The sequence below is a fragment of the Hippocampus zosterae genome, chromosome 1 (genome assembly GCF_025434085.1).
Source record: "Hippocampus zosterae strain Florida chromosome 1, ASM2543408v3, whole genome shotgun sequence".
Classification (NCBI taxonomy): Eukaryota; Metazoa; Chordata; class Actinopteri; order Syngnathiformes; family Syngnathidae; genus Hippocampus; species Hippocampus zosterae.
In genome coordinates, this window is record NC_067451.1 from 25,718,432 (window position 1) to 25,790,520 (window position 72,089).

At 42.5% G+C, this 72,089-nt stretch overlaps 1 protein-coding gene across 1 annotated transcript; it reads right to left on the reverse strand.

The window, feature by feature from the left end:
* Window positions 1-595: 595 nt before the first annotated feature.
* gfra4b (GDNF family receptor alpha 4b) lies at window positions 596-42,059 on the reverse strand. Its single transcript, XM_052075102.1, has 8 exons — window positions 41,748-42,059; window positions 12,257-12,532; window positions 11,627-11,707; window positions 10,879-11,224; window positions 9,582-9,691; window positions 8,851-8,985; window positions 5,676-5,839; window positions 596-1,552 (listed from the first exon to the last, which is right to left on the reverse strand). The coding sequence occupies exons 1-8, from the start codon at window positions 41,788-41,790 to the stop codon at window positions 1,415-1,417; spliced, it is 1,293 nt and encodes a 430-aa protein (XP_051931062.1). The 5' UTR covers window positions 41,791-42,059; the 3' UTR covers window positions 596-1,414.
* Window positions 42,060-72,089: the final 30,030 nt, after the last annotated feature.

Sequence of the window (72,089 nt, forward strand, 5' to 3'; positions counted from 1 at the left end):
CCTCACCTATTCCCCAATACACTTTTCCAGCTTTCAAACACGTTCGGTTGGCAAAACCTGAGTAAATTAAGTTCAAAGTGTGCTACATGTGCAGTTTCAACACCAAGACACACACAGACACACTCACCGTCATACCGAGGGACATTTTAGAGTGTTCAATCAACCCCCCATGCATGTTTTTGTAAAGCGGGAGGAAACCGGAATAACCAGAGAAAACCTACACAAAGACAAGGGAAACATACAAACTCCACACAGGAAGGCTGGAGCCTGGAATCGAACCCCGGACCCGGAACTGTGAAGCAGACGTGCTATTAAAGGCTCAGATGATTATCCTCTCCAACATAAACGATCATCCACTATGCAGCCCACAGTTGGATCATTCTTGCATTCTTGCTGCTGGAGGCTATAAATTTTCCCAGTGTGGGACAAATAAAGGATATCTTATCTTATCTTATCTTTATCATTACAATATAAAATCGACTCGGTGACAGGGAATTAATTTATATACAGTACATTCTTATGACAATATTTGTTTAAACTCAGTTTGTCTTTGGGTGTTCAATTCTTCTCAGATGTTTTACATTGAACACAAAAGTTGGGAATTGATAAGTTTCTTTATTTGCAGATTTCCAGAACAAAAAATACTGCCATAGACTCTTTTCACATCAGTAGAATCTCAGTTGATTTATTCATGTTGGCAAACCTTTCCCTTTGCCCACTATTGCGGTGTCCACTTGCACAACAAGAACGAGAATAACACTCACAATTACTTTTTGTATAGCAGCCAAGGGGTCTAAAGGAATTGCCTGTTGAGGACTGGCTGATAATTCCCTTTTAAAAGCGAGGCCATGTTTTAGACTATAGCTCCAGAGCTAACAAATAGCGTCAGAGTTTGACAAACGGCGATGGAGAGCATGATCGTAGTGTCAAGGTTAGTCTTTTGCACTCTCGGCTGGACGCTGCTGCAGGACACTGAAGAATCAGGGCATCTGTCGGCCACGTCCAAGTAAAATGTTGCTCGGTTGTCTCTCAGGCTTGCCGCCACCCTTTTGTTCCCCACTATTGATTAGAAATAATGGTCCTTTCGCAGTCACTTCAGAAGAGCGCTGTTAAAGGGCTGTATGCTCCGGCAGCTCTCCAAACCCTGACGCACAGTGAGAGCTTCTTTTGGTATCTTCGTACCAGTCATATAGAGAGAGGCCGAGATCTCTAGCTCAATTCTGGCATGTCTCGATCACAGCAACGACTGCATGTACGACTGTACACATCGGCTTCCGTTAAGGGTCCAACTACCTAGACACAAAAATAGAAACTGAATTACTGTACAAGAGAAGGGGGAGGCAAGAGTAGCTGCAACGGTTCTTGAAACTGCCTCCCTTCTCTGGAGCAGGAGGGGAGTGCATCCCCGCAGTCTTTAGCGTCCAGTGTCGAGCAAGCGAAACAACAGAAGACTGACAGCAACTGGAAGCAGGAGCCCGAGAGGGGATGCTGCATTTGGGAGGCTGTTGGACAGCAAAGTGGACTGGCCCACCAGGAGTTCATTTCCCATGGCCTAGGGCAGGTGGTACAGGGGGAAAGACAGATGACAGAATTAATTACAGTGTAGCCTTCACAGTTGAGCTCCGCAAAAGTGGCACTAGTTCGACTTAAACTAAAACTGCTAACTGACCGTTATTTGTTTTTTGTTTTTGTCATTTGGATGAAAATGTTTCCAGTCAATGAAAACTCATAAAACTTTTGGTTTATAAACAAAAACAAATAAAAATACAATATTTTTACTTTTAATACTTTTACAATACTTACTCATAATACCTTTAACAAATGCACATCATCGTGTGTTTCAAGTTCAACACGTACGTTTGAGAAAATACTGCCAAGATAAGAGAAAGAGAAAAACAACTGGGGTGCTGGAGCCTATCCCGCCCGTCTTCTGGCAGTAGGTGGGGTACATCTTGAACCGGTTGCCAGAAGTCAAGATGGCGCCCGAGTAGGCAGCCGTCAGCAAGTGCTCTCATGAGCCTTGCTTTTTTTGTTGTTCTTGTGTTTGTTTTGTCACTTTGTGTTTGTTGTTGCGTCGTGTGGACCGGATGTGGATTGTTTTTTATCATTTTTTGGCCACGACATTCATCAAGGAGGAGACTCTGTGCTTGGTGGTTGCGCCTTCTCGGCAGCATGGGTATACCAGCACTGTTTTTGACTGGAGGAATGTTGGCGCCATTTGACTGTCGTTGCTGGACAGTCCCGGGGCGCTTGTGTCTTGCGCCTGTAATGGGCAGCATTTTTCACAGCCCCGCTTTGTTCAGCGGAGAGATCGGTGCTGTTGAACGGTCTGCGGCTGGATGGATGGAGGTCTTGAGGAGCCGACGATGAGAAGAAAGGAGCGTTGGCGCGGAGTGCTGATGCGGATTTGAGCTGGGAGTCGCGGCTTGGAGTTTGAAGCGGATTACGTGGGACAGGAGAAGTGAACTAATCTCTTTTCGTCAATGGATGCTACAGCTTTGTGTTTGCTTTCAAAACTTAGCTTGTAGCAGACGTGTGCACATTTTCAGCATGACGTCTCTGATCCACTGGAGAAAGGACACTTTGATCCTCTCCTCTTTCATCTAGAACTGCTTCAGACAACAAAGTGTATGCAGAAAATTGGTGAAGATTGAACGACTGTCTGTGTCCTATGTGTTGTCTTGTGTTATTTCTGTTATTTTGACTTCAAAATGGCGCCGCGAGAGTGGCTGCCTTTCCAGCAGCTCCTATATTTTGTTGTTCTACTTCTTAGTTTCATAACTTTGCTGCTGTGAATTGGGAATTTCTCCATTGTGAGACTAATAAAGGTTTTCTTCTTCTTCTTCTTCTTCAGACAATCGCAGGGCATACACAGACGAAAACCCATTCGCGCTCACAGTCACACCTACAGAATATTTAGAGTATTCCGTAAACCTACCATGCACGTTTTTGCAATGTGGAAGAACACCGGCATACCCGAAGAAAACTCCCGCAGACACCGAGATATCATGCATACGATACAAAGTAAGGCTGGAGCCCGGATTCGAAACCACAACCTCTGCACTGTGAGGTGGACGTGCTAACCAGTTGCCCACCCCTATATTATATATTATTTTATATAAAGATGTCTAATTTACCTGACAGCAGTCGAAAAAGGGAAGTAACTTTTTTTTCCCGCACTTAAAGCACTGAACTTACCCTGGGGTAGGACTAGATCAATTTTTTACTTCTTCCTACTCCCTTGAACATAATAATTGCGTTGAATGATGACTGATTTCTCTTTCCTTTTTACTATTTTACTTACCTTACTTTCTGTCAAATTATTCCTGTATGTGTTTTATGTTCAATAAACAAACGAAACGAAATGAGAAAAAAAATCGAATGAACATCAGCATGGTAAGCATGCAATCGAAAATGTCTGACAGACCACCGTTAACATTTTGGTCCAGTCTTGTCATGTCAAAACAAACTCTCACACCTCTCATGTTTTCGTCACCAAAGTGCCACAAATACTTCACTGTCAGTTCATCAGAACATCAACCAAATCTTTTGGTCAGGCATTGCTGCCAAAAACAACACTATTTCCCATTTATTATGATACGATACGAACATTGAGTTTCTTGCTTAGCTCTCGACGAAGGCGGACGCTTTTGCTTTCTGCTCCTGTCCCCCACCCTACCCCCACCCTTCCCTGCTCGCCACTCAGTCCATGTGCTGTCTTTGTCTGACTTTTCCTAGCCTCCTATCGTATTTTTATACTAAAAACAAACATCGAATTGGTTGGCTAGTCTCTCGATGCCATCAACAACATTTTCTCTATGAGAAGAGCAGGCAGTGGGGAGCCTACTATCCCCTCGGGGACTTTTGCTGCTGGGTACACCCTAGATCAGGCATGTCCAAAGTCCGGCCCGGGGGCCAAATCCGGCCCGCGGTCGAATTTCATCCGGCCCTCGGCCCCTGTCATAAAATCAGTGCCGTCTGGCCCGCAGGTTGGGCGCAATGGAACACGTGTTGCATTGACTGAGGTCTCGTAGACTGGTGAGTGATGTTTCATAGAGTACTGCTTCCCTCTAGTGGCTAAATGAGTAATAGCATTCACTAAATGAGTAATAGCATTTAGACACTAGATGGCATCACTCACGAGTTAACAAGACATCACTCCGTGTTTATATTGACTGATATGTCATATTTCAAATGATCCTTGCAGTTGTGGATATGTGTATTGCTCGTTCATTTCCCTGTTGTTCGAGTCAAAGGTTTTGTGACTATTGAAAAGTCATGGTGATACATTTTATGTTTCAAATCAATCAATTTGCACTCAGGAGACTTCTGTTTAAGAAAAAGTCAAGTGAATAAGCAGTTGCATGTGATATACCTGTTTCAAATGAACCAAAAGAAATTCTTAAGATTGTTGAAATTAAAATAAAAATGGAAATGTGAAACAGACTGGCTTACTAAAATGTGTTGAACAATATTGTTGTTCAATGTAAAGAATGTCAGCCAAGGTCGGCCCCCCGACATTTTACCACATAAAATCTGGCCCCCTTGGCAAAAAGTTTGGACACCCCTGCCCTAGATCCTTGGAGGAAGCGGAGAATGCTGCGCCTGTCAACACTGTCCGTTGAGGATGTGGACGACATCTACATTTTCGGCCTTCCGATAACAGGTATGCTGCTGTTTGGGGTGAGCAGTTTCCTGATCTATCGAAAAATTCAACCGACGGGAGCGGCTCTATTGGAAGTCGCTGCCGGTCTAAGGATGGCAAAACGCGGATGTCCAACACTCAGACTCAGACTGTGCTCAACCACAAACTGTTGCGGTTTTGGAGCGTCACTGCAGGATGGACAACAACTTGGAGAAACTGGATTCCGCGCTCAAATATTGACTGAAATCACAGATTTGGCTGATCGACGCCACTAAAGAGACATAAAACACGGACTCGAAGCTGTCGTAAATTCTTGGGCAGCCTGCTACCAAAACAACATCTGCTATCTCGACCTTCCCCTGATGAAAATATGCACGGAAGCTAGTCCCCCACCATCACCCCCTCCCTCATACGTTCCCTTATTTCACCGTCTTCATTGTTTATGTCTTGTGACCTGTTGTAACTGTCATATGCTTGTGCAGGAGTTTTTTGCCTCACTCAAATTATCCTCAAAATGAGGGTAGTTCAAGCGTGGGTTTTTTTCTCCCCCTCTCCCTCCCTTGTGGTTTCTTTCTGACTTTCGGGTTGAGTGAACGCTGGCGCATTTTGGCTACCGCTGCTCAACCCGTATTGTTTTTTGTTATTGTAAAGTGTCCTTGGGTGTCTTGAAAGGCGCTTATAAATAAAATGTATTAATATTGTTATTATTATTATTCAGCAAACAGTAGACCCACGCTCTTTGCTTGAGCTCGGGACTTAAACCCTGATGCAAATAGCAAAAATCTGTGAGCAATTAGCGTGCTATTATGCCAACATATGGCGTGACAGCATCACCGTTTTTGCAACAGGAAAAAAAAGCACATTTTTTAGTGAATAATGGAAGATAGGTTAAAAAAGAATCTCAGAAGAGGTACATTTGCAAATCCCAAACCGCAAATATGCAGGGCTTCGTTGTACCTACAAAAAACAACAACATGGAGAAACAAGGCACCAAACAAAAGTGAAGGACAACAACCAGGAAAAAACGGACCTGTGTGGGGAATTTCTTATCCAGGATGTACCCCCTTGTTAGTATGCCTTCCAGTGGGGAAGTACTGCTATTTTGTTTGTTGTGGTGGGCAGGGCTTAAGGTATTGGACCGGCCCGCCGTTGGCTGCTGGTCAGATTCACTTCCAAACACCTTGAGGGCATTCCCTGTTGCATGAGACATAACAGTAAACAAAGTATTTAGTAAAAGGTAACCCACATCATCTTCCCAGGCATCTTCAAAAATGGGAGTCACTTTATTTTGGTTAACTTTTATTTAATTGTATTCTACGTGGGTTAACGTTGTACATCTGGGAGAGTTGGGAACTGAAACTGTCGCCAGTTCAGTTAAGAAAGTTTTTTTTGTTTTTGTTTTGTTTTGTTTTTAAAGGAACCAATTCTTTTGACCAATATTACTACCACTGCAACTTCAACTGCTATTTCGAAAACAAATTCTATAAAAGGAGGTCATGTGGTGTTTAGAAATTTAAGGACATAACATTGGCAATGGCCACCTTTCAAAGATCTATTGGAACACTAATCAATGTAAAGGATGCCATATCTGACTGTTAGAATACATTGAGTGTGTCCTCATTGTTCCACTGTATGGCCCCTTCCTCTGTTGCTTTTGGTTTTCTTTCCCTTAATTCAGTGTGGGCTGGGCGTCTCCCCAATCATTGCACCTGTCTCATCTAGACACCTGCCAGTCTTCACCTCTTCAGCCACACTCTGCGTCAGGCCCGTCTGAAGATCCACCCGTTGCCAGTTGGTCAGCTACCTTCCCTGCCATACTCTCTGCTGTCCAGCCGTTGCACTCGGCCTTCCTGTACAACTTGGTTTGGTTCTCAGACTGCCTTTGGTTCCTGTCTCCTTGGCCTGGCCCTCTGCCCTGACAATAAACCATTCCTGTGCTTGTCTTAAGCTTAACACCGAAGAATCTTTTGAAGTCACTTTAATTCATTTAAGAATGTTGACATCCCTGTTGCTGTTCTGGTTAGCCAACAAGTTCAGCATTAATAGGTGGACCAACCTGTTTGTTTTTCCTGGAAGAAGGGAGGCATCTGATTGAGGGCGGCATTTATTCATCTTAAATGGATCGTGCGCCCGACGACTATTTGGAGCAGAGTGTTTATGTATTTAGTGATTTCTAAATTACTGAGTCTTCATGAGGACTTGCCCTTAGTTTGGACTTTACTGGCAGAGCATCGACAGAAACAGCAAAAAGCATCAGTATTCCCTTTAAGCCGCCACACTGCACCTGCATCTCCACATCGGCCTCATTAACTCATAGAACCTTCTGACATGGCCAAACAACTCAGAGACTCTCTCTGTATCTTTTCTCGGCAGCAGGCCCAAGAGAGCTGCGCTCATTTGCCACGTCGAGCTCGGCGAGCCTTTCCGCTCGCTCGCGAGTGCAGTTCATTAAGTGTAAGCTGGAAGTGATTTGGGGATTGGAGAACAGCAGTGCTCCACCCAAGTCATGCGGCGCCAACATTGTTACCTTTCGCATGTTCAAGCGACAAAGGTGCTAATTGGTGTGATGACGGTGCCTAAACTGATGTCAAAATTAAACTTTTTTTTTTGACTAGCTTGAAACATTTGCTTCACTATTACAAGGGGTGGGAAAATATTACTTATCTGACCTCTGTATTCTTCTCCTTGTGTTTAGTACAAATAATGTATGGTCATTTTTATGCCATTATGCTGATTCGACATTCCTCATGACAGTTCAAAGATAAGAAGTGCATTTTTTCCCAGGAACTTGTTCAAATGCGGGAGTGACAGACAGTTGTAGTTCTTTGGTCTGTTTCAAGCATTTACGATTGTTTGACATTATCAAGATTCCCACCTTGATTAAACACACACTGGTGAATCCAATTTAGTGGGCAGTCAAATTTGACCCTGAACATCCTAAACTTTGCATCTTTGTGTATTTCATGTCACTTTCGGAAATGTAATCCATTTTGCGGGTAATTTTATTTTGCATGTAAAGGTTAAAACGGGTAAAATTTGACCCGCACAAAATCTACAGGTAGATGACGAATCCCAGAGATAAATCCCAGGGCCACAGAATCTATGTACTCACCATTTCAGGAAAATGGTAATTAGTAGTGCTGTTTTTGTAAGGAACCGGGAAACCCATGAACTCCCGAAAGAAGGGTTAAATCCTATTTTCAACGCCACGATCAACTCAGATAATATTTGTGACAGCTGCACCCACGCAACCAGTGCAAACTAGATGAGTAAGAACAAGAGAAACGGTGAGATGCAGAGGATATTGAATTATGTCTAAACCAAAGAAAGGTGGGTAATATTTGATTACAATTCACCGGTGTTTGAGCAAGGTGGCAAACATCTCTCTGTCCGTGTCATCCCTCAATCCCATCACAACGGTGTCCATTTTTCTGTGTCATCTTGTTTGGACTCAAAAGTATTCATTTAACTCTTTCATGCACCATGGAACCTGATAGTATGAGAAACTGTCCACTGTAGTAACCATTATCCCTGAAAGGGTTAACTCACTTTATTGAGTCAATGTCATATTTTAAATTTCAGGAGAGATTTTATCTCCGCCACCCACTGTTGACCAAAGAAAAATCCATGCCAATTAGCATGCTGGTCACTTCTACCAAGACCCTTTTCGAGGCGACGTCAGAGCACCTCCGCTGAGATTAACTGGGCAAGTTTATTTGTTTATCACAATTCATGTACAAGAAAATTTACAGTGCTTAAATTTACATATAAATTGTAAAAGCATTTTGGAAAGGTTAAAAAAATTGTCTGAAGATATCGTAAAGATTATTATAGAATCATCTAAAATATTTGGAATTAAATGTTTAAAACCAGGCATCTCAGTCTAAATGAATCAAAAGATACGGTGCAATTGCGATATAATAAAGGATAGATTCATGAGAATGCTGCTGACGACAAGAATGTTTTCAGCCGCGATTTACTGTAAATAAGCGGTAAATAAGCAGTGAGTTTGACTGGAGTGCACGTATTAGGGGAGTTTGTTTCACAGGTGAAGAACCTCATAACTAAATGCTGTTTCACTTTGCTTGGCTGAGGTTGAGGTAGCCCACGATAGAACTGTCCCAGATGACCTGAGAGGTCTGGAAGCCTCTCTTCAAAACCTGTATCCCAAAACAACAGTGAATTATGCACAAAGTTCCACTCACGGAGACAGATGTTGTCAGTGAAGTAGTCCAGAAAGTCTTGGCATTCCTGCCTCTGGTTGCCACTGGCCGAGCAAGAGCACCAAGGTGCCACACTGGAAGTGCCGTTGTCAATATAGTTTGGTGTGATCGGGCTTCCTGTGGAGAAACCACGCCAGGTGTCAGCCTGGTTTACTTACGGTATTCATAGGCCTTTGTACAGTTTTTCTTTTTTTTTTCTTTTTTTTTAAATCTCTCCGCAACACCCACCTCGTGCTGACGATACAGCATTGTACTTCAGCTTTCTCACTTTCAGGTTGCACCATTCTAAATTTTTCTGGTGCAGCAGCACAGTGGAGGTGGAATTTTGAGTGCTTCAGTAAATGCAAGCCAAGTGTGTGTTTGTGCTCTGGGGCAGCAAGCGCATCAAGTTATTCTTGCTCTTTCCCCGCAATGTGTGGAAAACGCATGGCTATTGCTTTCCTTTATGGGATGTTCCAAAAACAAAGAGCCTCGTTGAATTCAATAAGCGCATCTGTCATGATGTTGTTCGGAGCTTGTGTGATTTTTTTAATTATTTTTTAACACTCATGTACTTCTGTTGCAGACGTAGCTCTCGCCTCCCCGTAGTTGCACAATTCTACCTCGTTGTCCTCTCACGCAACATATGTCGCCTTCAACGCTGTGTTTATACAGCCTTTGCATCCCTCCATCTGTTCCTCCAACTCCATGGTAAGCTTCTTGTATGCACTTACCTATGAGTCCTGTGTAGGCGAGGAGGCAGGCACCATAGTTTCTTTGCTTGCAACCACTGGCAGACACTTCAGAGGGTTCACAGTCGTACTGAAACTGTGCCAGACGAGACCTACGGAAGAAGGAAAGGGTCTGCTGAGCAACAACATGTTCGATTCTTGTATTCTGTTGATTTAACATGTCTCAACCACATTCCAAAAGAAATATCTATCAGCTAGCACGGTAAAGGCAGAGCGCGTTGAGCTAAAATGTGAGAGTGACAAACAAGACAAATATATTTCACCAGCAAACCCCTCAACCTGGAATCATTAGTAAAACCCGTCGAGTGTAATGGAGGCATGGAAAAATAATGACCGAGACCAGAGATTGCAATGAGCGATAACTCTGATCCATCTGGCTTTTTATTCGTGTTCAATATTTAATGTGCTTGTCCAAGGGGCTCTCAGGGCTGTTGGAAGCAATGATGGAGGGTGCGTAATGCTTGGGGGTAAGACAATGGCTCATTTGGTTGACTGTTTATTTGTTTTCAAAAAGCCTGAAAGCCGAATCGGACAAAATCTACATTGGACATCATTTGCCATTTCAACCTTCCAAATGTTTCACCCATTTCTTGAGGTTGAGCACACATATCACCTGTCCCAAGGGTTTTTCTTGGGGACGTCAGAGGTCGCACAGACAACAAAAAACTCGGTTGAGTTGTGCCCTCAAACCAGTTTTGAAATGGGTTTTTATTGTGTTGAAAAACATGTTCCAACCTTCTGGAGTTTGCCGGCTGTAATTCACATCAAACTACTGATAAATTTGTCACTGAACTCTGAGGTGCAACTAAAGTCAGGGTGTAGGGAAATGGTCTCCAGTCCCGTTTGTTTGTTTGTTTGTTTGTTTGTTTGTTTGTTTTGTTCACCTCTTTGACTACACTACAGATGGCACAGAATTCAAATGGATCTATTGGGTCTAAAAATAAAAATACACAACTGTATACAGACCACAACACCGAAGAACCAGGACATTTGGCATAGTTTTCAGATTCAGCTTTCAGATGAGCTCATGTCCCACACAGGTGCCCAATTTGATTCTTGCTTGTGCCTCAGCCATCTCTGAGGTTAATTAGACAGGTGTCACTTGAAAGGTTCTCCTGTTTGGCTGAACCACTGATTTCCCAGATCCTGCGCCTTATGCCATTTGTCATGCAGCACTAAAGTTTTGCCCTCGATCTGGAGTTGGGTGTGGGCAACCAGGAACAAAGTTTTTGCAGCAAGACATTTAGTGGAAGTCATTGGACAATAAACCTGCCCTTACTTGCATACGTAGTCAGCCTCGCAGATCCTTCTCTGCATAAGGCAGCTGGGCTTTTCCACGCTTTCATAAGAGCAGCTGGGAACGATGGTCTGCCTACGACGTTCCGCGCAGGCCGTGTCTTTGCAGGGGCAAAATATCAGCTCATGCGTGTGGTCGGCTGGGACACGGTCAAAGAACCTGCGCAGGGCCTTGTTGCATTTGACCCGGTTGCACAGGCCAGATTTGCCAGTGGGTTTGATGCAGGCCGAAACATATTCTGTGCGCAGTTTCTGACACAAGTCGTCCACGTTACAAGCCTTTGCTGCATCCAAGCAACGGTTTACAGGTACCATTCCAACATCAGAGTCTATGGAAAGAAGGAAAGAAACGATCACAGTTTTTCTGCTGATGCTTTGTAAATAAAGTTTGTCTGTAGTGCATTTACAATGCTATTTGAAGATCTCAACGCTCAACTCTCATGACTCACAAAAATGTGCATGTAATTCTGAAAGGTAAAGTCAACGCTGTGATTACATTTTGCGACCTCGGCAGTAAGACCACATTTCCATTCATGGGTTGTATTGCAGGAACACTGTGTGACAATGATATCATTTTAGATGCCGGAATGTTGCTCAGATAAATAGCATAGCTGTCCTCAGCACAAAACGGGCTTGTCTTTGCCCCGAGCCAGCTGCCAGGGAAAATCCAAGCATACCACAAAGGGTACAAAAGTAAAAACATGAACGTTAATGAAGGTCAGCAGACTTGCCTGCTGTGATCGAGGCCAAACGGACGTAGTCATAATCCCACTGCACAGTCTCATAAGGATAACTCTCCACCAAGTTGAGTCCTGAGGGAGGAAGAGGCGGTTTGAAGCTGTAATTTTGCTGCAGACTGTCTAATTGATCGCACATGATCACAATAACGGACGTCTCCACTTTTTTTCGGGGTAACTATAATTTGTCATTGTAGAACAGGTATTCCGAAACTATAAACATTTTCCACTATAAAGTGTCATAATGATTTCACTGTCTACTAGCATACCCAGGTGGATGATAAGGTGCACCAACTCTGCCGGGATGTTAAAGTAGAGTGGCTGCAATTGAACAGCCATTAACAGGGTAATTTATTCCTGTTTTTTTTCTAGCCACCTGAATATTCAGTATTAATGTCTCATTACATGATTAATTCAGGGGATTCTAATAGCCAATTGATACTCTGGCATTTAAAAGGGCTACTGTCGAAACGCAGAGCAAAGTTGAACTTAAAAAATAATAATAATAAAGAATAAACACCACAATACTGTGGGCAGTATTGTGGTGAGCACGTACGCAGTTGAGCGGCTTGAGGATTTGAATCCACATTTCAAAACTATGCAGAATATCCATCAACCACTAACCGTGAATGATGGACTGGTGAAGGCTCCAGTAGATACTCAGACAGTTCTTCTCCTTCTTCATGCCCCGTTTACATTGGCAGCCGTGCAAAGGACTGGAGAGCAGGGCAGACACCGCATTGGCACACTGACTCCTGGCTCCAGGGCCCAGCTTCATGCTGCCGTTGCCTGCCACACATTGACGCAGTGTGCGCAGGCGCGGGCTGCAGGTATCATCGCTTGAACACATGTCTCCGGCCATCAAGCAGTCGCTGCCAGCCAATACAACTGCCAGCAGAGCTGTGGGAGGGAAGTAGAACAATGACATGGGTCAACGTTGACCTGTGAGCTTATCAGAGCAGTGGTTCTCAAACGTTTTTTGCCAAGTAACTTCGGAAAAAAAAAAAAAAAAAAGAATGCTTCGCTTTCCAAGTACCACAATCCTATCACCAACATTAAAATACAACAGTTTTGTACAAGTGCCTTGAAAAAGTAACAGCTACTCTTCTGATTACTTGATCTTTAACGTAATTAAATTACATTACCTGTTGGCGGGGTACACGTAGACAACCATTCAAAGTCACTATCGTCACCTCGGGACAATTTAGAGTGTTCATTTAACCTACTAGATGTGAATTACTATTAAAATGAGATTTTTGGGGGGGAATTAATTAAAAACATTTTTTATAATGAATTAAAAACACATTGATCCTTTCTGATGGACTGCATGTTTCCATTCTCCTGACTTGAGTAACACACCGGCTCCTATTCGGGTTACAACTAAATACACTACGGTATTCAAGTTGACTTCACTAGCCCATAGTTTGTCCATTTGTTTTTAACACACTCATTTTAATTTCAGGGAAGTTGTCAACTTTAAGACACTCCCGTCCTTTGTTCTCGCGTCTCTATGCATGTTTCCACAATGATTCTAAGAAGAGCTAAGTAGCTTCTGTTAGTTTTCTGAGTTTTCCGGGTCATAGTACAACGCATGACCTCTCATCGGAAGTCTGACACATCTGCCTCAATAAAACCTCTTCACTTTTATGCACTGCAGATAATTATGGGACACAATTCTCCAACTCATTGCAGGTCTTGACAGCGTCATTTAGGTCAGTGTAAGGCACTCATGTGCTCTTCAATAGATGTCAGCAAATAACCTTTATAATAGACAACAGTGTGAGCGTGTGCGTGAGTGTGTGAGTGTGTGTGTGTGTGTGTGTCTGTGTGAGTGTTTACCAGCCCTTTTCTCCACAGCTACGCATGACAGTTTCTGCTGCGTGGCACACAAGTCGGAATAGTCACCATCCATTATGAATGCAAATGGGTAAGTTGAATTGACATTTCCAATAAGCTCATCTTGATGTAGCCACGGCTTTAGCCAATTAACCATGTCAGCAATCAATGCGTTTCAAAGCTCAGTTAAGTCCTCACTTTCCCTGTCACATAAATCACAGGCGGATTAGCCGATCAGTTACCCGTGCACATTGACTAAATGGTCCACTGTAGGAAAGATAAAATGGAAAATGAAATGTAATGAGGCTGACCGAAGAGGAGGCATCGCTCCTGCGCTAAGACTTGAAAATGGATTTTATGTGTGGATGAACGGGAGTATCCTGGCCTCCACACCATAAAGCTACTTGACCGACAAGTGATTCTGTACAGAGGTTCACACTTGGAAAAGTTAGCCCGCACACCATGCCTTGCAATGACGACGTACTGTTGATCCATCAATGTATCTGCCTTTCAGTTCTGAGGGTGTGGATTTTCCAGGTCCCCATGTGATGGAAACTATCATTATACATGTCATCGGCATATAATGCAAGTAGCTGTACCTCAATTCAGCCAACACCATAAAAACAGGAAAAAAAACCTACACATAAAAAAAAAGACGAACAACCCTCAGTGAGTAGCTATTTGTAAACAAATGACTTGAATTTGAATTTCATGTGGCTGGTGTTGTGCATTTGAGTCCATCTGTTTGTGCTTTTTGATAAGGAACACAGGGTGAAGATTTAGACTGCAATGCTAGCTTCTCGCGCTTGTCGCTAGCTGCATATGCTTGTCACTTGTGAGCAAAAGGTGGAATGTTTTATTTGTGTTTGGTTTTCAGGATTTCAAAAGTGTTAATACAATAGAGTTTCAACTCTCAATTAGTTCGCGTAACAAAGTCACTTCCTTAAGTAATAAATATAAAGTGTCCCATTTTGTGAAAAGGCATGACCTGACGAGTCCCCTTTGTGAACCTTCTCCATTGCCATCATGTCATCTTTAAAAGACCTGGGCATTAATGTCAAACATTAAAGTCAGACCAAAATAGCAAATAAATAAAGAAATAAAAGCTAATATATATTTGAACATTGTAAAATATTTGATTTTGAGAGCACAAAGCGAGCTATTTCTGACATCAAAGAACGCGCAGATTGATTTTGAGACAGCAACTATTCAAAGTGAAATGCTGTCACTTGGCTCACACTTCAAACACATGCTGCATTCAAGAACCAGCGTGGAAAAAAGCCGACTCATTTAGCTTCAAAGTACTGAAAAGAGTCACAGTCACACTTGAAGCACAATGTGCTTAAAATGCAAAACACTTTTTTCAAGCTGCAGTTTGGCTTGATATCTGTCCAACAATTTTCATTATTTAACAGCACCGATCCTTCATACCATGCAGTCGAGTTTAGATCTCTAATAGGAGAAACTCGAGCAGGATACACATGCAGTCGGGTTTTGATTTCTAATAAATGGAAGAATCACTAGCAGTGTACACACTGAAAGAAATAATGCAGACTCCGACCCAAGTTAAAGAGGGCCTGAATGTGAATTGATTGTGACATGCCAGAGGATATAAAAATTATGGAAATAGTAGATATATAGTATATAAAGGATATTAAAATGTGAGACCAACAATAATCCTTTCTAAATATTTTCCACCATTACAGTGACCAACAGTTTAATGTTCACAATGAAATTGAACTAGAGAGAGAGAGAAAATGAACCGAAAACAACAGATCTAGAACTGATATAATGTGTTTGCAGAAGTGTTTTGTGACAGTGTCCTATTCTTTTAGTGGTGAATAGTGCCAAGCAAAGATTTTGGAATTATGGCCAACAAGGTCAAGCATTTTCCAATGTTTTTTTTTCACTTAGGTCCAATGACACCAAGGTTGAGCTTCTTGCCCATACTTGGATCGGGGCTTTGTCCATGGCACACGTGAACGAAGGTTAAAAGCATTCACACATTGATTCTTAAATTTCCTTAAAAAAACAGAGAAAAAACCCCACAGTGTTTAACCTTAATTACCTTTTCAAAGAGCACAAATATACTGATAAATAAAAAAGACAAATCTAAAACATTAAACTGAATTGAACACAGAGCCCAAGAAAATGCTGGACAATGGTAACTTGTTGCCAATCAGTTTGGCTTATCAAATGGTGACTGAATCGCCCTTCAAACTCATCTTTTTTATTTGCCAGAAGCTCACTTTTTATTTTTAAATAATACAATTGTGACAATCAACGCAAAGACCCCACAAAAAAGTGTCTCATCCAGATCAGTGCGCCGTCAGTCACAGGAGATTCTGTCCGTATCAGCGTGTCAAATTAGCTATGCGTTGATACGTTGTCGCATTGAATGTTCATTACTTATGCAAACTCGGAACAAAATCGAAGATCATCGAATTTTACCTGAACTGGGATAGTAAACACAGAAAATTGATTGCTTGAAAAGTCTGTCTCATTTGGGCTTTCTGAAGCACCTGAGGCTAACATCGTTGGCAAGCAGAAATAAGTTTTAAACTTTTTAACGACGTGCTGACGCACACGGGGAAATTTGAGCCAAATAAAGAGTATCTGCATATATTATTTTGATTGAACGCTACAGACAGACAGTAAGTAATGGTAGACCATTTTCTCCCTGCAAAATTGGTCGGACGATGTCTCCTTGTACATTACGGTCGTGTCTTTCCCTGTAGATGATGATGCACAGTCGCACAGACATTGTATGATGAAGGAGCAGAGACGCATAAAGCCACTCTGATGCTTAATGGAGAGCTGATTCGTTGCTGTGCCGCCTGCGGTTCCGAGGAGACAAGAAGCCTCCACGGAATGGCAGACACAAGCTTGTGGGAGCTTATCAAATGTCCAAATGTACACACAAGCACACAGCTGGTTGGAACAGAGAGAACTGTAAAAAAATAAATAAAATCCAAACAGCAATACCTTATTCTGCCAGGCTTCTAGTCAGCACTCAAGTCATCATGATTTTTAATCAGTGTATTTGAATTTCAGTTTTCCCACAAAATCGCCAGCTGTACAAGGCTGTGCAATAGAGGGCATATCTTTCAAGCATGGGCAACAATTATTCCAAGACAGCTTTCTGCCTTCAGTGCTTTGAATGACCAAAAGCCAATGATAGCCTAAAATGAGGTTTGTCCCAATTTAGTCTCCTTAAAAATATTACCTTCTTTGCCCTATATAAAATTAATTTTTCTATCCGTGTATCGGCATGCAACCATTCACACTCAAATTCGCATTTTTGGATGAGTTGGTCTTCAAAGCTCCAGTCCATTGATTTCTACACCGCTTATCCTCATTAAGGCTGCAGGTATGCTGGAGGCTAGAGGTGAGCTTCAAACCCAGAATCTCAGAACTGGCAGACAGACATGCCAGCCACTTGGAAACTACGGTGCACAGGCTTCACTTGACGAGTTCAAGTACAAAAGCTCACAACCGTCATTATTTAGCCATAGAGCCATGAACATTCTTCCATGTTTTATTTTCTACCCCCCTGCAAAAACAAACCCCGATGTAAAATATGTCAAAAACAAAAGAGTTTTATTTCAAAAAGTGGCATACACATTTTACTCCAGCTAGCTTGCTTCTTCTCCCTTATAGCCAACCACGAACCCGTATGCATTTGCATACTCACATACATGTCACTCGTCACGTATCTCTCAAACTTGTCTGTGCCCGTCATTTCACATCAACTTGCTTGTATAGTGTTGATTGGGGTGAATGTCAGTATAAAATATGGTTCAACTTCCTGGACGGCTAATTTGCGTTAAAAAGACTAATTGGGCCACAATTAACTGTGAGTTTTAATCGTCAATTAATCTGTCAATTGTTATATTAATCTAATTAATCAGCTGGAAAAAAAACGACTGACTGGTACTTTTACAATTATATGTCAAATATTTTCCGGCTTGGGCAATTGACAACAAAAGTTCCAATGGTGGTGACATAATCGAATTTGTACGAGAGTCGGAATACATCCTGGTTTATTACTAACCTACACTAATGCACAAGGTCAGTCCTAATTAATATCCCGCTTCGCTGGGTTCAGTATACAAGTGTAGAACTACCTTTCCACTCTGATGCATCATGAATTGTGCAGGATTGCTGTGCTAAAGAGACGCAGTCGTGCCACCAGCTGTGTCTGCCACTCAAACGCCAAGAAAAAGCAGGTGGGGAAACATTACATTTACGAATACTCAATAACAAAATCTCCATCTTGGACTTACAAGCTCCCAGCATGCGTTTTGACGTTGAAATCTGCTGGCGGCTGCCATGCAATCCACCAAACACAATGAGATGCTACATGAATTACATTACATAATTGAGCCTGCTTCACCATGAAGAACATGGCAAAATCCATTGTGTGCTTTATTATGGCGCCGTAAATCCGCAAGCATTTGCTTTGTTTTCCAATTTTATGGAACCAGATGCGCACAGAAGTGGCCATGTGATAACACTGATGTTATTTAAATGCCTTTCATGGCCTGCTTGAGAATGCCTTGGCTTTATACCTCACTTTGATTTTGTGTCTCAGTGATGTTTAATCATTGCCATCGCTCATCCACAGTGCTGGACATTTGGGAGCAAGTGTTCAATGAAAGAGTAAAATTGGAAATGTGGGTCAGCGTGCCTAGACTCCAGAGCATAAGAGTTAATTATGGGGGATGGTGGGTTGGGCACGGTAGCTCAGTTACATTGTTTATTGGTGCTCCTTTGCTGGTCTTTATTTTAAAGCCTGAGACAAGAGGTCACTCTGAGAACACGACTTGACATGGAGATCTAAAAGAGCATGAGCCCTCAAGTGGAAAAAAGCCTGTTCACCGCTACACAAGCAAATTCTATCAAGCATTTAACGAGTGCTTCGGACCTATAAGGATTTGGTTCTCATAGTGGATGACTATAAACAATGAGGAAGGGCACCTGAAAGTCTTTCCTAAAACATTTTAAGGCAGGGGTGTCAAACTCATCTCACATTGTGGGCCACATACGGCCTCAGTCGATGAAAAGTGGGCCGGACCATTAAAGTTATACCATACTCTGCTATAAATAACCAAATCATGTCTTTCCTTTGTTTTGGTCTAAAGAAGCACAAGAACATTAGGAAAATGTTGGTGACATTTAATCAACAGATCTTTTACAAAACATTTCATGAAGCTCTTTAGATTTTCTTAAGACAAATTTACTTTTATCGTTCACACATACGTATTGCAACTGATCCCATTATTGTACAAAGGCACACAACTTTAACAAGTAATTGGTATTGAAAAATATAGTACTGCATTTTTAAGATTAAACGAGATTTATAAAGAAGGGAATTTTTTAAACCATTTACACGTGCATATAAAATCTAAATGTAATCCCTGCCTACACCTTACAAACTAAAGAGCGTGCAATTAAATGTGTAAAGAATAGTATTCACATGTCCTTGATAGCGTCTGCTGTGTTGGGTCTACCTAAGTGATAGACTGAGGCTGCTGGCTTTTTTTTGTTTGTTTGTCAGTTGAGCAATCTTCCGTCTGGATCTTTCATTCATTCATTCATTCATTCATCTTCCGAGCCGCTTGATCCTCACTAGGGTCGCGGTGGGTGCTGGAGCCTATCCCAGCTGTCTTCGGGCAGTAGGCAGGGGACACCCTGAATAGCCAATCGCAGGGCACACAGAAACAAACAACCATTCGCACTCACACTCACACCTAGGGACAATTTAGAGTGTTCAATCAGCCTGCCATGCATGTTTTTTGGAATGTGGGAGGAAACCGGGTCTGTAGATGTTAATTACTTTATTGAAGTTCTTTCTCTAGTTTATTGCGCCATCCCTCCCCAACCTTGTAAGCACGTTTCGGTTCTCTTGCCATTGCCAGTTTCAAGTCGTGTTAACTTTATTGTCAAATGTGCTCCATGTGCAACATATAGACAGCACAGATGAAATGTCTTTGTCCTCAACCACAGGAGAGAAAGGAGCCGTTGCGGGTACCCGTGCCGCCAGCAATACCACAGTTAACATAAAATGACAAAATAATACAACACAACACATAAGACCCAGTCATGCAATCTTAACCACTTTTTCTTCGTACACTTTATTTGTGGCAGTTATATATGAAGGAGGAGCGAATCAAAGTGTCCTTTCACCAGTGGATCAAAGACGTCATGCTGAAAATGTGTGCACATCTTCTACAAGCTAAGTTTGAAAGCAAACAAGAAGACGGAGCGTCCATTGACGCCACACCCTATATGTTCCTGTGGCAGTTGATTAATCAGTGCCACTGTGAGATAGGCCACAATGTATCCCAAGAAAGCGTAGTGAAACTGTGGGATTAGAATGCATGCTTTTATTTTGAAGGCCGGGATTTTGACAGATTGTGTGCCACATGTTGCCTTTGTACACCGGGAGTGTTATTACTTTGAATTGTAAGTAAAAAAATGTATTGTAGATATATGCCTTGCTTGAAGTTGAACACTTCAAACACAACAAAAAAATATTTGGGCTGAACACGCATCAATTGTAAATGAATAGCCAAGTGGCATTGTTTTGTTACAAATCATAAGTAGATGTATAAAATTAAAGGCATAATTTAGATCGAAAAAATCTGTATGAAAACTGAATCATTCCACTGTACCTCAAAATCAGCAGCTTTTCAACCTCAGCGCTTGCAGACCAAGGATGTTGTGAGTCCTCTCAAATGCAGGCTCTTTTAAATATGGCTTTTTCCCCCCTTTTTTCACAGGAAACTACCCGACTATCCTTGACAGTCCTAATAACACAGTAAATATAAAATAAGTAGATAAATGAGCCTTTGGGAGAGTCGCACATTTTTTTCTTGCTACTTGGCAGATCTAAAAAACTGTCTCGGAATATGCTGACCACAATGGGTTACATAAATGAAATGCAAAACGCGAGCTCATTTGGAAGTACATCACATCAACGGATCCTACACAAGGTGAAATGTTAAGTGATATGCTTTAGAGAAGTTTCTTTTCGATCACAGATGGTCTCGTTAATGTTAACATTTTGGGAGAGCGGGAAATGTGTGGGCGCTAGAGAGGAATAACTTATTGGCTAAAACTCCCCACTTATAGTTGAAACCGTTTTCAACTTTTACTGGTCTCTCATTGAATGAAACTGAATTGCGGTGCAGACAAGGTGGCAACCAGGGATTAACATGACAGGCGGCTCATGAAGGGCTGCAACATGGCTCCATGGGCACTGCGCAGACTCGTCACATGTCTTTTCAATGTAAATTGATCTTTTAGGCTGAAGAACAAGATGAAAAGTGAGATTTTGAAAGGAGTAAATGGAGTGGAGCAGACTGTATAACTTCCTCTGTAACAATACACTTCAATTGCACTATTATCCGGGTGAACTGCCATAATTATACAGCGTGTTACATTACCATTATGTATGACAATCACACTGAAAGTTTCCTTTGACTCTCAAGTTACCCAAAAGCAGCTTGTGCATGTGACAACGTATCCCTGTACAGTCTGTTCACGGATTTCTGCTTTGCTCTTAATATCAATACATGTGATTACGGTAGCCTTGTCGCTCAAACTTGACAACAGCGAAACAATGAAAGTTCACTAGCATTATGTGAAACTTGAAATGGAACTTTACTGACTGTCAGCGGCTTTCACTCGACCCAAAATATGCGAGGGACACTGAGATCTCATTCTCAGACCTTACCGGCCTACAAATAAAACTTTAAGGTTCGTAGTACAGTACACAAATAAATGTCTTACGGGTGATTACAAACATTTAGAAAAAGCACATAGGCATGGAGGACTCAATGTAACTTCCACTAACAACACTTTGTTTGGCGAAAGACAGTGAGCTTAATATTAGACAGGCTAACGAGTCGCGGTGTCACTTTAAGCAACATATATACTTGAACACAGATGGCATAGCAACACATGTACACAGACAGTATAACAATTCTCAAAGGCATATGCAGTGTTCTTTATTCAATTGTTTATCTACTATTATTTAAGTAGTTGCAGCTACAGGCAATTAATAACCTTTCTGCATGGGGAGACTTTAATTGCTCCCAGATTTCACTGTTAGCGGCAGAGCTTTGTCTCTACACTTTACTTCCTTGACTCAAATTAATACTTCCTTATTTTGGCTCTTTGGCATCATTTTGTCACATCATCGAGCGGTACAGAAATACCACAAAAAGCTGTAATTAGCTGAGGATGGTTTTCTTTCAAAACAGAAACACCAAGAGGAGAACTTGTAACCAGGGAACATCAAATAGGCAAGTTATGACTTTAACAAATCATAAAATGTGGATTTGTGTCACTTTTTTTAAAATCGTCACGTAAAAAGTCAGAAGGAACTTAACCAGCTGAACACATAAGAACTAAGCATTGTATGTGCCAAATGGCCTAAGTGGGCATTCATCTGAGAAAGTTACAATGTGATGTTTTTGAGCAAATATTCCCAACACTGTAATTGTTTCAGTTCATCAATTACATTCAACACAGTGAAGGAATGTCAACATTGGTTTGAGTCATGGGGACCGAATATAAAGTTGCAAGCTCCCCTACTCCTCCATGCTACGCCGGCTTTACAATCATTCGTGTCAAGCAAGATCAGCGTTTTGGTGACCTTAAGTTTGCCGCAACAGTAACATATGTTGTTTTTTCAGAACCCAAACAGCTGTTTCTCCCCTTTCTCTTGAAAGATGTGGACAGAACTACTGAGGCACATACCCAAGCAGTAGGTTGGACAGCAAAAAACGGCCGCCAAAGTCCACTACATCTGGCCGCTAGATAGGTAAATCAGTTCGTGATCCCAAATCGTCAAAATGAAAACAACACCTCAATGCTTTCAAATGTAAATGTCTCACTTCTAATGGGAATTTTTCGTACTAATCTTGAGGAGGTCATTTTGATAAAGCGACTTTTGGGTCGGAGCATAACAGACTCTCAATGAGTGTCGAAAGAGAAAAAGAATGGGAGGGAAAGTCGGTGTTGACCATCTTTCTGTGCACAAATCATCTAGATTTTGATCTTCTGTGACTCATATTGAGCAGTGTTTGAGAAACTGTTTCATAGGATTTGACACCAAACAATAAGGAAACAATCAATAAAATTCTCAGCATCAGATGTCCATTTTCCATAAGAAGTGGAGGATTCTTTGATAATAAGGACAATGACTACAAATGGTTGTGAATTGGCACAATCACAGTTGTAGCTGGGATTCGATTTCCAGTCTAGTTGTTCTCTATTTAAAAAAAAGAAAATGTGTTGTGTTTTAAATATATATATATATATATATATATATATATATATATATATATATATATATATATATGGTTCAATTCCGTCTCTGGCCTCCCCGTGTGAAGTTTGTATGTTCTCCCCGTGAGCATGTGGGTTTTCTCCAGGTACTCCAGTTTCCTCCCTACATTCCAAAACCATGCATGGCAGGCTGATTGAATACTGTACTCAAATTTGTCCTTAGGTGTGAGTGTGACTACGGATGGTTGTTCGTCTATGTGTGCCCTGCGATTGGCTGGCAACCGGCTCAGGGTATCCAACGCCTACTGCCCGAAGACAGCTGAGATATGCTCCGCAACCCTTGTGAGGATAAAGCGGATCGGAAAATGGATGGATATATATATATATATATATATATATATATAGAGAGAGAGAGAGAGAGAGAGAGAGAGAGAGAGAGAGAGAGAGAGAGAGAGAGAGAGAGAGAGAGAGAGAGAGAGAGAGAGAGAGAGAGAGAGAGAGAGAGAGAGAGAGAGAGAGAGAGAGAGGAGAGAGAGAGAGAGAGAGAGAGAGAGAGAGAGAGAGAGAGAGAGAGAGAGAGAGAGAGAGAGAGAGAGAGAGAGAGAGAGAGAGAGAGAGAGAGAGAGAGAGAGAGAGAGAGAGAGAGAGAGAGAGAGAGAGAGAGAGAGAGAGAGAGAGAGAGAGAGAGAGAGAGAGAGAGAGAGAGAGATCGCTCAAGTGATGCATCACTGCTGTTTGCATTCAGGCAGTATCTCTTTGCATGCATGTGTCTGTGATCAGGTTCTCTACAGTACAGTATAAATTGAATTTCCCCTTAGGCATTATAATTGGTCATAAATAAATAAGTAAAATTTAAAATGATGATGGTGAGAGTTTGGACATTCGGAACTTGTAGGTGCCTGTCAAAATGAATATAATATATTCCTTTGTAGCTCATCGAATGATTTGTTCCAAGTCCCTACGGAGTGTGCAGCTCTAATGTGTGGCGATTAATGTCAAGGGGGCACGTGTGGAGCAATGCTGCTCTGGTTTCACATAGATCACTCACACACTGTCGAATCCTTCGTGGCATTCTCTTTGTCCAATTAATTAGGGCCTTAATAAGTGCTCTGAGGGCCTCAATAAGCGCTCCGAGAGGGATGCAACTGGTATCTACAGGGTGATGACAGAGCCAAAGGCTTCCATGAGCAAATGAGGCCAAATTCTTGCCACTGTGGCCTTTAATGAGAATCGAGAAGTATTGTGCTGTCAAAGAAAGTTACTGTTCACATAAGTTTGTAGATGCAGCACAAAGAAATATTGTTCTAAAAACAGATAAAACCCACAAAAGTTAGACATGTAGTGTTCCCCAGCTAAATAGTTTGTGGAACAGTTTGTCATAGAAATCCATAATGATTGTATGGTGCAGAAATCTGTGGCTTATAGGGATTGCTATTTATGGGTTTTTACGGTATATTAATTGTGCCACCTGCGATTGGCTGCCAACCGGTTCAGGGTGTCCCCCGCCTACTGCCCGAAGACGGCTGGGATAGGCTCCAGCACCCGTCGCGACCCTTGTGAAGATAAAGCAATCGGAAAATGGATGGATGCATGATTGTGCCACTTAATAAGTATGTTAATGCATTTAAATGTCTTTAAAGTACGTGTGTGCATGTTTGCATGTGTATGTGTTTTAATGGTCACTCTATATTGCAGATTTTCATCTGCGTGTAGCGGCTGGGCGTAGAAAGCATCCCAGCGTTGATTGATGCTTCACTGTACATGCTTTCCACTGGGTTCCTGTAACCCTTTTTACACACCAATTTTCATCCAGCCACGTCTTGCGCAAAATGCATTTTAATTGTGCCAATGGGTAAAGTTCTATTTCTTTCGGTATTTTTGTGGACGGAAGCGATAAGAAAGGGCCTTGTCCGCTGCTGTGCGAGTGAACAAAGCTGACTTGATTCCCTGCCAGTCGAAGGGCAGAAGAGGCACACAGTTAAGATGGCAGAAATACAAAGTACATTTATAAGGAATTGCTAGATCTCCACTTGTGGATGATGTCAAGTTGGCTCCTGCGAAGTGGGAATTTAGAGATCACCTTCTACCGTCTATCATGCTTCTGTGTCTGATATCGGACAACACTGTTTCGTGCGAGTTCAAAAAAGTTCAATGCATGCTGATGTCATGTTTCTGAATGAATATGATGACATCCACCACACATCAGCAGAGTGCAGAATCTGTCTATCTGTGCCAGGATCAAATCCACAAAAACTGTGTTACATCATCTACGCCAACTCAGACCCGCGAGACGGAGGCCAGTCCGTCAAACATAGTAAATTAGACGAGCCTTGGCACAAAAATGAAGACACGCCAGTTTACGTTGTGCACACTTACACCTGTCGACCAAAACAGTCTGAGAGGCAGGACATGGCCTGTATGTCAGGTGTCACCAACATTTTTGAGGGTGAGAGCAACTTCATGTGTACCGATTGTGTGAAGGGCTACCAAATTGATACACGTCTGAAATAACATATTTGTCCAAAATACCTTCAATATAATATGAGGATGTGTTATTTTTAATACTTGATGATTTAAATTGTCAGACTTTGATCGTGTTTCGAAATGTCTCACAGTACTGCCAATGTTTGCATTTTTAAATCATAATTTCTACTAGCAAATCACAATGTCCAGGCACTGGCGGGCTACTCAAGTGGTCTTCACGGGCTACCTGGTGCCCGCGGGCACCATGTTGGTGACCACTGCTGTATGTAATGTTTTGCCGATTCTGGGGTGACACCTTTCACAATCGTCGGTTGGCAACCCACCACTATTCTGGCTTCTTGTTGTTGTCACGTAGCTAGGTGGTGGTGGACCCCAAAAAGCAGGCAGGAGGGAGGAGCGGGGTGTATTTGAAGAATTGTATTTAAAACAAAGAAAATAAATCCAAAACACACAAAGTCCAAAGTATCAAACAAAAACCATGACTAAATCTAAAACATAACAATGAACTAAACATGACAGTAGCAAGAAGCAACAATGACCGACACCCAGTGTTCGGGCAGGAGTCCTTTTATACAACTAATTACTAAATGACCAACAGGTGAGCAGCTGCCGGGGGAGCCCTACAGTGCCACCTGTTGGTCCCTAAACCGTATCATGACAATTGTAATCTGTCATTACTGGACAGTCCCGGGGCGCTTGTGTCTTGCGCCTGTAATGGGCAGCATTTTTCACAGCCCCGCTTTGTTCAGCGGAGAGATCGGTGCTGTTGAACGGTCTGCGGCTGGATGGATGTATGGCTTGGGGAGCCGACGATGAGAAGAAAGCGCAGATGCGGATTTGGAACTGGGAGTCGCGGCTTGAAGTTTGAAGTGGATTACATGGGACAGGAGAAGTGAACTAATCTCTTTTCATCAATGGACGCTACAGCTTCGTGTTTGCTTTCAAAACTTAGCTTGGAGCAGACGTGTGCACATTTTCAGCATGACGTCTCTGACCAACTAGTGAAAGGACACTTTGATCCTCTCCTATTTCATCTATAACTGCTTCAGATAACAAAGTGTATGCAGAAAAGTGCTGAAGTTTGCACGACTGTCTGTGTCCTATGTGTTGTGTTATTTTTGTTATTTTGACTTCAAAATGGCGCCGCGAGAGTGGCTGCCTTTACAGCAGCTCCTACATTTTGTTGTTCTACTTCTTCCTTTCATAACTTTGCTGCTGTTAATTGGGAATTTCTCCATTGCGCGACTAATCAAGGTTTTCGAAACATTTTCGAAATATAAAGTTATGCTCATAAGTTCATAGACCCTTGCAGAATCAGTGAAATATTTTTGGAGATTGAATGTGGGCCGTGTCATTTATTTCTTTATTTCTTTGTTTTATTTATTGAATGTGCTCTTATGAAATGCCTCTGAGTTTAATTTGAATGCATGAAATCATTTTATTTTGCCTCATCACTCATGTTTTCTATGAGGAATGGTATACATTTTGTAAATTCCACCCGGGTATGTGAGCTTATGAGCAAAACTGGAATACCCAAGCCATATCAGAACTATATGTATAATTCACATATGTCCTGCTCTGGTGAGTTGAAAGTGATATGATTAACGCGATGAAAAATAACTATATATGTATATGTGTGTATGTACACGTATATACACAGACACATATGATGTCATTGTGTTGCAGCAATGTCCGTCCCTTGCCGGGTCCTCTGTAAAAGGCCAAGCTAATGATGCAATTTGGAAGTATCTCCGTGTAAAAGTGGCTTTAATAATTACAGTTTACTGAGATACAAAAGTGGTGCTGAGCGAGTGCCAATTTGTCGACTGCATCACTGGCTGCACCTCAGCCATTAATCTTGGCATGGTGATCGGAGATGCCATCCTACCCCCTCCATCAAGCAGATGTTGTAAATCCACTGCAGCTCGCACAGACAGGTGCCCTGCAGCCACTCTTTTTTTTTTTTCCTTCTTTTGTCTGCTGCCTCAGTAATGGCACATTTCCTTTCCCGGAATGCTGAGGGAATGAAGCGGCACGCTGTCAAGCTTCCATCATCTCCTCATTACAAGGTTATACAGGTTAGACTAGTTGAACCTAGAGGGGGGCAGTGGCAGGAACCAAATGCTAATTGTCAATTTCAGCCAGTGGCGTAAAAAGGCAGGCACGGGGAACATTTGTGGACTGCAACTTGTTCTTTATCGCATATTCCCAAAAACAATTAGTGCCGGGAAATGTTCAAATACTGATGTCATTATGTGTTTTTCACAATACAATCTTTCATTTGGATGATTTTGATGTTTCTTCTTGAAAAAGTTTAGTGACAAAATGGTGAAAACAAACTTAACAGCAGAGAGTGAATAAGCTTTTTTTTTTTATGTCCAAGTGCTGGCTTCACGCTATCCATTGACATTCTCATCTGGGATTTATACATAAAACAAATAAATTTAAGCAACTGACATAAGTTATGACTTAGCTTATTGCTTACACTCAGTGCTGTAACGATACGGAATTATCCTGTTAGGGTGGATCCCACAAACGTACACAAGGATAGGATGATGGTACAAAAATAGTTTCTTCACAAACGCAAGAAAGACAAAGCAAATAATGACGCTGGTCAACACACCAGGAAAAAAAAACGAGAGAAACAAAAAGCGTTTGCAAAAGGCAAGGAAAATTCAAATGGAAATTGCTTGTCTCACAAAGAGAAGAGAAACAAATCATGACAAATACCAACCAAGAATAATTTTCCAAAGTAAATGGCTATTTAGAAGAAAAAAGAGGATAATTAAAATGGAACAAGAAAAACGCAGCAAAATATGGAACGTCTAGAACACAGGTGTCAAACACGCCTGATGAAGACTTAAATAGTTCGTTGCTCTTGATGGGTAACAGGAGTGCAACTGAACAGACCGCAACACATCTGCCACATGCTGGAGACTACCAAAAACTGAATCAGTACCAAACACCATAGAGAGACCATCTGCACTAGCATGGATTTTGCTGTAGTTATAAACTATTAGGAGCATGTACATTAAACAGAAACGGTGCAGCAACACAGACAGACAACATAACAATACTCAAAGACATACGGTATATTATTTATCCTCTGAAAAACAACTGATATCACAGACGCTAACTGGGTCATTTAGGAGTGAAACTCTTTTTTCATCATGTATGGGTTGTATTTACTGTTTCTCTAAATGCTATTTTATTATTTTATATTCAGGTTTTTTTGTTACAATCCTCAAGTTCGATTTTTATTTATTATTATTTTTTAAATGTTGTTGTTTTTTCTGAGATTGGACTGAATGAATGCCATTTTCATTCATTTCAATAGGAAAAAGATTATTTTGAGTAACAAGCATGCTCATGGAGCACATTAAACTTGCAGATTTTTGGTTTTAACTTACATTGGTTTGGTTTTAGTGTGATCAATAAACAAAAGATGAACAATGTCAAAGTGCCCCAGCACTCTTCACTTTTCCCAAAAGTGACCCTCTATGGGGGAAAACAAAAAATCCTTGTTCGATTTTAAGAAGTTATTTTTTTTTACAACAATCAACTACATGTGGTGTCTATCAAAAATTGTCCAATAGCACCAACTGCTTTTACCACCTTTTAACACAACTGAGCAGGATTTATACTTGACACCCCCTGCACACTGCCATTACAAACAGGCAGTTACAGAACTGATGCTCCTTCAAAGGTGGAAAATTTAAGGGCAATACTTTGTTCCTTCATTGTGAGTCAGTATCGTTGAGCACAACGTGCTAGTGGGTGAGATACTGAGATATTTTTTTTCTAGAACATTGTTTGGATTAAACTCATATGCTATGTAAATATGTGTCAGGGCTCTTCTTGAAGTCAATCTGTACCCTCATTAAATGTGACTGATCAATTAGGATGTGCAATTCCTTCCGGATGACCTGTTCATCCTTTCAGCCAGCTCCTACTCTAAGTTCATGTCATTGCCTGACTCTCTCAAATCTCAAATCAATGTAATGTTTTTAAGAGGAATGATAAAATCGTAGAACCCCCATGGATAACTCTCCTGATTGTTAGGATGCGGTGTTTCTCTTTGCTGTCAGGTTCCATCACATCGAACTGAGGCAGGACAAATGACCTGTCAGGGTTTGTGAGCTTCTGGCCATGCGGCCGTTTCCTGCATTTCCCATTTCTACAACACAACAATAATTCAATTTATTTCATGCAAACAGGCATTTCCAGACATTCCTTTTGATTGTGGCCACACACGGCTTTCGCTGATTTGATTAACAGAAAGAGATCCTACTGGGCATAAGAGACGGCAAATTAATTTCTGTTGAAAAAGCGTCGCCCTCGTGTACGTTCCGGCTTGGGAACACTGATAAGGAACTATTGCGTTATCTCGGCTGAGGCTCAGTCGTATTTACTTGTCTGTGCATGGAAACTACCACTGCAACTTCAATATAGTCTGAGGCCACAATGACTTTTTAATGAAAGAACATTAATAATGCAACATGGACACGTATCAAATAGCACTGTTGCTGGCTTCATTCATCCTGCCTGTCATGAAATCTGTGCAATGAAAAAAGGCAGCCGCATCCATCGCCGGGCAGATGTACAGCCCGGAAGCGTTGAGGTCGGCTTGTATTGTGTCGCTTTCAAGATTGTTTACGAAATGGTCTTGCGTTGCACGACACTTGTAACAAAGCTCTGATGACATATAGCGGGGCCGTGTAATCGGCTAATGTTTATGGAAGATTGAAATCTGAGCGACGGCAGAGGGCGAGGCAGTAAAAGCCAGGATGTACAATCACTAAGGGAACGGTAAAGGAGATGAATATCGGTCGCTCTGACGCTGCAACTCGAAACTCGCAAGAATAGTAGCTTTTTTTTCAAAGCAAGAACCCTACGGATTTTAAATAAGATCATAAATAGGATAGCCAAGGTAGCTTCGGGCAACTGCCAAAGGAGACATACACTGTTGCATGCCATGTGTTGCCACCTAATGCTTGTGACCCCAATTCGTGATCTCAAGAAAAACATCATGACAGCAGCGACGGAAAGCTACATCCACGCTCTGGTTATGGCTCCTGGCGGCATTATTTGGCTGGGTGCAAGACTGGCATTGAAACATGAGTTCAGAACATTCTGCTTTGAAAAACAGCGATTGCTTTTCACGCAGTCAATGGGGATCCTTTTCAATAGATTTGCTGAGCATGAGTGGCATCCTAAATTAATACATGCTGGAGGGGGACAGTACTGTATATAATCAATAATAGTTCCAACGCTCACACTAAATGACAGTGCCCTTTCTCCATTTGTATTGTGGTTATTAATATCAATTTAGCAAAGAACAGACGAAAGTTGGCATCCTAATGTTACAATTTTTCTCGAGGGAAACATTACTGTTGCCAACAAGGTCTTTTCTAAAAGAGTGGTTCATTACATCTTTGTAAAAAAATACAATTAAAAAAAAGAGTGGCCATACGTAGCGGTAGGTCCTAGTGTGCAATGAAAATTCGCATTTCACACTCAGCTAACTTAAGGAAGGGAGAATGTCCTTGGACCTTTTGTCAGACCCCCTTTGAAGAATTCCCTTCCATCTATCGTCATGAAATTCAACTTAGATGTAATAGTGTCCAGGAAAGAAGTGGCGCTCCAGATTCCTCTGCAAAGGGGTTAGGCATGCCTGCCTGGAACAGTTTTTCTGAGTGGGAAGAATCCAAGATAATGAGCCTCAGTTTCCCTCAAGTTCACAGAGGACTTTTTTTTTTTTTTACTGAGCACATTGATCACGATCTATGTTTGCTGTGCCTAATGGAATTGGTTTGCCTGTTAGTACCTCAACTAGTGATATCGCACATTTCCATAAAGATACGATACAAAGCAAAATAGAACGAGGTATCCTTGATACTGATAACGGTACTGATACTTCGTAAAGGAAGACAACGTTGTTGTTGTGGTCGTAGTTTGCAGGTGTTCAAAGCTGTTGCAAATACTGCAGTGACTTCATCGGAAGGTCAAAATATTAAACAGATATCAATGATGACACTTGGTGTGAAAAATTATCAAAAGTATGAATATGATCATCACAATTGAAAATCTCTCCAATTTAGATAATTAGCTTGTTTAACTTGCTCTTCTACACGTTTCCTCACGAATATGTTACCGGATGATGCCGATAGCAGTACAGTAAAATCTCATCTGTCACGGTTTAGACATACTTTGTCGTCAGTGTTATTCGATTTGTTTTCCCCGTTTGCCTGCATTTACATCCCGCACATCATGAAAAAATACCCGCGTCTAGTGATTGAGCCAGTTAGAGCGCAGCTATCGTTTTGTCAGCCGCTGATTGTCGGTTGTGTTCTGTCAGCAAACCAAAGATACTGTCATAAACAAAATTAAATAATGAAAACAATAAATGAATGGACGTTTGTTTTGGTTACTAAAACATAATAAGAATGAAAACGCTTTTTAAAAAAATCATACTTAACTAAAAAAGAAATCTGACATTTATAAAACTAATACAGCCAGTATAGAATACCAGGTGCTACAATTTTACAGTTCAATTCTGTTTTGTTCTGGAAATCGATTCTAGAATCGGCAAGGCTGGTATCGAAATTATCAGTACTGTTTCAGCCAACGCTAAAGGGGGTTGGCTCTCATCTTCATATGTAGCAGAACCAAAATGCAATCCTGGACAATGCTCATTGAGTATGAAGAGAGTTGTGAGTGCCTAACCAGTTGTAGGTCACTTTTGTACATTTGTAAAGCCGGCATCCTGGAATTTTAGGTCAGCGGTCTGCGCTCCCAAACCGGAGATGTGATCGTGGCAAAGGTTCGATCGAAGTTGGATGGAATCCGCAAGGGTTAAAATGCCGCCGGTGACCTATATCCGTTGCCAATACTGTAGTGGACGATCGAGTGAGGTTTTCTGCTTGTAGATCTTGGGTCAAAAAAGGTTGGGCACCGCTGATGTAAGTGACAGTTTGAGGAAGTAGAAATGGAGGAAGTCCGACACTGGATCCTGCATTTTACTATCACCGTCGATATCACACGGTCATTGAGGCAGACTTGAAACTAAACACCATCCTCATACCACTTTTTTAGCCAATAATGAATAAAATGGACTGCCGGGAAGATATGACAGGGAAGGTTTCGTTCATAAAACGGGAAGTCAAGTCAAAAAATTGCTTGCACTAATGTGTCCTATCTGCCTGCACTCACCTGAACTGAGGCATGCACCCTTTTTTATCCATGTCAGGGGGCGCTCATTTTGCCACCTGATGCCGTGTGCCGAAGAGCTCAGTTTGGCAACATCAAATGATCAAACTCAAAAACAGGTTAGCTGTGATTGGTCATTACCTGTGCCTTTTCTTCGGCGCTATGATGTCATTTTCAGTCGATAGTAAGTGGCAAAATGGGCCCCCCCCCCCCCCCCGAAAGATGGATAAAACTGGTGAATTTTGCTGCTTAATTCGTTTTCCATAAATGCGTTATTAATCAGATTACCGTGTTTAGACTAATGGGACCACATAAAAACATATTCTTGTTAAGACTTGACTTCCCCTTTAAATAGTAAACCGCTGAGCCCATCTGAACACCACTGCGTCGTGAAATAGCAGAATTTGCCAAAGCACGTAATAAACTCTCCAGAAAAACTAAAAGCAAGGAGGTGTCAGTGTGGCAATATACAAAAGGGAGTACACACCTGGCGGTTTAGTAAATATTTTACGATGATCACATTCCGGACAGCACTGAAGAGGTGACACTTGACCACAATGTAAATTGTATGACTTGTGCAAAAGTATGAATTTACTGTGCTCTTAAAAAGAACGTAGCACACTGACATAAATAGATATGTATTAGCTAATTTACATAATGGCGGCCCCGAAGCATGAGTTGGCATGTTTACAAAAATGTGAAGGTTGCACTTACTGTTCCTTGTGCCTCCCTGTCGTTTACTTCTCATTTTATTTAAACAGATTCCATCACGATCAAATAAAAGGAGGTACTTGACAGTAATAATCAGGAAGTGACATGCTTTGCATTGATGAGTGTCACTCATGCTGCCATCTTTGTGTTGTGATAGAAGTCATTACATAGGCAGACGATGATGTGAGGCATTGAATATAATGACACCGTGAAAGGTCAGAGCAGCGAAACGGACATCGAAAGAATGCGTCTCCGCTGCAGACTTTGCAGCCTTAATTATTGAACACTTTTTAAGAGCTCTGACTGGAGAAGACGAAGAGCCTTTCTGTCTCGAAAGCTTTTAACTCCTCTGTTGCATGAGTGAATGAATGTTACTAAGCTACTGAGTATTGATAAATGGCATGCTCACATCCTTGTTCGAGCTTTAGTTCATGCTCATGAGACATACACAAGGCCCTGGTGGTCTAATAATCAGCGCTGTTAAAAGTTCAGGAAAGACGCCAGGTACTATAAGGGCGGATGTTTGCTTGTTATCGCTGTTTGTTACAATCCTAAAATGCTTTAAAGGGGGCAATGGGACTTTCTGATTCCTTGTACACAAATAGATGGCTCCCTGGAGTGCCTTGCCTACCCATCCATCAAGTGTGAAATTACAGAATCAAGTCCATTTTGTGTCAGCATTAGGGAGAAAATATGTCTTAAAGTGAGTCATTTTTTATTTATGCTGGATTGTGACGTAACAGTTTACCTAATTTACATAACGTCGGCCCTTGGCAGCTTGGTGATGACGTACTGCCTCCTCTGAGTGAAAATATAATCCATGCGTCTACTGTCCTTATGGGAGCTCACAGTTCATTAAATTTGGAGCTTAACAGGTCACTACGCCCTTGCTCCACCTGCAGTTGCAATGTGAAAGGAAGTCACAGGGCGGTCTCACAGTGCAGACGCACAGGGTTTGATCGTGGCTCTGACCATCCTGTGTGGAGATTGCACGTTCTCCCCGTGCCTGTGTGGGTTTTCTCGAGGTATTCAGGTTTCCTACCACATTCCAAAAACATGCATTGCAGGTTAATGGAATACTCTGAATTGTCCCGAGGTATGAATGTGAGGATGAATGTTTGTTCGTCTATGTGTGCCCTGCGATTGGCTGGCAACCGGTTCAGGGTGTCCGTGACCTGCTGCCTGAAGACAACTGGGATAGGTCGCAGCACCCCTCTGACCCAAGGACAAGCAGATCAGAAAATGGATGGATGGATGAAAGGCACACCCAACGGTAGAGGGTGGAAAGCACCACCTCCAAACTTATTTCAGCAAGGTTGGGGAAAAAGTGAGTAGTGTGTTATAATAATGTTCAGCCCATGTAAAGTCTACTGCTAACCGAAACAGCAGTACCATTATGACCTTAAAAACAATGAATAAAAGGAAGTCTGACATTATGACGACACTGCATCTTTAATGTTTTTAATTAGCTTTCCTTCAGAATCCGACATGAGCCTTCCATAACGTGTGCATCCACATTTATGGTGATTTCTATATGCTTAGATGCCCGCTGTCCACATATTTATGAATGAAATACATCTGAAATTCAACCACCACAGATGTTTGCTGATCTGTCTGCCTGTGCCTGCCTGCGATCAAATTCACCAAAATCACAGCACTTGTGCATCGCCGCAGATCCCTTGTCTCCAAAAATAGATTAAATAGTGTCAAATTCAGGTGCACCAGTGACGAAAAACTGTCCTATCAGGATCGCGCAACACTCCATTACATTGCCCATAAATCTCATGCCGCAGCAGTGTATTTAGGTGTTATATACTCTCTTGGTTGTGCACGTTTTATTTGGAGCCAAATAGAGGTTAGAAATACACATTTAACCCTTTCAGGAACAGCAGTTACTACAGTGGACAGCTTATCATAATTCATGACAAATGCCTTGGAGGAGGTCAAGCCATAGTATGCTTGCTAATGGCATGCTCTGCAGTACTTATCTATCACCGTTACAGACACAGGTCACATCCCACAATGTCGTAGCCATAAAGCCAAAAAATACAGTTTGGCTGAAGCTGGGTGGTGAGACACTGTAGACCAGGCGTGTCAAACTCATTTCACATTGTTGGCCACATTCGGCCTCGGTCGATGTAAAGTGGGCCGGACCGTTAAAATTATTCCATACTCTGCTATAAATAAACAAAATATCATGTCTTTCCTTTGTTTTGGTAGAAAGAAGCACAAGAATGACTTGACTCTGTTTCATTTGGCTGTCTAAATCTGCTGATAGAAACGCTCTCTGGTATTCCTTGTCAGGCTGATATTGGCAAAAGCTTGTCGGTTCTCGAGACATACAAGTTCAGCCGCCTTCATTATGCATCGTTTCACAAAGTCGCCGTTGGAATATGTCTTTGATACTAATGTTTTTTGCTAACAATTAGGTAGCTGGCTTTGACTGCTGTGTTGAGTCTCTCAGTGACAGGCTGTGACTGATTTTGTCTTCTCTGATCAAAACAGTGTTCCCCTAGTCGGGAACCTTTCAGCAAAATATTTGGAAATGTATGTCAGTGAGAGCCATATATACACATATATATATATATATATATATTCATTCATTCATTCATCTTCCGAGCCGCATGATCCTCACTAGGGTCGCGGGGGGTGCTGGAGCCTATCCCAGCTGTCTTCAGGCAGTAGGCGGGGGACACCCTGAATCGGTTGCCAGCCAATCGCAGGGCACACAGAAACGAACAACCATTCGCACTCACACTCACACCTAGGGACAATTTAGAGTGTTCAATCAGCCTGCCACGCATGTTTTTGGAATGTGGGAGGAAACCGGAGCACCCGGAGAAAACCCACGCAGGCCCGGGGAGAACATGCAAACTCCACACAGGGAGGCCGGAGCTGGAATCGAACCCGGTACCTCTGCACTGTGAAGCCGACGTGCTAACCACTGGACTACCGGGCCGCCTTACACACACATATATATATATATATATATATATATATATATATATATATATATATATATATATATATATATATATATATATATATATATATATATATATATATATATTCATTCATTCATTCATCTTCCTAACCGCTTGATCCTCACTAGGGTCGCGGGGGGTGCTGGAGCCCATCCCAGCCGTCTCCGGGCAGTAGGCAGGGGACACCCTGAATCGGTTGCCAGCCAATCGCAGGGCACACATATACGAACAACCATCCACGCTCACACTCACACCTAGGGACAATTTAGAGTGTTCAATCAGACTGCCATGCATATTTTTGGAATGTGGGAGGAAACTGGAGCACCCGGAGAAAACCCACGCAGGCCCGGGGAGAACATGCAAGCTCCACACAGGGAGGCCGGAGCTGGAATCGAACCCGGTACCTCTGCACTGTGAAGCCGACGTGCTAACCACTGGACTACCGGGCCGCCCACATATATATACTGTATATATATATATATATATATATATATATATATATATAATATATATACTGACATACAAAATGTCAGTATATAAGCCTCTGAATGTATTTTTTAAAATAATTTTGTGATAATACTCACCATTAATGTGAATGTTTTTCCATTCCACACGATTGCTAAAAATCCAGCAGAACTATGGGAATGAAAGTCATCTTGCCGGGTCCATACGCGAAGTTACTGCTAGCTATTTTGCACACTGCTCAGTAGCTTGCACACTTCCTTTCGGCTGTCTCTCGCACAGTGTTTTGATACAAACGTTGCATGGGGCGTGTCAAACTGCCACTCTGCATTCGAGCGTTTCATCAATGGTATTTTGTCTTTGCAAATCAGATACACCGCAGAACCCGTTCTCTCCACAAAGGCGAATCCTTCTCTCCATTCGTCCTGAAGTCTACCAAACTCGCCATCTTTTTTTCTTTTCGCCATCTTATTCGCTTAGGATTGGCTTTGATCGAACCTCCTTGGGGGCCGGTTCCAGCTCACGGGCCATATGTTTGACACCCCTGCTATAGACCCATAAAAATCATTGAAATTATAAAAATGAGGCAATGTGCAATGAGAACTGAATGAGGAATCACACTTTTCATTTTATGTCGCGTCAAAATCTAGGGATGGGTCCATTGCGGTCTCTGAATGTTCTGAACTCCTGTTTCCATGGCAGGATTGACATATATTGATTAGCCCAGGGGGGTGATATGTTTATGTTCAAGTACAGTGAAATCCCGCTATGCGACCACCTCATTTAAACGACCACCTTAAAAATACGACCGGTTTTGTACAGTCCCAAATAGAACGCCTATGTATTGTATTGTATTGAAACCCTAGAAATGAGACCACCCCGGAATTCAGAATTGCGACCGCGATATCCGGTCCCAGGAAGCTATCGCCTCATAATTGCGACCAGGTGTGAAAATGGCAGCAAGCAAGAAGAGAATTGATTTGACCCTACAACAGAAAATTGAAGTTATTCGAGCCAGTGAGCAGCCAGGATCGAGCCAGCGAACATTGGCTGAGCGGTTTGGAGTTGGAAAAACTCAAATCCAAACCATTTTGAAGAAGAAACGGGAGCTACTAGACGCATACCAAGCAAACGCTAGCTCTTCTAGAAAACGCCTGTGCTACCGAAGTGACTACGACGACGTGGACGAGCTAACTTGGCGATGGTTTCAGAAAGCGCGCAGCCAGAATATCCTTATCAGCGGACAGATGATCCAGGAACAGGCACGAGAATACGCGAAGGAGCTTAAAAAGGACGAAGTCTTTAAAGCGTCCAACGGTTGGCTGGATCGTTTCAAAACAAGGCACAACATTGGAGGCGCTAAGCTGTCAGGAGAGCGAGCCAGCGTAGATCCCGAGACAGTCCATGGTTGGAAACAGCGGCTACCTCAACTCACAAGAGGGTATGATCCCTGTGACATCTATAATATGGATGAAACAGGCCTTTTCTATCGAGCTCTACCTGATAAATCACTTGTGATCAAGGGTAGTGATTGTGCTGGTGGAAAGAAAGCTAAAGAGCGTTTAACCGTAGTTATGTGTGTAAGTGCCACAGGAGAGATTGAGATTTTCTCTTGCCTTATACATACATAGACTATTCAAATGCTTAAATTTCTTTTGTGTACAATACAGTTGCATGTACAATCCATCATTTATTACTCATTGTGTGTACATGACGCTACAGTATATTGTTGCATGTGAGCCACATTACTTCTGCATTATCATTACTGCATGCCACTTCAGAAATCGGACCACCCCGAAAATAAGACCACCTTGAGCAGTAACATAGGTGGTCTTATTTCTGAGGTTACACTGTACTTGATAGTTTACAGAGGAGGACACTCCTTGTCTTCATTCACATTTTGCCTGGCAAGGTTTCAGCATGGCGCTAGTTTCTTTAGTGACTCTGTAAAATGAAAATAAATGAGTATTCTGAATTTGACACAGAAAAGCTTGTTAACAACCTTGTTAAATTTGAATGATTTGAAAAAACAAGTCAGTGAATTCAACAAAAAATCAGTCTCCGCAATGACACATTCATACAGCACATTTGACAATAAAGTTGTATTCAATTCAATTCAACTCAACTCAAGTCAACAGTATTTATAGAGCACTATCAAACAGCCATCGCTGCATACAAAGTGCTGTACATGGAGCAATGTAACATATACATATACAATAAACAGTATAACAAATCGGTAAAAGACCAAATAGTAAAACCAAGAACAAATCTAAGTCATGCTGAGTCGAATGCCAAAGAATACAAGTGAGTTTTGAGGAGGGTTTTGAAGATGGGCAGCGAGGAGGCTTGCCGAATGTTCAGTGGGAGATCATTCCAGAGAGAGGGACCAGCAACAGAAAAGGCTCGAACCCCTCTGAGCCTCAGTTTAGTTCTTGGTATTCAACATTCAATTCAACATTGTGACGTGTGCAATATTGAAATTTGATTTCCATTTCCATTCAAACAACGAGGAGCTCTAAATCAGCCATGCCAGCCGGCAAACCACGGTTCTCCTCAGACATTTTTCCCCCTTCCTCGCTCTTCTGCCTTTCTCTCTGTGACTCCTGGCATTCGCAGGTGTCATTCAGCCACTCTCAAGTGGCCACATCAATATGAAGCCCCAGTCGACGTGCAAGCTGTCACGTCATGCCTCCCCCCAACCCCTCGCTCTTCCACTTTATCTGCATGACGTCTGCGCATTCACAATGAGGCACTCTAGCACCCAGCAGGCTACCCAATTTTCAGGGCGGGGGCATGGCTAGCTAGCCAGCTGCATGTTGTAATTGTGCAGGATAAAAATTTCAGTCAAGTTTTTATTTATTAGGGGAGGATGTCATTGGCCCCCGTTTTAGCAATGCCCCCCTCCCCAGCCCCTCCAAAAAACAACACAAAAACTCAAATGGTGAAAAACAGTTTAACATTATAGCTTCACCATTTACACTCTTTGTCGGTACATTTCCAGAAATTATCTTCTTTAAACATGTGCATTATATTTCAAAGCCTAATATTTTGGGGGCAGATTTGTGATGCAGTGATATGCCTGACAAGCATAGCACCTCAAAAATATTACAATTTTGAGTGAATTCATTTTTGTGATTAAAAAAAATCTACAAAATGACTTCCTGTACTTAATGTAGGTTTCTTGTTTAGCAGTTTTATGCCATCCTTGAATGGCATTGTTTCATGCAAGAGAACCTTTTGCACTGAAAAAAAATGACAGTATGTTGCTATTTTGTCGTTTGCTTCAAACCCTTTGTTGTTGGGTTAGGATATCGGCTCTTTTATCCATGCATTAAAAAATGTACAATCCAAAATGAAATTTATTAAGAGCATATACTGTATTTTGCACTTATGCATATCTTTTTTTTCCATATATAAAATAGCATTTTAGTCATACTTCTGGTTTGGGAAGTGTGTGGTTATATGTGACCCCTTATTAGCAATGATGAAAAATTGAGGGCCCCTCCAGCATTAAAGTTGCCCATCCCTGCCTTGGCGCATACGAAGGTGTGTATTTTGATTTATGATGCATTCATCTAGCTATGTGAACGACTGCACAGCTTTCTCCAGAGCCTGCATTTACTTTTCAATTTATTTGAGTCTGTTCTGTACAGTACTGTGATTGGGCAGTCTGTGTTTGAGGGATGCTGCTTCGCCAAAGGTGAACTGGTTTAAGAGACAAGTTATCAACCATTACTTCATTCCATAAAATCCTCTTTGTTTTTTTGTATATTTACATTCGTAAGGGAAATGCTTAAAATTCATACCAAACGATTTTGAACATCACAGTCAGTTTTTGCTACCAGCGGAACTTGATCGAATTTGGTTGTGAATTATCTACCTTTCGACATTTAACTTGCGGCATCTCCACGGAATTTCCTATCGAACCTAAAATAATCACACACTCGACGATGTGTGCTTAATTCCGTACAATGTACAGCTTCTGTGTGAATTTGTCAATGCACACGCCGCTGCACATTTATCACGCCGATAACATCGCATCGCTCGGCACGCAGACGACACGCTAGGGGATCGACTTCATTTTTCATACCAGCCACGGCAACAGCGAGCAGCATAAACTCTCCGTCCTGCGCAGTGCAAGAGCTGACCCTCCACTTGATCAATGTCTGTACACCAGGACCTCCCGCAGTTTGAGTTCCAGACAACTTTAATGCAAAACTAACACAATTTAATTCGATTCATGATGTTATTGAATGATTTAGTCTTTGCACTGCTAATTGCTTTTGGCAGATAACCTAATTATTGTGAAGGGATATGAGGAGTGTCATATACAAACATGGATCTCCAGATTTGCTCTTAGTCAGAATAGCTTCAGAGTGTGCCCTGTGACAGGGTTGGCAGGGTGTTAGCTGGCATATGTTTTAGCTCACCACAATTCCTTTTAGGACAAGTGCTATTGAAAACGATGGATGGCTTACAGGCATCTGACTTCTGTGTCATTACTAAATGAATGGGGAAATAATTATGATAAGACTTTTAAAATATGAACATTTGTAGGTTAAATTAGCTTTTCAAAACACCTCATCTGAGGTGGACCGAATGCACTGTGACCGAGGTGCCTCAGGTTGTCCACTCCTGCACTCGTGGCTTATCTTCCCAAACACATGTGGACTGATCTTTAATTATTTTTAGCATGTACGACATGGATGCACTTAACAGAAAATGAGACACGCCACTGTGGGCGGTTGCCTCCCCTTCAAAAGAATCAATACTGCTCCTACTTTCAATTATACAGAGAGCAGGTGTCACTTTAATGCTGCATGGGGATTCTTTACTGGAATAAACAATTCAGCACAGCATAAATAATTACCACTGTGCAATAACAATAAAACGGGGACAAATCGACCGGATCAGGTGCAATTCATAATACAGCAGTTTAAAAGAAAAAGTACAAGCGAGAAAAAGAAAATATAAGACAAAAGGAAAATGAATAGAACAGTGAAGAAATACAATTGAATAAGGGGATTACATCGGGTGTTGGTTATTTTTTATTATTTTATTTATTTATTGGTCGCGTTAATTCCCCTCGCGGCTAAATTAAAGTCATTTTACTTATTCAATCCACTTACCATAAGTTGTGAGATGGAGAAGATAACGCCCCCACAGGTCCATCTTTCTGCGCCAAATGACGATCTTTCCCCCACTTTGGAATAACAAACGCGTGGGAACTTTCACCTTGAACCGTGCAGTTAGGCGAAGAGACGTAGGGATCCACACACGCGCAGTATTAATGATAAAATAATTGCTGCTAGGAAAATGACACGCACTCTCTTCGAAGCCGTCAAATCGTCGTTCGGTTCCCTTTTAAGGTGGTACGATCCCATCAGTCGACCCGAGACTGTGACTGTTCGTTGCGCGTTTAGAGCCACGCGTAATGATGATGAGTGGAAGTTCCACTGCGCGTCTTCTCGTCCGCAGCGTGTGTGTGAGTGAGAGTGGGAGTGGGAAGAGAGAGTGGGAGTGGGAAAGCTGAAACCTACTACCACGAGTCGCGCAAGTCGCGCTGAAGATGATGAAAATGGACGGAAATGTGATTTCTGTCAAATATCCACTGGCCACAAGATTAGGTACACCCGCTTCACAATCCAATGACATCCAGTAAGCGTTGTCTTGAAAAGTCTGCCTTTGCAGAGAGAGAGAGACTGAGAGAGAGAGAGAGAATTGGCTGCGATGTTTTTCAAATGCACCGCGTCACACTGAAGGTTGTTCCTAATATTCTGCCTTCTTTATTTATTGTGAAAGCGCTATATAAATCAGCATGTATTGTATTGTATTGTATTGAAGTCACCTCATATTGATAGTGGTGATGATGATTAATCAATTATTAATATCTCTTTACGATGAAACCTTTTGGTGGAGAAACATGCCAGGACATCCAAAAACCAGCAGTTTAAACGGTCGTCGTGCGTGACGTCAGCTTCAGTCTTCCGCTCAGTGGGCATTTGAAGAAAGTGTAGGCTAACTTTTGTGCGGGGAAGGCCACATTTTATTCTTAAAAGAAACAGATGATGGACAAGGTCATTTGTGGATGAGGGGAAAATTTGAAAGTTGAAAGTTGGTAAGATGATTAGTCATCATCATAATAAAAATTGGCATAATCATTGTCATTTTAAATTGGATTAATTTAGTTACAATGAATTAATTAATTAATTAAAATACTGACTATCTGTTTGTTTTTGTAGCTTTATCGAGAAAAATCTGACTTCTCTAGTCCTTTATCAGCACGTCAAGGTTCCAAACTTGACAAAAGTGTCTCTGTGCCAAAGAGGTGTTGGGTATTTCAAAAGAAACACAAGGTTAGGCTGAATACCTTAGCTTGATGCACTTCTTTTATGGAGGTCGGCTGTGTGGTCGATGAGTCGTCTTACATGAATTCGGAGAGAAAATTAAACACACACACACAAATACCTGAGATGTAGCGGGCACCTCAGATGAGGCAGATTTGGGGCAACCTATTTCAACAAAGGTTCCCAATGCAGTTTTGAAGCCTCAGAGTCCAAATTCATTCTGACAGTTCACCTCTAATTGGTCATACAATGATATGCGGGCCATCTTCTTGTGCTGAGTAGCCCAAACTGGCCATGTTCACTTCCATATTGGCAAATGCAAACATATTTTTGTTTTTTTGTTTATGCGGAAACAACTGAAAACACACATTTTAGAAGATGGGTTTCATTTGAAAGTTTAGGTTAACAGAAAAAAAAATTAATAGGTGAGTTTGCGAATTCCGTCGTTGCTGGCAAAAGCGAGAACTAAGTACTGAATGCTATAAATAGTACCTGGTTGACATAAACCACCACTTGTTGCTTGCTGCTTGATAGTCGAGCAGATTTTTCATTGTAACATTGTAACACGGCTCGCAAAGACACATAAACACATAATAAAATTTGTTTACCCAATTGGTGTGCAGTTTTACGGTTCAACATTCTGGATTAGTTACTTTTTTAATCTTTTTGATCCATACTCGGGAATTCACCGGAGAAAAACAATTGCCAGATTTTTTTTACCCATTCTTTGATGCTAAATGCCACAAGATGGCAGCAAACTCCTGGATAATGTGAAAGTAGTAATTTGTGGCAAGAACTTATGTTTAAAGGGGAAGTCAATGCCCAAAATGTTCTTTGCAGCCTGAGGAGTCTAAACATGGCATTCTGATTACTCATGTGTTCGTGGAATGTCTTAAGCAGTACAATACACCTATTTTGTCCTTCTCATAGGGTCACTTCTCATTTGCCACTTGCTGTAAACTGAAAATGACATCACAGTTGCTTTGAGTTCAGATAATGACCGATCATGGCTCAGCTTCATAAAACAGGCTAGCCATGATTGGTCATTAACTGAGGCCTGAACAACAGGGAAGTCATTTTCAGCTCCCAGAAAGTGGCAAAATGGACGCCCCCAAGATGGCAAAAAGTGGGTGGCTGATGCTGCTTAATTCATATTCCAAAAAAGCAGTAAGGATCAAAATGCAGTGTTTAGACCGGTGAAGATGCACACATCATATTGTAAAGAACATTTTGAGGTTGACCCTAGCTTGTCGACAGAAATTACAGAGTTTCTCCTCCGCATTAGTATATTACTGCTCATATGATCATAGTGTGAGGGATATGTTTTATTGGAGATGTAATGATATCCAAGCATCAAAGTACGATATCACGAAATGAATCTCACTACACAATAATTATAACAATACTGGCAATATTTAAAAAAAAGCCCATGATACTTTAGAAAAACTCACAATATTGTCCTAAAAAATCATATTGGAAAAAAGCACAATGTTGTGTTTTTGTACATAACAGCAGTGACAAAGAAATAGGATCGGCCAGCCATTTTATATGCTGTACGGGGATATATTTTAGTGCTGCGAAGTATCATGGTCAATGTAGTTTACAATACTGTGTTCTGCTGATAACACCAATAACACATAATATTGAGGCACTTACCTGGTAATGCACACACACATTCTGAATCAAGTCAATTTGTAGACGAACTCAAATCTGATACACTGGCCAAAACATGCCTAATTCAAATTAAATTGCACCAGCAAATTAACGACCAGAATGTGCTTTTTTTTCCAGTGTTCTGCATTACTAATTTGAAGCTGGGTGGTACGACTTGAACAATGGCACCTTTAGATTAAGGAAAGTATTTTGATACTTATATGTCTTGTCTTTGTTTATCGTAGTTGCTCGTTACAATACTGTATTGCAATACAAGTGTAGCCTATATTAGCAGACACAAATTCCTTGTATGTTCTACATGCTTGACCAGTAAAGATTATTCTGATTCTGATTCTGCAGTGCAAAACTGAGTCATGTAGAGCTGAACTAGTGCTCAACAGTGGAAGATTTGAATTAGTTGCAACTGAGTGATGAGTACATTGAAAACAGTTGGAAACAGTTCTGGATGTCTGGATGGAGAATGCAGTATCTGGAAAATGCATTTGTTGCCACTGCACATACACTTGGCCCACATGGAAAGGCAAATCAGTCCCTGGTCACTAAACTGACCACCAGAGAGGCCCAGCTCCATTTGCAGAGCTGCTCGCTGTTTTGAAGCAGACAGTAATTGATTTTTTTCACTCTCTCTTGTGCTAAGAATTCCAGTTTCACACCATCTGTTCATTTTATGCTTCAGAAACCCTTTTCGTCGGGTAAGCCCGGATGTGCATTTGGAGTTTGTTGACCGACCCCCCTTTAGTGCGTCTCTCCCAAACTGGCAAGCACAAAATGGAGTTTCCAGATGATCCATGCAAACAAAGCTGGCCAGCAGCAGATAACAAAGGGTGACTATGTTGGAGCAGCCAGACTTAGCGTTTGTGTGCTTTACCGTACGTGTGTATGGAGGGGTCCAAAAGGATGATCCAGCTGTGTGGTAAAGACAGTGAAGGCCTCTATAGAGGCATTCTTGCCTGCTAATGTTATCTTTGATGCCATTCATACCTTACTTACACAAGATACATGTGCTCAACCTTACTGATACCCCACAACCAATTAGATGTTCTCATGTATTTTATTGAACACCAGGTAAAAATTCACAGTGCAGGTTGGAAAAAGTATGTGAACCCCTTAGACCAGGGGTGGACAAACTACGGCCCGCGGGCCGGATCCGGCCCGTTGGTCTTTTTAATCCGGGCCACCGAAGATTGGTACACAATTAAGGTTTGATTGCATTCTTTTCGTTTGGACTTGTAATGACTGGTATTTCAACACCAGGTGGCGCAGTAACTTCAAGTTGCAGAGCACAGGGAGGGAGGGGAAGACGAAGAAAGAGGGAGAGAGTAATGACCATGGAAGGGAAAGTAATATGTATCTGATTAAACGAAGCGGGTAACAAAGTACGAAACATTCAGGAGACGCCTGGAGTCGGAAAGACTCAAATTTACGAGACTTTGAAAAACAAGGAAGTAATTCTTACTCAGTCCGATTCTGGCAATTTCCATGCTCAGAGTGAAATGGTTGTGGCTCAAGTACATGAACATTTCCTCGAATGGTTGGAATGTTATCATGTTAAAAACTTTCCGCAAACTGTGACGCATGTTGGAAGGGGCATCATTGTGTGGGGCTGCTTTGCTACCTGAGGGCCTGGACAGATTGCTATCATCGAAGGTAAAATAAATTCCCAAATTCAGCAAATTTGCAAAAGAACCTAAGGTCATCTGTCCACCAATCGAAGCTCAAAAGAAGATGGGTAATGCAACAGGACAATGGCCAAAAGCGCAGAAGTAAATCAACAACAGCACGACTTCAATAGAAGAAAATACAGTTTCTGGAGTGGCATAGTCAGAGTCCTGACCTCAACCCGATAGAGATGTTGAGGCATGACCTCAAGAGAGCAATTCACACAAGACATCCCAAGAACATTTCTGAACTGAAATAGAAAAGAAGAATGGTCCAAAATTGCTCCTGACTGTTGTGCAGGTCTGATCTGCAAGTACAGGAAACGTTTGGTTGAGGTCATTGCTGCCAAAGGAGGGACAACCAGTTGTTAAATCCAAGGGTTCATTTACTTTTTACACTACACATGGTGAATGTTTACATGGTGTGTTTGATAAAAATACATGAGAACATATTATTTGTGTGATATTAGTTCAAGCAGACTGTGTTTGTCTATTGTTGTGACTGAGATGAAGCTCAGAACTCATTTTATGCAGAAATCCAGGTAATTCCAAATGGTTGACTTAGATTTTAGTGTGTGTGTGTACATATATATATATATATATATATATATATATATATATATATATATACTGTATATAAAAAAATCCTCATCTCACCCCTCGGGTGGTGTCCGTCCCTCATTCAGCTCGGGTCCTCTACCAGAGGCCAGGAAGCTTGAGGGTTCTGCGCAGTATCCTTGCTGTTCCCAGCACTGCACATTTCTGGACTGAGATATCCGATGTTGTTCCAGGGATCTGTTGCAACCACTCATCTAGTTTGGGGGTCACTGCCCCGAGTGCTCCGACCACCACAGGCACGACTGTCACCTTTACCTTCCAGGCTCTCTCCAGCTCCTCTCTGAGCCCTTGGTATTTCTCGAGTTTCTCATGTCCCTTCTTCCTGATGTTTCCATCACTTGGGACCGCTACATCCACTACAACGGCTTTCCTCTGCCCTTTATCTATGATCACGATATCTGGTTGGTTCGCCATTACCATCTTGTCAGTCAGGATCTGGAAGTCCCACAGGATCTTCGCTCTGTCATTCTCCACCACCTTCGGAGGTGTTTCCCATTTTGACCTTGGGGTTTCCAGTCCATACTCCGCACAGTTGTTTCGGTAGACTATGCCAGCCACCTGGTTATGGCGTTCCATGTAGGCTTTCCCTGCCAGCATCTTACACCCTGCAGTTATGTGTTGGATCGTCTCAGGTGCCTCTTTGCACAACCTACACCTTGGGTCTTGTCTGGTGTGGTATATCTGGGCCTCGATGGCTCTGGTGCTCAAGGCCTGCTCCTGAGCAGCCAGGATGAGTGGCTCTGTGCTGTCCTTCAGGCCAGCCCTCTCTAGCCACTGATAGGACTTCTTGAGATCAGCCACTTCAGTTATGGTCCGGTGGTACATCCTGTGTAGGGGCTTGTCCTCCCATGATGGTCCCTCTTCCAGCGCCTCATCTTCTGTTCCCCATTGTCTGAGACATTCTCTGAGTACGTCATCCGTTGGAGTCTTCTCCTTGATGTATTCATGGAGCTTGGATGTTTCATCCCGGACAGTGGCTCTCACACTCACTAGTCCCCGGCCTCCTTCCTTACGGCTTGCGTACAGTCTCAGGGTGCTGGATTTGGGATGGAACCCTCCATGCATGGTTAGGAGCTTTCGGGTCTTAACGTCCATGGTCTGAATCTCTTCCTTTGGCCACCTTATTATTCCTGCAGGGTATCTGATCACTGGCAGGGCATAGCTGTTTATTGCCCGGGTCTTATTCTTATTCTTGCCATTGAGCTGGCTTCTTAGGACTTGCCTCACTCGCTGGAGGTATTTGTCCGTAGCCGCTTTCCTTGTTGCCAGTTCGAGGTTGCCATTGGCTTGTGGTATACCAAGGTACTTGTAGCTGTCCTCAATGTCTGCTATTGTTCCTTCAGGGAGTGAGACCCCTTCAGTGCGGACTACCTTTCCTCTCTTAGTCACCATCCGACTACATTTCTCACGCCCGAATGACATCCCGATGTCGCTGCTGTAGATCCTGGTTGTGTGGATCAGGGAATCTATGTCCCTTTCGCTCTTAGCATACAGCTTTATGTCATCCATGTAGAGGAGGTGACTGATTGTAGCTCCATTTCTGAGGCTGTATCCATATCCTGTTTTGGTGATTACTTGGCTTAGGGGGTTCAGTCCTATGCAGAACAGCAGTGGGGAGAGTGCATCACCTTGGTATATGCCACATTTGATGGACATTTGGGTAAGTGGCTTGCCATTGGCTTCAAGTGTGGTTTTCCACATCCTCATCGAGTTCGCAACGAAGGCTCTTAGGGTCGTTTTCACCTTATACAACTCCAAGCATTCAGTGATCCATGTATGTGGCATCGAGTCGAGTATTGGCTTTCTTGTAATCAATCCAAGCTGTGCACAGGTTGGTACGTCGGGACCTGCAGTCTTGTGCGACTGTTCTGTCAACCAGGAGCTGATGTTTGGCTCCTCTGGTATCTCTACCAATGCCCTTCTGCGCTTCGTTCATGTATTGATCAATGTGTCCACTTATCTTAGCCGCAATGATGCCTGACATGAGCTTCCATGTTGTGGAGAGACAGGTTATTGGCCGATAGTTAGATGGGACTGCACCTTCCAAGGGATCCTTCATGATCAGGATCGTTTGTCCTTCGGTTAGTCATTCTGGTTGAGTCCCATCCCTCAACAGCTGGTTCATTTGTACTGCTAGGCGCTCATGGAGGGCTGTGAGTTTCTTTAGCCAGTACGCGTGGATCATGTCCGGGCCTGGTTCTGTCCAGTTCTTCATATCTGAGACTCTTTCCTGTATGTCTGCCACTGTTATAGTAACTGGGTTCTGTTCAGGGAGGTGTCTGTGCTCCTGTCTCAGGGTCACCAGCCATTGTGCACTGCTGTTATGTGCAACCTCCTTCTCCCATATGCCTTTCCAGTACCTTTCAGTTTCCAGTCTTGGTGGGTCAGCTCTGTTGTTAGGACCCTGCCACTGAGCGTACACTTTCGCTGGTTGTGTTGCGAACAGCCTGTTTATTCGTCTGGCCTCATTCTCTTTCGTGTACGGCTTTAGGCGACTGGACAAGGCTTGGAGCCTTTGTTTGGCAGTTTTGAGTGCTTCAGGTATGGTCATCTGGCCTTTTCATCACACCTCTCTGGGCCTCCGTCAATTGACTCACATCTTTCCGGGCCACCTTGATCTTAGCCTCCAACCGTCTTTTCCATGGTGGGTAACGTATCTCATGACTTCCATGGTTGCACTTTTAGCCCAGAGTCTCCAGGATCACTGATACTGAAGCGTATATCAGCTCATTGGTTTCTGTGATCGTTACGGTAGGGATCGCCCTCAGTGCTGCATTCACACTTTCTATGAGACTTTCAGATGGTACTTCACATATCCGTTGTAATCGGTTTCTAGGTTGCCCAGCTTTCATTCTCGCCATGATCTTAGCTTTCAGGTCAGTTGCAGCCTCGCTCAGCATTTCATTCATTGGGGCTTGCCTCCCAATCTCTTGTATGACCTCCTCCTCTGATCTGGCAGCCTGGGGCCCTTCACCATGGAACCTGAGTTGTACCTCATCAATCTCAAATTGTGACAGCAGTTGCCGTTTGTGGATGTTGGAACACTGAGCTACTAGTTGTTTCGTGGTCAACCGTGACTGTGGGTTTCGAAGTAACCATTTAGCCCACATTCTCTGCATGTAACCCCTCTGACTAGGGTTGCTTGAGTAGTAGCATTCCAACAGAGCCATGTTATCGCATCTCGCCCATCTCCGCTTTGTTCCAGTGGCCCATTTTTCATCAAGGTGCTCTGGTTCCCCAGCACCTGACGCAGACCTTGTTTATATATACATATATATTATACCTTCACATGGTATATGTGAGGTATGTATATATGTGTGTATAATCACAAGGTATATATGGTTTATATATATATTATATATATATACACTGGATGGTGTTATGTGCTCATTTTTGCCCCAAGCGGGATTCGAACCACCGTCTCCCGTATGCCAAACCGATGCCTTACCAACTGAGCTATCCAGCCGCTATATATATATATATATATATATATATATATACTGTATATATATATATATATATATATATATATATATATATATATATATATATATATATATATATATATATGAAAAATTCAATTTCCTTTGTTCTTGGAGTTCACTTTTGCTTACTCGGCCTGCGTCTGTAATGACCTTGCACCCCAGCCATAGTTTCGAGCTAACAAGCTTACAACGACAATATGCGGAACAGTGCATTAGCATCTCTGCGGGGATACATTGAAGTTAAAAAGTGGGAAGAATGGCTTTGAAAAGGTGTTTTATGAGTCCTTGAAGAGCAACACTGCTCACTAGGGATCTTTTACTATTTTAAGACACTACCTGCAAATTGCAGCATACACAGTTTAGGTCAACATTAGATTGAAATGAAAATATGCTTGCAAACATTTAGGGCATCACCAACTGTGGTTCACATACAATTGCAGAAGTGTATGACCAGTAGATTGAAAGTGAAATGATGGTCTGGTTTCTTTGTTCGTTTTTTTTTTTTGTTGTTGTTGCTTTTCCCCAATTCCTTTTTACTCTTCACAAAATAAAATGCTTGAATAAGAATCTTTTCCGCTATAAAGGGAATTCCCCTCTGTACTATTTTATCTCCTCATCCAATGAGAATTGATAAGGGAATCAACAACGAGTGCCATCAATGAATTTTATCAGTATTGCTAGATTCTCATCAATTCCCATCCCTAGGTGTACTTGTATAAAGAGTTTACAAAAGTCAATTTCAGATAAAATTCATGCATGTACTGGCCTGGCCTGCTGATTCCAGTCTATTCAGGTGTTAGCCGCGTAATCTGAGATTGTTTTGACAATCCTGTCATATCCATGTGAAGGTATGCACGGCTAGATGACGACTCATCTTCCCCACTCGGTGGACTAAAGCCCCTCCAAATGAAAAATGCAGACTGCATTTCAGTTGCTGGCAGGGATCGGTGTGTTGAGCCATGGCTAATGCACTGCTGATAGCTGCCAGATCCCTAGCATCCCTATATGGATACGGTAAGGAAAGCTCCCACTTTTTGCTTGAGGCGAAGCAGCCATTGATTTCCTTTCCTCTCCAGCCGTTGCTGTACGTTCACAACATTAATGAGAGATTCATAATTGTACACACACTCATCGATCTGTCAAAGCGTCATCTTGCGGTGAGGTCAACTGGCTTTGCAGATGCTGTCCATTTAACCAACATACTCAGCACTAGACACCTCAAGATTAACATTTACAGTAGAGTGAGTATCTTGAGTTGAACTGCATTTCTAAATTAATGGTGGTAAAGTGGTGACGACACGAATGGAAAGGACCTATTCTTGCTTTTGGATAAAACCATCATTTGACTCACTTGTGAAGCACATTCATAAGTAAGTATTATCACCTTCAGTTAGTGATTTACCAGCTTTTGCCTTTCAACGGTCAACACAGCAGACAGGAAATGGTGATTTTGTTCTATGTGGGAATTAGCCACTGAGTGCATTATTCGTTCGAACAAATAAACACCTCCCTTTTTCCCATCGGGCGGGGAAAAAATGTAACTGCAGTCATCATTGTTCATATACTGTCATTTGAACACAGACATCAATTAATTATACACTGAGCCAACTTGGCTAACACAAAAATAGCACTAATGGATACTAGCTACCTTCCGCCCTCTGCAACACACTCCGCAAACACAAAATGCCACATTTTGCTCCAAATTCTTCATGGGGCGTTTATTTTTCTGGTGGGAACATGCGCAGTTATGCCGTGTTTAATTTTGCGAGATAGAGATGTCCTACGACTGAGCCAGACTTGACGGCAAGTGTTTTCCCAGACGGTGACTCAGTTACTTTTTCCTTCTTACAGATGGTGTGCAGTCAACGCACTGTGAATGTTATGCGGATACAAGCTTTTGTTAACTTGCCTGCAGAAGCCTTATTGGCTCTTCAACCTGGTTTGAACCACACAGGTTATCTTTGAGTGCGGACAGTCAAGGGAAAATAGTTATAAAAGCAAGTCAAGTCTGAATTTCACAGCTCCCGTGTGTATGCAAACAGGTGTTTTTCCTCTGTGCTCTTGTTGCCAAATTTACGCATCAGTTACTTCAGTGGATGCATGTTTTCATCTCATACACTGCCATCTACAAGTGTGCCCCCCCCCCCCAAAAAAAATCCTAAAAGCTATGGAGGAGCAGGAGTTCAGTGCGGTAGCACTGTTATAAATAATAGACAATGTTGACATCCAGACTGGTACAGGCAGAGAAAATATTTGATTATTGACCTCGTCTTTTCGCCTCAATTTTCGGGATTCCGTTGCCTTGGTCTGCTTTTGTCTTCTTGCCTCTGAGTCGTGCATTTGTGTCCTACTCCTTGTACTGCTGATGAAAAAAAAACTACTCGGCCTGAAGTGTTAATAGGGGTACAGAGTGAAAGTCAGAGTTTTACAGCAAAGAGGTTTTATTACCTTTTATTCTGTGGAGTTTTCAATAATCTGAATACTCTGGCTTCCTCCCACATTTGATTCATTTAGGTCTCTAAATTCTCCATCGTCGTGAGTGTGAATACTTGTCTGCGTGCGTGTGCCCTGTGATTGGCTGGTGACCAGTCCAGGGTGGGATCGGCTCCTGTTTACCCGATCCCACCCTGGACCACACTCCTTACTTCGGAGAAGGAAAAAAAGTGCACACCTTTTTGAGTTGCATCAAAGAAACCTGATAATTTTTGCACTTTTCAAAGTGTATCGCGGATCTACAATGATATGAGCGGTAACGGCTTAGCCTTGAGGTGAACGAAAAAAGGTGTTGGAAAGTACCAGTAATCGAATGTCCACTGACCCACATAAGCTGTTCTCCTCTTGAATGTAACACATTTCGAAATCATTTGTCTCATCCCATTTTTTTGTAACCCTTAAACATGGGCATTTGAACAGGGTGTTTTGACTTTTCATACCCACTGTAGACACCACTCACCATCACCTCATCATCAGGACATGACACTTATGTACTATGCGAAAAAAAAGTGCCAGTATTAGCATGAAATTGTTGAGAGCTGGCTAACGTTAGGAGTTGCAGTGCCACCTGTCGCTTTGGCATGCACTTGGCATCCTGTAATTGCATGTGATGGGTGCAGACTGAGATTTTTTTAGAGGATAGAGTCGAGATTTATCTTGATTTTGTTAGGGAGGGGCCAGCCAGGCAGCCTCCTCAGCCAGGGTGCTCTGCACCTCACACATGAGACTCATCAGCTCATCACCCACCTGTTGCCTATCTGCTCGTTAGGACTGGTACAAATTGACTCACTGACCATTCCCCAGTGCAAGTTTGTGCCGTCACCACACCATTGGACTCTGTTGCCGTCTCCTGCAGCTTCTTGTTCCTTGTGCGGACATTTACTTGTGGACTCCTCGTGCTTCTCCCTGAGTGAGTTTGTGAAGACTCTTAAATAAACTACGCCAAGTGTTGGCTTCCACGATACCTGCCTGTTGTTGTGCTATTGCGGTCACATCCAAACCCTAACAGATTTTAGAAGTATCCATTTACATGCGGACATCTGTTTCCTGGATGAGGGAGGATGTCTGCAGTTTCTGCACACTGGCATAAATTATCCCCTCCATTTGCATGAAAATAAACATGCGCCTGGATGAAATGTTACAGCGTGACAGCGTTGATTAAAACGTCCATGTTTTTAATTCCCAAACAAGGAGTAGCGGGTGATGAAGGGTCACTAAAGCAAGGGGAACTAGAGGGTCACGGGTGAAACGTGCACCCTTCATTATGCGTTGCCACGGCGACAAAGAGAAATGAGCTTCATTGTGGCGGCGCGGCTTTGTCTTGAACCCTGAACCTGCAAGCTATTTCCCCGATGAGGTTTCCATACTGCTCGTACATGTTCTTTCCCTCCCCGGGGGACAAAAACAATTAGTTGAACTGGAAGGCAAAATAATGTGAAGCTCAAAGGTTACAGGAGGGAAGAACTGCTGTTAGCCATTCAGATTGTTCAGTCAACAGCTGGGCTGCAGATTCATTTCTCGCAGGACCGTGAAGTTGAAACCTATTAAGGTTGTTACTTCTAAAATGTACCCGGAATATATTTCATATTACTGGTTACACTTTGTACTCGCGTTTCTTTGCAAAATTACCGTCAATGTAGAGTAAGAGGTTATTCATTACTTTAAAGTTCCTTTTTAACCCTTTCAGGTACAGCGGTTACTACAGTGGACAGCCTATCATGTTATCAGCTTACAGCTTATCATTATTTGTGTACGAAAGGGTGGAAAAAAAATCTTGTCATTTATTTATTTATTCTTTTGACATTTTCAAAGTACCGGTAAAATGGGAAATTTGCAACCATAGCAGGCAAAGTTGTCATGAAAGTCTCTTTGAGTATATAGTGTGGGGAAAATGTTAAATGTTTCGGCTTTTACAATGGGAGGTCTATGCCTCTGATCAATATCAAAATGTTCTTTTCATATACAAATACAACTGAACCTTGAATTGCGAATGACTCATTTTCATGAACCTTTCAGTTTTTGTCAAATCATCTTGCGTTTCTTTTGTTTCAGGAACCATGGCCGAGTGGACTGATCAGTCTTGTGCTTCTTGCGCTACGTAATCCTCATTGGCCTGGGTGTGTAACTGTTTTTTTTTTTTTTTTTTTTTAATTCATAATTAGACCTCAGAATGACTTCAAGGTCCCAAGAAACGCACATCAGCTTTTTGTGTGTATCGATAACGAGGGCCTTCACCGACTGACAAAAATATTGGGAACAACTCGTTATATTACTTTGTACTTCGTTACCGCCCAAACATTAGATATTACTGTCACTGATTAAGGTGCCATCTAACAATGCGCGTCCTAGTTGCCAAATGTACTGTATTCCTGTCCCAACTTTTCTATAATGTGGTCATCACTTTCATTTCTTCTCAAGCAAACATTGCACTCTGTGTTGAACAAGCAGGATAAGGAGCTGATAGATAGAGCTGATGATGAAGTTTGCCCTCATGAATAAAAAAAAGTATCTTAGCTAGTTCGTGCTCCCTAGCTCTCATTTAAGCTTCCAAACTCAGTAAAATTTCACTTTTTAATTCAACTACCGGTACCTCCTTCATTTTCACACTTGCACAGTACTCTTTCACTCATATACTGTATTCAGGAATCCATCTGGAACAATGCTTCGCATTCAGGACTTCTTATTAGCAGCAGTGTTTCAGCTTTTGCTGAAATTGGTGCTTTGCCCGCGGCGTATGAATTTCTCACCCAGCTGCATTGTCTCAACTGTAAATGAACAATGCTTTAAACAAATGATATATTAATGAGCGCCGCAGCAGAGGCCATACATGCGCTACTCACGGTTGTCCCCGTCGTAGGCTGTCATGTAAAAAACGTGAAGCCAGCATTATAAATAATAAGGCATAATATATATAATATATATATATATATATATATATAATATAAATAACAAGTTGAACATCAAATCACCGCTGCAGAATGCCGCCCCTCCACCCCCACCCCTTTGCCTTGTCTTTGAACGTATTTTTCCAAGATTTATAAACATAATAATTATTATTTTTAATACAGCAAAGAATCGTTGATGGCTTTCTTCCAGTTAAAGGAATTTGGGCAGAAATGTGTCACCACAGCTTGATCGCATTTTCTGAACTGGAACGAACTGAACTGGATTTGTCAAGTAATGACTTTTTTTTTTTTATCCATTTTGATGATTACACATTGTAATGGATTAGTGCATAGGGTCAGGACACTGCTTTTAATTCAATGAAATCTCTTCGTCCCAAATGTCTAAATGTAAGTAGCTGTCATAAAACGTCATCAATTCTTCCCTCAATTAATGAGACTGTCAAATATAACGTCGAGCACCCCAGATGGCATTGGTATTTCCCATGAATATGGTAGAAGTAATCATTCATTCCCCTCCGTGAGTCGTCACCTTACCGTGGTGGAGGGGTTTGTGTGTCCCAATGATCCTAGAAGCTAAGTTGTCTGGGGCTTTATGCCCCTGGCAGGGTCACCCTTGGCAAACAGGTTCTAGGTGAGGGGCCAGACAAAGCACGGCTCAAAAACCCCAATGATGAATACAATAAATGAATCTAGGTTTCCCTTGCCCGGACGCGGGTCACCGGGGCTCCCCTCTGGAGCCAGGCCTGGAGGTGTGGCTCGTTCGCATGCGCCTGGTGGCCGGGCCTACACCCATGGGGCCCGGCCGGGCACAGCCCGAAGAGGCAACGTGGGTCCCCCTTCCCATGGGCTCACCACCCATGAGATGGGCCAAAGGGGTCGGGTGCAATGTGAGCTGGGCGGCAGCCAAAGGCGGGGACCCTGGCGGTCCGATCCTCGGCTACAGAAGCTAGCTCTTGGGACATGGAATGTCACCTCTCTGGCAAGGAAGGAGCCCGAGCTGGTGTGTGAGGCAGAGAATTTCCGACTGGATATAGTCGGACTTGCCTCCACACACAGCCTGGGTTCTGGTACCAGTTCTCTCGAGAGGGGTTGGACTCTCTTCCACTCTGGAGTTGCTCACGGTGAGAGGCGCAGAGCAGGTGTGGGCATACTCATTGCCCCCCGGCTCAGTGCCTGTACATTGGGGTTCACACCGGTAGACGAGAGGGTTGCCTCCCTCCGCCTTCGGGTGGGTGGACGGGTCCTGACTGTTGTTTGTGCATATGCACCAAACAGCAGCTCGGCATACCCACCCTTTTTGGTGTCCTTGGAGGGTGTGCTGGAGAGTAGTCCTGCTGGGGACTCCCTTGTTCTGCTGGGGGACTTCAATGCTCACGTGGGCAATGACAGTGAGACCTGGAGGGGCGTAATTGGGAGGAACGCCCCCCCCCCCCCCCCCCGATCAGAACCCGAGTGGTGCTTTGTTATTGGACTTCTGTGCTCGTCACGGATTGTCCATAACGAACACCTTGTTCAAGCATAAGGGTGTCCATATGTGCACTTGGCACCAGGACACCCTAGGCCGCAATTCGATGATCGACTTTGTAGTTGTATCATCGGATTTGCGGCCGCATGTTCTGGACACTCGGGTGAAGAGAGGGGCGGAGCTGTCAACTGATCACCACCTGGTGGTGAGTAGGCTCCGATGGTGGGGGAAGATGCCGGTCCGCCCTGGCAGACCCAAACGTATTGTGAGGGTTTGTTGGGACCGTCTGGCGGAATCCCCTGTCAGAAGGAGTTTCAACTCCCACCTCCGACATAGCTTTTCCCATGTTCCGGAGGAGGCGGGGGACATTGAGCCCGAGTGGACCATGTTCCGTGCCTCTATTGTTGAGGCGGCCAATCTGAGTTGTGGCTGTAAGGTGTTTGGTGCCTGTCGTGGCGGCAACCCCCGTACTCGCTGGTGGACACCAGCAGTAAGGGATGCCGTCAAGCTGAAGAAGGAGTCCTATCGGGCCTTCATGGCCTGTGGGACCCCAGAGGCAGCTGACGGGTATCGACTGGCCAAGCGGACTGCGGCTTCGGTGTTCGCCAAGGCAAAAACCCGAGCATGGGAAGAGTTCGGTGAGGCCATGGAAGCCGACTTCCGGACGGCTTCGAGGAAATTCTGGTCCACCATCCGACGTCTCAGGAGGGGGAAGCAGTGCACCACTAACACTGTGTACAGTGGGGATGGGGGGCTGCTGACTTCGACTCGGGACGTTGTGAACCGGTGGGCAGAGTACTTCGAAGACCTCCTCAACTCCACCAACACGCCTTCCTTGGAGGAAGCAGAGCCTGGGGACTCTGAGGTGGGCTCTCCTATCTCTGTGGTTGAAGTCACCGATGTGGTTAAAAAGCTCCTCGGTGGCAAGGCCCCAGGGGTGGATGAGATCCTCCCGGAGTTCCTCAAGGCTCTGGATGTTGTGGGGCTGTCCTGGTTGACACGCCACTGCAACATCGCGTGGACAACAGGGAGAGTGCCTCTGGATTGGCAGACCCGGGTGGTAGTCCCTCTTTTTAAAAAGGGGGACCGGAGGGTGTGTTCCAACTACAGAGGGATCACACTCCTCAGCCTCCCTGGTAAGGTCTATTCAGGAGTGCTGGAGAGGAGGGTCCGTCAGGAAGTCGAGCCTCAGATTGAGGAGGAGCAGTGTGGTTTTCGTCCCGGCTGTGGAACAGTGGACCAGCTCTACACCCTTAGCAGGGCCCTTGAGGGTATGTGGGAATTCGCCCAACCAGTCTACATGTGTTTTGTGGACTTGGAGAAGGCGTTTGACCGTGTCCCTCGGGGAGTTCTGTGGGGGGTGCTTCGTGAGTATGGGGTACCGAACCCCCTGATACGGGCTGTTCGGTCACTATACCACCGATGTCAGAGTTTGGTTCGCATTGCCGGCAGTAAGTCGGAATCGTTTCCAGTGGGCGTAGGACTCCGTCAAGGCTGCCCTTTGTCGCCGATTCTGTTCATAACCTTTATGGACAGAATTTCTAGGCGCATTTTGGGGGCCTCAGTATTGCATCCCTGCTTTTTGCAGATGATGTGGTGCTGTTGGCTCCTTCAAACGGGGCTCTCCAACTCTCACTGGAGCGTTTCGCAGCCGAGTGTGAAGCGGTTGGGATGAGAATCAGCACCTCCAAATCTGAAACCATGGTCCTCAGTCGGAAAAGGGTGGAGTGCCCCCTCCGGGTCGGGGAGGAGATCTTACCCCAAGTGGAGGAGTTCAAGTATCTTGGAGTCTTGTTCACGAGTGAGGGTAGGAGGGAGCGGGAGATCGACAGGCGGATCGGTGCAGCGTCTGCTGTGATGCGGACGTTGTATCGGTCTGTCGTGGTGAAGGAGCTGAGCCAAAGGGCGAAGCTCTCAATTTACCCGTCGATCTACGTCCCAACCCTCACCTATGGACATGAGCTATGGGTCGTGACCGAAAGAACGAGATCCCGGATACAAGCGGCCGAAATGAGTTTTCTCCGGAGGGTGTCCGGGCTCTCCCTTAGAGATAAGGTGAGAAGCTCAGTCATCCGGGAGGGGCTCGGAGTCGAGCCGCTTCTCCTCCACATCGAGAGGAGCCAGATGAGGTGACTTGGGCATCTGATTCGGATGCCTCCTGAACGCCTCCCTGGTGAGGTGTTCCGGGCATGTCCCACCGGGAGGAGACCCCGAGGAAGACCCAGGACACGCTGGAGAGACTGTCACCCAGCTGGCCTGGGAACGCCTAGGGATCCCCCGGGGAGAGCTGGAAGAAGTAGCTAGGGAGAGGGAAGTCTGGGCTTCCCTGCTAAAGCTGTTGCCCCCGCGACCTGGCCCCGGATAAGCGGTAGATGATGGATGGATGGATAATCATTCATTCATTTTCCGAACCGCTGGATCCTCACTAGGGTCACGAGGGGGTGCTAGAGCCTATCCCAGATGTCTTCGGGCAGTAGGCGGAAGACACCCTGAATCGGTTGTCAGCTAATCGCAGGGCACAGAGAAACGAACCACCATTCGCGCCCACATCATTTGAAAATGTAAACACCTGCAGAGATATACAGAAGTCATATTTTTTTAGTTGGATATTTACATCCTTGTATGTATGTGTGCGATAATTATACCTCAAGCCAGCTGGATAGACTTCACATCAAGTGCCATCGAAACGTCAAGGATCAATGTCGATTCCAAATTGCCACTTTAACCGCAGTGGTGTGGTGCATAATGGGTGGAGCCAGACAAACCACAGTTTTCTAATTGGTTGAGAGAGAATGCTTGCAAAATATTGGTCGGGAAAAAAAACACTTCAAGCATCTCTTGGGATTTTTCTTTCAATCAAATACAGTAGTTGTCTTGCGCTCCTCTTTTTTGAATTGACTGTTTTTATGTTTGCATACAACTCCACTTAAACAATAGTATTTTTAAATGTAATATATGATAAATTAATACACAGTATAATAATATTTAGCCACCACTCTGGGCAATCAAGCTGCACAAAGCTCATAAACGAAAGACATCTGGACTATACTAGATCTATTAGCTTCTAAACATTCATGTGAACAATATTTCAAAGTGACAAAAACATTTTCTGGGAAATATCACAATTGGAACGAAGGGGGTGTTCCTCTGATCTGAGCAAGTTTGGTTCCAGTGTTGAATTACTAGTGACCCGCTTGAAAGGAAGATTTCGAGGGAAATTAAAAGATAGTTAGATGACGTCAACATTTCTCGCATGAGAATGTCCAAATATGGTGGAATGAATAATGATTGCCATTAACGACTTGTGACTCAGTTAATGCATATACGTGTGTGTGTGTGTGTGCGCGTGTGCGCGCGCGTGTGTGTGTATTGAACGAGGGCCAACGAGGGTGCTCCAAGTCTAGCATCTTTGTGGGACGGTTGTGTCATGCAAAGTGGAATGGCACGATTCATTTGGAAAGTTTTTTTCTAGGGTACAATGGAATCTCCCAAGGTGAGCACAATAGTGACAGAAATTGGAGTTTGTTTTGCTCATTCATTGGATGTTCTTTGTTTGTTTGTTAGTTATATGTTTTTTTTTTTTTTTACTTTTCCACACTTTGACATCACTGGACCTGCAGTCACCCTAGACTGGTGTTTTTCAATCTTTTTCGAGGCAAGGCACATTTCTTTCACTGAAAAAATCCCATGGCACACCACTACCTGAAAATGTGGGGGAAAAAAACAATTAAGTATTATATTGTTACAATAAGCGTTTTTTACATTAAAAATTAAGGCAATATTATAGCACATTGAATATGAATCAAATCAAAATCAATCCAATATTTGTTTTAATGTCAAGTCAAATGTAGTCAATTAGAACTTTAACTTGCTAAAGGTCTGATTTTTTTCTGTGCGACAGCCGTTTCTTTTTCTCCCGGTCCTTTGCGCTCTCCCGCAATATTGTACCAATCCCTTTTCGCATCTTGAGTCTTTGTACCGTATTGGCCCAAATATAAGACGACCCCTCTTTTTCAAGACTTGAAAAAAAGACTTTTTGAACAGCAAATTAATTTTATACAGAAAATAATGACAGTACATCTGAAAAAGCATATTATTTTTTTCTCATTCAAATCTTAATATCGGGCGGCCCGGTAGTCCAGTGGTTAGCACGTTGGCTTCACAGTGCAGAGGTACCGGGTTCGATTCCAGCTCCGGCCTCCCTGTGTGGAGTTTGCATGTTCTCCCCGGGCCTGCGTGGGTTTTCTCCGGGTGCTCCGGTTTCCTCCCACATTCCAAAAATATGCATGGCAGGCTGATTGAACACTCTAAATTGTCCCCAGGTGTGAGTGTGAGCGTGGATGGTTGTTCGTCTATGTGTGCCCTGCGATTGGCTGGCAACCGATTCAGGGTGTCCCCCGCCTACTGCCCGGAGACGGCTGGGATGGGCTCCAGCACCCCCTGCAACCCTAGTGAGGATCAAGCGGTACGGAAGATGAATGAATGAATGAATGACAGGGGTTCACTTTGGCCTGGGGTGTCAAGTTCAGCATTCGCTTCAATGATATCTGGCGCCATCTAGCATCGTGACTGGGTATGATGTCTAGACCCCGAATATAAGACGACCCCCACTTTTTCAGTCTTATTTCAATGCAAAAGTCACCGTCTTATATTCGGGCCAATACGGTATAATTCCAACATCATTCAAATGACTTTTCTGCTGAATATGTCGCTTCAGGTAGTCCAGCTTCCATTTCTTCCGTATTTTTCCATCGGAAAATTTGCCTTCAGCTTCAGCTTTGCTGCATGTTTTGTAGAGCAGACCTTTCTCACTCAAAAAAGAAAAGTCACACAGTTTCACTGCTTGTTCTACTACTTGCACATACTCCGACAGCCATTCCAACTTAACCCTTAGATGCATATGTGGGTCAAAAATGACCCGATGAGGTTTTTTTCTTGAAATATCTTTGGACTGAAAATTTATTATAATTTCATATTCCAGGTATTCCTCAAAAAACATGTTTTTTATATGTCATTCACAATTTTAACTTACATTTTATACATTTTAAGAAATTTCAGTTTTTGTATTGCTACCCAAAGTTTCCATAAATGGGTCAAAAGTGACCCGTGTACATTTTCTATGGAGTCCAATGGGAACCACTGATTCGAATCGACTTTGGCTGTCAGCAATACATTGACTGCGGACTGGGCAGACTATACTATCAGAAATGAACCCCTCAGGAAAATTATTTTACACTGTAAGAGCTGATACGTCTAAGTATTATCTTCATATAAAATTGTTTGTGTGTCATTCATGACTATGATTTATCTACAAATTGGCCTTCCGCCTGGAAACAGATCATATGGCAGTGTTTCGCTATGTATGGTACCTGTTCCTGGTCAACTGCAGACAGCAATTCATCCCCAGTGATTGTGTCACTGTCGATGAACAGCTTGTGCCATTCAGGGGAAGGTGCAAGTTTCTACAGTACATGCCAAGCAAGCTTGCCAAGTATGGCCTAAAGATCTTCTGGGTTTGTGATGCACGCATCCCCTATGCAATAAATGGTATAGTTTACACGGGGAGACAACCAGGGGAAGACGTTCAGAAGAATCTGGGAGAAAATATTGTCCAGCAGCTGTGTGGTAGATTTAGAAACACCGGTCGCAACATCACCATGGATAACTTTTTCACCAGTGTGCCACTCACGCAGCATCTCCTGGAGAAGGAGCTCACTATTGTGGTGACTCTATGTCAGAACAAGCCAGACATCCCTACTCTGATGAAGCTTTCCAAGTCCAGGGAGGTTTACAGCACAGAGTTTGGATTCAATGATAGCCTTACCATGGTCAGCTATGTCAGAAAGAAAGGAAAAGCTGTTGTGCTCCTGAACACGATGCACCACGACAAAGCAGTGGATGAACATAGCAAAAAGAAAAAACAGAAGTGATCAAATTTTACAATGAGACAAATGGAGGTGTAGACACCATTGACCAGATGGTTGGCAACTACCCGTGCAAGCGACAAACACAGAGGTAGCCCATGGTGCAATGGTACAACATAATTGACATTGGCAACCTAAATGTCTACACCTTTTTCATGGCTCAGCACCCAGATTTCAAGAGTGGCATCACCAATGCACGACGGCTGTTCCTCAAAGAGCTGTCAAAGGAGCTTGTCACACCCTACATGAGGAGTCGACTGGAAAGCTGCACCCAACTGCAAATCCCGATTATTGAAGCAATGAAAAGGTGCGGGGTGACAAAAGCCACAACTAAGACACAGGAAAGAAATACACAGGGCCAACCAAAGTGAAAAAGGTGTCAGATCTGCCCAAGTAACAAAGATCGCAAAGTCAGCAATAGGTGTGGGAAATGCAATGTCCCTGTGTGCAATGATCACTGCCAGAAAGGCAGAACAGGCAATGCATACATACAGACAGACAGACAGACAGACACAAAATGGATGTTCACATTTTTCTATTGCTGTTCTGGGTAATTTTAATTTTTCAAAAATGTTAAAAAATTAAAAATAAAGATATTTCAAACATGAAATCATTCCTGTATGGTCCTAAATATATTACTAAATTTTATACAGTAAAAATTATACCGGAGACAAATTCCTTGTGTGTTCTACATACTTGGCCAATAAAGATGATTCTGATTCTGATTCTGATTATTCTTAACCAAAATGACAAAAATGTCATTAAAAAAGCATTAATTGTATTATGGGTCATTTTTCACCCACCTACGGAAGAGTGTAGGGGCCAGTCACTCATGCATCTAAGGGTTAAAATAACTGCAGTTCATTCTTATTTTGGTTTGGGGAGTCAACGTATCACGCTCACTGCCCCGTCGTTTCTCCATGATAAAGGATTAGAATTTGCGTCACTTATCGCCGCCGCATTGTTGTTGTTCTGGAGCAGAGAACATGCGCAAGTGCTGTCAATGCAGTGATATGCTGCATAGCATCATTGCATCGTATCGTGTGATTGGCTGGACACCTGTAACTCACTGAATTCCACAGCAAATTGGTACAGAAAAAAAAGTTACGCATGTAATTCATTTGCAGTGCGTTCACTGTGCTGGATAGATTTTCTTGTGCGCAGAGTGCGCGACCAGTACGCAGTTGCGCAGCTTAGAGGGAACATTGGTGCCGTTGCATCTCCACTAAACATAAATATAAATGAACGATACCTTTCATTGTATTGCCTTGCGTCGGAAACTTCGCTTGTCTCGAAGGCAATTTCATAGCTGCTGCTGCTCCCTACCGGTACGGAAAAGTACTACATGATTACTCTTCTTGGCGATCGACCGCACAGGCATACATTTTGTAGAATTTCCCACGCCACACCTGACAATATCTCGCGGCACGCACAGGGTTTGAAAAACACTGCCCTAGACTATAAAATGATGTAATTTTGGACATTGCTGAACTTCTATCTCAACTTGTGAAAGAGTTAAGGGAGTTCAAAGGTGACTTAAAACCTTCCTAGTGACAGTTCATCTTTGTACGGCGCAGGCGCGGCGAAATGCAGCCTCGGTTGTTGGTGAGAACAAATTAGGTTCCACTGCATGTAATGAGACTTGTTTTCTGTTGACCTTCACCTAGGAGGTCTTTCAAAGGTGCGCATGCTGATGAAGTGGATGTGCAATCAAAGATGATTTATGTTAATTATATTACACAATGTAATAGCCATTATCTTGAGTGATAATTGGCCTCATTAAGCTGTTAAGAATTCAAACAAGGCTGACAAATGTAGCAGGTCAACTGTCAGGGGGAAATAGCCTCAGAGGAAACTGCGTTTCATCAAACCGACTGATTTTAAATGACAATTGTTATCCTTTTGTCCTCATCCTTCAGCGAACAACATTTACACTTACAGACACAGCTCGGGACAATGTAGAGTGTTCTATTAACCTGCCCTGCATGTTACTGGAATGTGGGAGGAAAACGGCGTATCCAAAGAAAACCCGCCACTCATAGTACAGCAGCTGGGTCATTCAGTTGTGAAACTCTTTTTGCATCACGTATGGGTTGTATTTACCGCGCAGTGATTTTTTTTTTTTAAATGTGTGCAGAGGTGCAGGGTTCCATTCCAGCTCCAGCCTTCCTGTGGGGGGTTTGCATGTTCTCCCCGTGCCTACGTGGCTTTTCTCCGGGTAGTCCGGTTTCCTCTCACATTCCAAAAACATGAAAGGCAGGTTAATTTAACAGTCAAAATGGTCCAAATAGGTGTGATTGTGAGTGCAAATGAGTGTCCGTCTGTGTGTGCCCTGCGATTGGCTCGCAACCAGTTCAGAGTGTACCCTGCCTACTGTCCGTGAGGATTAGGTGGTTTCAGATACTGGTTGGATGGATGGATGAATAAATAAATAATGGTTGCTGAGTATTGTGAAATAAATTAAAATATACTTCAATGTTCAAATGACCAACTTTCCTTCTTCATGATGGATGTATAGTCAGACCAAAATGAATATGTTAAAAATAAACAAGGTCATGCATGTTATTAACTGAAAAAAAATGAACACCAAGGGCATTTTTGCTTTAATTACACTTACCTTTAGTTAGCTTTATCATTGTTGAATGTAGTTTCTGTGAGTTATGGGTTTGTTTGTTTGTTTTTGAAGCACTCTTGATTTTATTTTACTTTGTTGGCAAAGTGTTTTGCAATTTTCTTTCTAATCATTGTGTTAGTTTAGTCTAACATTAATAACTTTGGTCCACTGTCGAAGCCGGCAAATTTCAGAATTTTTCCGTCGAGTGTAAAAGGCACCGATACGGAATGGGGCACTAATTAGACTTAAGCCAATTTGGTGATTTTCTATATTGTTAAGATCCATTTTCTTCGCAGCTTGCAATCAACTGGATGATTGGATGCATCAAATTTAAACATAGAAACTTGATTGATTTCCCAGAACACTTCCCTGTTTGCCAAAATTCTGCGGGAGTTGCTTATATCCAATAGGCTAAGTTGTCACAGAATAACGGCCGAGGGGAAAAATCAACACCTGCAAAAAAAAAAATCCCCCCTCCCCCCTCCCCTCCACTCGAGATGTAAACTCTGTGCATGCTAGGTAAAGAAACGCATCCATTCTGTTGTGATGATCCTGCCAGGTCATGTGAGCTTTAAGCTACATGAAGCGTGTGCCTGCCCAGCCATGCATTCTGCACATTGTGAGGTCGTTCAGGTCGGTGGTAAAAATGTGGCCCACGTGTCCTCAGGGGAGTCAACGCTAAAGATTCAAGAATGGCCTGGAATGCAAGAGGATTATATCGCTCCCGGACTTGGGAGATGGGGGGGGGGGGGGGGGGGGGGAGCAGATGCTGCAGTCATCCTGCTGAAACAAGTGGCCCTGCAAACTACGGATAAATCCTCCAAATGGAAATACCAGAACACCTTAATACCACTAAAATAAAAACTAATACGGGCTGGCAATCATTGACATAATTCCCCTGGTGTAATATGATCAGTGCGAGTATGATATAATGAGACACAGATGTGCAGTGTATGTGTGTGTCTGTTTGCTGCAACGGAATGAACAATATTGAGTTTCCATTGACACTGTCGGAGAGATATTCATTGAACAATGTTTCCCATCATCAATATAGCGCAGTATACCTATAGCCGATTCTGGGCTTAAAAAGTGATTAGCAAAGGGAAACGTTGCAAATCATATGATAATAATTATAATAATAATTCTCCAATTACACCCCAAATCAATATGGAAAATATATTTTCATATTATTTCAGTAATTATAATAATAATCATAAATAAAACGCATTAATTTGAATATGGGCGGCCCGGCAGTCCAGTGGTTAGCACGTCGGCTTCACAGTGCAGAGGTACCGGGTTCGATTCCAGCTCCGGCCTCCCTGCGTGGAGTTTGCATGTTCTCCCCGGGCCTGCGTGGGTTTTCTCCGGGTGCTCCGGTTTCCTCCCACATTCCAAAAATATGCATGGCAGGCTGATTGAACACTCTAAATTGTCCCTAGGTGTGAGTGTGAGCGTGGATGGTTGTTCATCTATGTGTGCCCTGCGATTGGCTGGCAACCGATTCAGGGTGTCCCCCGCCTACTGCCCGGAGATGGCTGGGATGGGCTCCAGCACCCCCTGCGACCTTAGTGAGGATCAAGCGGTACAGAAGATGAATGAATGAATAATTTGAATATGATCACTAATAATAATAATAATTAAACTCAGCATGTGACATTAACACTCGTGAATAAATGTTGGTCAGCCGCGAAATAAACTACATGGGCAATTAGGAGCTGCTTCGGGAAAGAAGCAAACATTTTTTCACTTTCACTTTAGATGGACCACAAACAAAATGGGGCCTCTCAAAGATGGATGAAATCAGCACTATTTTCAGCAAATTATGGAGCATCAATTGAATTGAATGTCAAAGTGCTAATATGTAGGGTTTCAGAGTTGGGGTCTGATAGGAGACCGAATGGAGTGTGGATCCCACAAATGCAGACTCAGATAAATGGCGATGACAAAAATGTTTATTTAGGAAAAGCGAGGGAAAAACAAAGTACAGTAAATATTCTCGAGTACGGACTCGTGTTTGCGCTGTCCAATTTGTCCTGATAACAGAAATTCCTCATTTGGGAAATGAGCATGGTACATGTCCTTTATGAACCTGCAAGTATGTTGACAAAATGCACGTGTAACAACACAATCAATAAAATACAAAAATATACTGTCCAAAAACTGTGTATATAACAAAAACTGCAAGTTGTAGTACACTACAGGTGTATCCAAAACAAAAATCACAACAGTAAAATACGTACAGTATTTTTATGTTTATATTTTTCTGTCTTGGGAAAAAAAAATGTGTATTTTGGATTGTTTTTTTGGATGCATTCTTTGGTTTATGACAACGTTTGCCTGATTGTCATAGAGTTTTCTTGCTAGTTGCAAGTAACTGTCCCGTTGATCACCGATGTCTGGTAATTCTTGTGCATACTGAAGGATTTTTGTTGCCATTTGCATTACTTCCTTGTTGGATGGTGGCTTGTCATCAGGAGTTCAATCGATGCCTTGTTGTTTAAAGTTTCGTAGATTTGCGTCTTTCCGACTCCAAGTGTCTTCTGGATCTTTTTAACTTTGTGTCCAGCCTTGCTTAAACGGATGCATTTCACTCGCTCCGCTCCAGTCGTTACAGTTCTTCTACGTTTCGATGCGATGATCTACACGACGTAAGTGAATAAAGTTAAAATCTTTCGCAATTACAGTAAAACGCATGGCAATAAAAACTCGCTTACACGTCTTCGTTTCGAATCTGATGAATGAAAATGGCGAAGTGAATACTTGTTTCAGCGTTGTGTCTTTTCCGTCGCATCGGGTGGGCGTTGCGTGTATTTAAGCTCCCGCGGCATTACACCTTCATCCGGGTTACGGGTAGTGGAATTTCCGCTTATGCAAATTCCGGTAACACGTAATATCGTAGTCAAAATGTTAATGCATAGGTTTTTATTCCGGGTGAAGGATATTCCTTTCCATAGAATTCCGGGGATGGGAATATTTACTGTATTCCACAAAAGGTGCTGGCAAAACAGGGAGCCAGAGAAATCGAACGAGAAAACTAAGCGCTTGCCATTTAAAAGGAGAGAATGATTTTTGAGAACATAAAACAAAAAGAGGTTAGTACAATAAACGAAACCAAGTGCGATACCAAGACTAAACAAATACTCACAAACCCGAGCGACTAGCGACTCGTTCATGCATTAGAAGCATGAACGAGCCATAACAAAGCACATGGGCAAAGCGGTGAGCAAGAGCAGTAGTCCGACAAAGGAGATATGTGGTCGGTGTCTTAAGTAGGCAGCACAGATTGCCTTGATCCAGCACAGGTGCACCGCTGGAAGGTGACGCACCTCACTCCAGCTGGTGCTGAAACACTCAAGGAACAAAACAAAGTCAAAGCAAACCATGACTGTCTCACCATTGAAGTTATATTGAGAATCCTTCATTTTTCCATGATTGCCACCGACATAAGAACACATGGCTCCGACACAAGACCACAATTTCATCTGATTACTTCAGACCACGCCGGCCCGGTAGACCAGTGGTTAGCACGTCGGCTTCACAGTGCAGAAGTACCGGGTTCGATTCCAGCTCCGGCCTCCCTGTGTGGAGTTTGCATGTTCTCCCCGGGCCTGTGTGGGTTTTCTCCAGGTGCTCCGGTTTCCTCCCACGTTCCGAAAACATGCGTGGCAGGCTGATTGGACACTCTACCTTTGGATTGGACCTTACCTCTCTGAGCTCATACGCCCCTACACCCCTGCCCGGCGCCTCAGGTCTGTGGACCAGTCTTTGCTAGACGTACCAAGAACTAAACTGAGGCTCAGAGGGGATCGAGCCTTTTCTGTTGCTGGTCCATCTCTCTGGAATGACCTCCCACTGAACATTCGGCAAGCCTCCTCGCTGCCCATCTTTAAATCCCTCCTCAAAACTCACTTGTATTCTTTGGCGTTTGACTCAGCATGACTTAGATTTGCTATTGGTTTTACTGCTTGGTGCTTTCTACCGCCTTATTACTTATTACTTATTACTGATTCGTCTTACTGTTTATTGTATATGTTAAATCGCTCCATGTACAGCACTTTGTATGCAGCGATGGCTGTTTGAAAGTGCTCTATAAATACTGTTGACTTGACTTGACTTGACTTGACTCTAAATTGTCACTAGGTGTGGGTGTGGGCGTGGATGGTTGTTTGTCTCTGTGTGACACACAGACCACCTGATTTCCCATGCCGTAAAAGAACACTTTTGCAACGCCATTTGCCTTCCCACCCCCCACTGATCATTGGTTCTTACGCATGAAAAGGACAGAGGAGGAGCACACTTCACTTTCGGTAATGAGGCCTTCCAGGGAGCTCATCTGATTGCCTCCGCTAATTGATTTTGTGCAGATCTGTACAAAATCGCAAGTATTGTTCAACCACCACACTGACAATCGCCATCTTGGTGGACTTCATAGCTGCAATCCGAATATTATCCAAATGTATTGTTTTATGTATTTATTTACTCAAATTGAATTATAATTATGAGGCACAACTATTTTTCAACATAATGTGAGAAAATTATGCTTTTTTGTATAAAATAATGAAGTTTTACCTCATTATATTAAAATATGTATTTGTTATAGTAGGACTTTCTTTTTCAATACTGCAACTTCTTTCTCAGGAAAATAGTACACATATTCTTGTAATACTATGGCATTTTCCTCACAATGTTTTGACCTTATTTTCTCATATCATCATGTTCCTTATATTATTTTCTCGAAAAAATACACCACATCTTTTAGTGTAAAAGATTTTGTCTTATATTTAACAACATGACATTTTTATCCAATTAAAACCTTTAATTGGAAAAAATACAACTGTCTGTATAATTGTGACATTTTCTCTCAATTGTGACATTTTCTCATAATATTATGATATTCTTGTAATACGATGACATCCTGCAACGTCTTTCTAGAAGAAATACGACTTTATTCTCAAAAACTTCAGTCTTTTTTCCTAGAAAGCATACAATTTTACTACTTCTATAACTGTAAATGGTACAACTTTATCCTTGTAGTATCGTGTTTATGTGTCATAATTTTCCGACCTTATTCTTATAATGCAATGACTTTAATCTTCTTTATAAAACTTTATTCTGTTAATGTTTTATATATATATATATATATATTCATTACACTCTTTACTGTGGAGTACTGTGACTTCCTGGCTTTTGGGGAGAAAATTCAAAATAATTTTCATAATAATAAATCTTAATTCTGGTCATATTATGACCATTTTAAATATGTCAAAAAGTTCCTAGTAAGATGACATTTTCTCATGATGACTGAAAAAAAACACAAAATATTTTTTTGAAAACAAAATTGAATAATGATGAGAAAAGTTAAAACAGGTCTGGTAGTGTGTACGTGTCCCCATGTAATGAAACAGCTCCATGTTGACGTGACCCAGCAGAGGGTTTTCTTTTTGCCTAATCAGTGGAAATGGTGGAGGACGTTGAATGATGGCGCAACATGGTGCATCGGGGCCTCCCAAGCTGGTCCAAAAGTGTCCTGGGGGGAAAGGATGAGGCACAGGGGGTGGTGGGATGGTCCAACAGACCTCTTTTCATTACAGGAAGCAAAAGGATCATATTCTTCATTCATCATAAAATAGTTTTTCATGGAGTTGATGTAAATGAAAACTGATCACGGGATTGGGCTCGACTGTATGTGCTGAAAGCCAGCAGGATTATATATACCGGACTGGAAACACAATGGATGGTAGAGGAGTCTTCTTCAGTCTAAATTCAGCACGGAAAGAAAGTCACCAGCAAAAGTACGGTATTGTGCTATCATGGAATATGCTGTATATCTTTGTAGATTTAAAAAAAAAATGTGCTAATGCCATTCTTTTATTAAAAGAAAAGAAATATTTGGGGTGAGCGTATATGTTTTAAATAATGCATTGTACTTGAAGTCATACTTGACCCAAATCAAAATGTCACAATAGTTTAAAATCAACTTTAACATTTACTTAAAGAAACGCAAAACATGAGATAAAAATGATTATAGAAATCATCTTAGTGTAGCATCTATTTGTTTTATAATGAAATAACCTACCGGTATATAATATTTTAAAGAAATAAAAGCATTCAATAAATGAAGCTTTTACGACAATGATTACAAAAACAATATAACAAGCACCATAAAACAGAATGCCATTAAAAAAAAAGTCTACTTTGTGTAATTTTAGAAAACAAATATATCAACAAAAATAAAATAAAAGCACAAAAGTTAAGATTAAATGAAATGTTGTGTAACATGTTTTCTT

Excerpts from the sequence above, each read along its gene's own strand:
- gfra4b (XM_052075102.1), bottom strand. The coding sequence starts at position 41,790 with ATGGACCTGTGGGGGCGTTATCTTCTCCATCTCACAACTTATG. Across the intron at positions 12,533-41,747 it reads TCTCCATCTCACAACTTATG|CTCTGCTGGCAGTTGTATTG; the intron begins GTAAGTGGATTG and ends TCCCTCCCACAG. Across the intron at positions 5,840-8,850 it reads CACTGACAACATCTGTCTCC|GGAATGCCCTCAAGGTGTTT; the intron begins GTGAGTGGAACT and ends CTCATGCAACAG.